The following is a 72089-nucleotide window of genomic DNA, read 5'->3' as shown; positions in this document are numbered from 1 at the left end:
TGAAACCTTCGGGGGAGATCTTTTTGGAACAAACGCAATCCAGGAGACTTGGAGTGGAGGTCAAGAAACACTCAAGGCAGCCACGAGGCAGGAGGGCGCGCCCTAGGGGGGTGGGCGCGCCTCCCATCCTCATGGGCCCCTCGTGGCTCCCCTGACCGACCTCCTTCGCATATATATATATATATCTACGTACCCTAAAAACATCCAGGAGCACCACGAAAACCTATTTCCACCGCCGCAACCTTCTGTACCCGTGAGATCCCATCTTGGAGCCTTTTCTGGCGCTCCGCCGGAGGGGGAATTGATCACAGAGGGCTTCTACATCATCGCCAAGGCCTCTCTGATGAGTTGTGAGTAGTTTACCATAGACCTTCGGGTCCATAGTTATTAGCTAGATGGCTTCTTCTCTCTCTTTGAATCTCAATACAATGTTCTCCTCGATCTTCTTCGAGATCTATTCGATGTAACTCTTTTTGCGGTGTGTTTGTCGAGATCCGATGAATTGTGGGTTTATGATCAAGTTTATCTATGAGAAATATTTGAATCTCCTCTGAATTCTTTTCTGTATGGTTGGTTATCTTTGCAAGTCTCTTCGAATTATCAGTTTGGTTTGGCCTACTAGATTGATCTTTCTTGCAATGGGAGAAGTGCTTAGCTTTGGGTTCAATCTTGCGGTGTCCTTTCCCAGTGACAGCAGGGGCAACAAGGCACGTATTGTATTGTTGCCATCGAGGATAGAAAGATGAGGTTTATATCATATTGCTTGAGTTTATCGCTCTACATCATGTCATCTTGCCTAATGCGTTACTCTATTCTTATGAACTTAATACTCTAGATGCATGCTGGATAGCAGTCGATGTGTGGAGTAATAGTAGTAGATGCAGGCAGGAGTCGGTCTACTTGTTGCGGACGTGATGCCTATATACATGATCATGCATAGATATTCTCATAACTATGCACTTTTCTATCAAATTCTCGACAGTAATTTGTTCACCACCCATATACTTATGCTATCTTGAGAGAAGCCACTAGTGAAACCTATGTCCCCCGGGTCTACTTTCCATCATATAAGTTTCCTATCTACTTTATTTTGCAATCTTTACTTTTCAATCTATATCATAAAAATACCAAAAATATTTATCTTATCTTATTATCTCTATCAGATCTCAATTTCGCAAGTGGCGGTGAAGGTATTGACAACCCCTTTATCGCGTTGGTTGCGAGGTTTTTGTTTTGTTTGTGTAGGTACGAGGGACTTGCGTGGAGCCTCCTACAGGATTGATACCTTAGTTCTCAAAACTGAGGGAAATACTTACGCTACTTTGCTGCATCACCCTTTCCTCTTCAAGGGAAAACCAACGCAGTGCTCAAGAGGTAGCAGCTCCTAGGGGGATAGATTGGTAGGAAAAGACCACCGCAAATCCCCGACCGCCACTCATAAGGAAGACAATCAATAAATAAAGCATGCTCCAACTTCATCACATAACGGTTCACCATACTTGCATGCTACAGGAATCACAAACTTTAACACAAGTATCTCTCAAATTCACAACTACTCTACTAGCATGAATCTAATATCACCATCTTCATATCTCAAAACAATCATAAAGAATCAACTTCTCATAGTATTCAATGCACTTCTTATGAAAGTTTTTACTATATCCCTCTTGGATGCCTATCATATTAGGACTAAATTTATAACCCAAGAAAATTACCATGCTGTTCTAAAGACTCTCAAAATAATATAAGTTAAGCATGAGAGTTCATCAATTTCTTCAAAATAAAACCACCGACGTGCTCTAAAAAGATATAAGTGAAGCACTAGAGCAAATGACAAACTACTCTGAAAAGATATAAGTGAAGATCAATGAGTAGTTGAATAATTATGTAACTATGTGAAGACTCTCTAAAATTTAAGGAATTTCAGATCTTTTTATTTTATTCAAGCAGCAAGCAAGGAAAAATAAAATAAATTGACGCTCCAAGCAAAACACATATCATGTGGTGAATAAAATTATAACTCCAAGTAAAGTTACCGATGAACGAAGACGAAAGAGGGGATGCCATCCGGGGCATCCACAAGCTTAGTTGCTTGGTTGTCCTTGAATATTACCTTGGGGTGCCTTGGGAATTCCCAAGCTTAGGCTCTTACCACTCCGTATTCCATAGTCCATCGAATCTTTACCCAAAACATGAAAACTTCAGAACACAAAACTCAACAGAAAACTCGTAAGCTCCGTTAGTATAAGAAAATAAATCACCACTTCTGTTACTGTTGTGAACTCATTCTAAATTTATATTGGTGTAATATCTACTGTATTACAACTTCTGTATGGTTCATACCCTCCGATACTACTTATTGATTCATTAAAATAAGCAAACGACACATAGGAAACAAAATCTGTCAAAAACAGAACAGTCTGTAGTAATCTGTAACTCTCGAATACTTCTGTAACTCCAAAAATTATGAAATAAATTGGTGGACCTGAGTAATTTGTCTATTAATCTTCTGCAAAAAGAATCAACTTAAAATCACTATCCTGTTAAAAACGAAAATTATTCTCGTGAGCGCAAAGTTTCTGTTTTTTACAGCAAGATCGCATTAACTTTCACCCAAGTCTTCCCAAAGGTTCTACTTGTCACTTTATTGAAACAAAAGCTATGAACATGATTACTACAGTAGCTTAATCATGTGGACACAGAAAAATAGTAGGGATAAATATTGGGTTGTCTCCCAACAAGCGCTTTTCTTTAATGCCTTTTAGCTAGGCATGATGATTTCAATGATGCTCACTTGAAAGATAAGAATTGAAACATAATGGGAGCATCATGAAGAATATGGATAGCACATTTAAGCCTAACCCACTTCCTATGCATAGGTATTTTGTGATCAAACAACTTATGGGAACAATAATCAACTAGCATAGGAAGGCAAAACAAGTATAACTTCAAGATTTTCAACACATAGAGAGGAAACTTGATATTATTGCAATCCGTACAAGGATATATTCCTCCCTCATAATAATTTTCAGTAGCATCATGATTGAATTCAACAATATAACCATCACATAAAGCATTCTTTTCATGATCTACATGCATAGAAATTTTATTACTCTCCACATAAGCAAATTTCTTGAATAGTAGTGGGAGAAAACCCAACAAAATAATTATCATGTGAGGCATAATCCAATTGAAAATTAAAATCAAGATGACAAGTTTCATGGTTATCATTATTCTTTATAGCATACATGTCACCACAATAATCATCACAGATAGCAACTTTGTTCTCATAATCAATTGGAACCTCTTCCAAAATAGTGGATTCATCACTAAATAAAGTCATGACCTCTCCAAAATCCACTTTCATAATTATCACAATAAGATTCAACATCCTCCAAAATAGTGGGACCATTACTTCCTAAAGTTGACACTCTTCCGAACCCACTTTCATCAATATAATCATCATAAATAGGAGGCATGCTACCATCAAAATAAATTGGCTCATCAAAATTTGGGGACTAAAAATATCATCTTCATTAAACATAGCATCCCCAAGCTTGTGGCTTTTCATATCATTAGCATCATGGATATTCAAAGAATTCATACTAACAACATTGCAATCATGTTCATCATACAAAGATTAGTGCCAAACATTTTAATGCATTCTTCTTCTAACACTTTGGCACGATTTTCCTTTCCATCATTCTCACGAAAGATATTAAAAAGATGAAGCATATGAGGCAACCTCAATTCCATTTTTTGTAGTTTTCTTTGTATAAACTAAACTAGTGATAAAACAAGAAACTAAAAGATTTTATTGCAAAATCTAAAGATATACCTTCAAGCACTAACCTCGCCGGCAACGGTGCTAGAAAAGAGCTTGATGTCTACTACACAACCTTCTTCTTGTAGACGTTGTTGGGCCTCCAAGTGCAGAGGTTTGTAGGACAGTAGCAAATTTCCCTCAAGTGGATGACCTAAGGTTTATCAATCCGTGGGAGGCGTAGGATGAAGATGTTCTCTCTCAAACAACCCTACAACTAAATAGCAAAGAGTCTCTTGTGTCCCCGACACACCCAATACAATGGTAAATTGTATACATGCACTAGTTCGGCGAAGAGATGGTGATACAAGTGCAATATGGATGGCAGATATAGGTTTTTGTAATATGAAAATATAAAAATAGCAAGGTAGCAAGTAGTAAAAGTGAGCGGAAACGGTATTTCAATGCTTCGAAACAAGGCCCAGGGTTCACACTTTCACTAGTGCAAGTTCTCTCAACAATAATAACATAATTGGATCATATAACTATCCCACAACATGCAACAAAGAGTCACACCAAAGTCACTAATAGCGGAGAACAAACGAAGAGATTATTGTAGGGTATGAAACCACCTCAAAGTTATTCTTTCCGATCAATCCATTGGGCTATTCCTATAAGTGCCACAGACAGCCCTAGGGTTCGTAGTAAAATAACACCTTAAGACACAAGTCAACCAAAACCCTAATGTCACCTATATACTCTAATGTCACCACAAGTATCCGCGGGTATGATTATATGATGTGCATCACACAATCTTAGATTCATCTATTCAACCAACACAAAGAACCTCAAAGAGTGCTCCAAAGTTTCTACCAGAGAGTCAATACAAAAACGTGTTCCAACCCCTATGCATAGATTCCCAAGGTCACGGAACCCGCAAGTTGATTAACAAAACATACATCAAGTGAATCAATAGAATACCCCATTTTCACCACGGGTATCCCATGCAAGACATGCATCAAGTGTTCTCAAATCCTTAAAGACTCAATCCGATAAGATAACTTCAAAGGGAAAACTCAATCCATTACAAGAAAGTAGAGGGGGATAAGCATCATAAGATCCAACTATAATAGCAAAGCTCGCGGTACATCAAGATCGTGCCAAATCAAGAACACGAGAGAGAGAGAGAGACCAAACACATAGCTACTGGTACATACCATCAGCCCCGAGGGTGAACTACTCCCTCGTCGTCATGGAGAGCACCGGGATGATGAAGATGGCCACCGGTGATGGATCCCCCCTCTGGCAAGGTGCTGGAATAGGGTCCCAGTTGGTTTTTGGTGGCTACAGAGGCTTGCGGCGGTAGAACTCCAGATCTAGGTTTCTTTTTGGGGATTTCTGTATTTATAGGAATTTTTGGCGTCAGTCTCACGTCATGGGGGTCTCCGAGTTAGCCACGAGGCAGGGGCGCCCCCAGGGGGGTAGGGCGCGCCCTCCACCCTTGTGGATGGCTCGAGACTCTTCTGGCCCAACTCTTTTACTTCGGGGCCTTTTTTTGGTCCATAAAAATCCACAAAAATTGGCTGGTCAATTGGACTCTGTTTGGTATTCCTTTTCTACAAAACTCAAAAACAAGGAAAAAAACAGAAACTGGGACTTGGCTCTAGGTTAATAGGTTAGTCCCAAAAATCATATAAAATAGCATATAAATGCATATAAAACATCCAAGATTGATAATATAATAGCATGGAACAATCAAAAATTATAGATACATTGGAGACGTATCAACCCACGCTCGTGCTGGGTCTCATCCCAAGGTCGCCGTTGCCCAGATGTGCGTGTGCCACCATGTCCTCGTCTACCACTACTACCTGGCCACAAGGCCTTGCGAGTGTTTCGCCAGGTTTGTCAACAGCCCTCACTACATGTTCGCTACGGTCGACATCACCAACGATGTCAAGGTGCTCAAGAATTCGGGCATCGCCTCCCAGAATCTTATCGACATCCAAGGCCAATACAAGATCTGAGGCAGCAAGGAGCATGAGAAGGAATCACTAGTTCACCTTGCCGAGGCCATCATTGACCTCTACTACAGAGACATGAAGGATTCTTGCAACAACGACAAGCATGCCTAGCACTCGGCCTGGATGGAGAAACTCGACAAAGCTCACATTGTGTATGCGGCCAAGGAGGCGTACACGTGCTACGACATGTACAAGCGGATCGTTGACATGAGGAAGTGCCTCCTTCCCCAAAATGGCCAGGGATCCAGCCGGAAGCAGAGCAATGGGAAGCGTTGTTGCAACAAGAAGTAGATGATTAGATCCTCGTTTCTCCTAGTTTAGTATGCATGTAATTGCTTACTTTGGTGTGTGAAAATGTTATCCGTGTAGTCACTTGTGTAATTGTATGCTTAATTTGGTTATGCAATGCTGTCTTTTTAAGTATATATGTTGATGCTCTGTAGACAAAGCAAATTACATTGCACATGGACTAAACAAGGGAACCCGTCGGTGATGATTTCATCAATCACTGACAATTCTATACCAGCAATCATTTGCTCACAACACACACGGCTTGTTAACAGGAATCGTCTGTGTTGTTATCGGTCTTCCCACACATTTTTGATTACATACATGTTTTTCACGTATCACACACATCTTGTTATGTTGAACTATTTCTGTTCTCTTGTCTCAACACAAAAAGTTCATCCAAGTGAACCACATGCTGTATATCGCACATACCTTGATCTGGATGACCATTTCTTTTGTGTTGCCTAATCACAAACAATTCATCCGAGTGAACCGTATGTTATGTATCGCACACGCCTTCATCTAGCTGCCCGTTTCTTTTGTTCCTCCTCATCGCAAACAGTTAATTGAACTGAACCGTATGCCCTGCATCGTACACGCAACTAAAATCTAAACCATGTTTGATGCATCTGTCATCGCAAATGTTTTGCACATTTTTGACAGTTTTCTTACACCATCGTTTGTGATTATTGCATCGCACACAGTTTCTCGACGGGTCTCAGATCATAGTGTCGCGTTAGCAGTATCCTGCAGTAGTGGGGGTGGATAATATTTTTCCATGATAGATGTGTTATTCTCAAGATGGGTGTTTATTCACTTGTCATTGCACGAGAGTACGGCAAAGGTACTAGGGATGCCCAGTCCCGAAATGAAAATGAATTTACTTTGTGTTGTCAAATAATAAATTCTTTGGAAAGTGTTGGTATGGACGGCACCCGTGGATTCGGTTAGCCATGGAATGTGAAAGTATGGTGGAAAAGGGAATAAACTTTATTTTCTGTTTGGGAACCGCCTATTATATATCTAGCATTGAAAGTATTGGGAACTACTCGGTCGTTTTCGTTGACAGGAAAAGCATGCCACCCAAAATGTTATATCTCTACCTTTTTTTTGCTTTGAGCTCTGGACCTCTACAAATCCCTACTTCCCTCTGCGAAGGGCCTTTCTCTTACTTTATGCAATTTCTTTTTTATTTGAGTCTCCATCTTCTCTTATAAAGCACCAACTAAGGGCCACTATGATCGTACTTGAGCATTAGGTGTAGCTAATATGCGAGCGTGTTTCATAAATGGAGCTAATATGCGAGTGTGTTTCATGAATGGATCAATGATTGAGCATAATGGGCTAGGGATAACTTGCTTTAGTGTTGATATTTTGAAAGACATGGTTGCTTGTTGATATGCTTGAGTATTGAAATCTTCATGTCAAAACTAGACTATTGCTTTGAATCATATAGAAGTCCAAAAGTCCATAATACAACAAAAAGAATATGTGATGAGCATGTTAGGCAGCATTCCACATCAAAAATTATGTTTTTATCATTTACCTACTCGAGGACGAGCAGGAATTAAGCTTGGGGATGCTGATACGTCTCCAACGTATCTATAATTTTAGATTGTTCCATGCTGTTATATTATCATTCTTGGATGTTTTACAATCATTTTATAGCAACTTTATATCATTTTTTGGGATTAACCTATTGACATAGTGCCTAGGGCCAGTTGCTTTTTTGCTTGTTTTTTACTTCGCAGGAAATCAATTCCAAACGGAGTCCAAATGCAGCAAAACTTTTTGGTGATTTTTTTGGACCAGAAGACACCAGACGGGCCAAAGAAGTACCAGAGCGCTGCCCCGAGGGGGGCACAACCCACCTGGGCACGCCTGGGGCCCAGGCGACCTCGGTGGCCTCCTACACCGCCTCATTGCTCTATAAATACCCCAATATTCCAGAAACCCTAGGGAAGTCAACGAAAATCAATTCCAGCCGCTGCAAGTTCCAGAAACATCAGATCCAATCTAGACACCATCACAGAGGGGTTCATCATCCTCATTGGTGCCTCTCTGATGATGCGTGAGTAGTTCATTGTAGACCTACGGGTCCGTAGTTAGTAGCTAGATGGCTTCCTCTCTCTCTCTCTCTCTCTTTTTATTCTCAATACAATGGTCTCTTGGAGATCTATTTGATGTAACTCTATTTGCGGTGTGTTTGTTGGGATCCGATGAACTATGAGTTTATGACCAGATCTATGTTTTTATCCACGAAAGTTATTTGAGTCTTCTGATCTCTTATATACATGATTACTTATAGCCTCGTATTTCTTCTTCGAATCTTAGGTTTAGTTAGCTAACTAGATTAATTTTTCTTGCCATGGGAAGAGGTGCTTTGTGGTGGGTTTGATCTTATGGTGCTTGATCCCAGTGACAGAAGGGGAACTGACACATATGTATCGTTGCCATTAAGGATAACAAGATGGGGTCTAATTCCTACATGAATAGACCTTGTCTACATCATGTCATCATTCTTATTGCATTATTCTATTTTTCCATGAACTTAATAAACTAGATGCATGCTGGATAGCGGTCGATGTGTGGAGTAATAGTAGTAGATGTAGGCAGGAGTCGGTCTACTAATCTTGGACGTGATGCCTATATAAGGATCATTGCCTGGATATCATCATAATTATTTGAAGTTCTATCAATTGCCCAACAGTAATTTGTTTACCCACCGTATGTTATTTTTCTCGAGAAGCCACTAGTGAAATCTACGGCCCCGGGTCTATTTTCTCATCATATATTTTTAGATCTATTTTGCTATTTGCCTTTTTATTTATTTGCAACTTTTATTTTCAGATCTATATTATAAAAAACCCAAAAATACCTCGCTCATTTTATTTGCTTTTATTTGCATCTATCAATTTATTACAAGTTTCTCCCATCCACGTGTCAATTTCTGGCGCTCTTACCCGAAAGGGATTGACAACCCCTTTAACACGTCGTGTTGCAAGTATTTGTTCTTTGTGTGCAGGTACCATTTACGTAGTGTTTCTTGGTTATCCTACTAGTTCAATAACCTTGGTCTCATCACTGAGGGAAATACCTACCGTTGTTGTGCTGCATCATCCCTTCCTCTTTGGGGAAATACCGACGTAGTTCAAGCCAACATCAATGTTGGATCCGCTGATCACAACCTCAGGTTCACACACGTGCTCCCCCCTACCTGGTACGCCAAAGATGTCACGGTGAAACGCTATCACCTATGGGGCCATTATCCCCTTGTGGTTCGATAAGGGGAAGGTCATGTTGCACAAAGAGCAGAGGCCATAGAATAGCACGACAGAGGTGACGCTGGTGGTTTTTACCCAGGTTCGGGCTGCTCGGAAGCGTATGTAGCAACCCAACCTCAGACGGTCAAGTCTCTGTGCATTAGTGTCATCCCTGGATCAGTAATGCTGACACACACAGTACTCGAAGGATTTATAACAGAGTAGCAATCACACACTTATTACATCGAATGTCTCAAAAGAGAACTTATTACAATAATATGGCTTAAGGCCATCTAATGCGATAACAGCGGAAGGCTTGGAAGATAAAGTGAGTCCATCAACTCCAACGGCATAGCTGAGCTGCACGGCAATGACCTAACGAACCTTACTCCTTGTCTCAAAAGTCTGCAACATAACATGTTGCAGCCCGAGAAACGGGTCAGCACATGGAATATGCTGGCAATATAACACAGTAGAGCAAGAACAAAATAATGCTAACACTACATGCATATTTGGCTGGTGGAAAGCTCTATGGCTACAGTTTTGCATAAAGCCAATTTTTCCCTACTGCAAAGGAATAAATTTTATTTAACTATCATGGTAGTTGAACAACATTGAGAAGGTAACCCCAACTCGATCCCAATTAAAGTGATTAACAACCCAACAATATTAATTAAGAGTGATGAGATACATAAGATACTTCAAGTACTAGATACTCAGAATTGTCCATAACCGGGGACACGGCTAACCAAGATTAGATTGTACACTCTACAGAGGTTTGCACACGTTTCGCCACAAGACTCGATCGCCTCCGTTGATTTCTCGCACTGCATGGTGTTTGAGAAACGGATGACCGAGACACAGTCTTTCAGAAAATTAACTCTCTACTCCGGGTAGACCATACCAAACCTACAAAACCCACTACCTGTTGATCTACCTGTTCAAGAGCTTCATGTAACTTACTCAACTATGCTAGAGCCCATAATAGCTTGTGCCTACACACGGAAGTTTCTAGCATGAATCATCTCAGTTCCCTTTTAGCCTGGGTGGCGGTCCATAGGAAAATCACACGGTAACCTCGGGATTTCCAAAAAAACAGGCAACACTGGTATCCCCAGGTGCCTCAATCCACCCAGATGTGTATTAAAGTTGCCACCTTAAGTTGATCATTAATTAAAATCTCACAAATGTCATGAAACACTCAACCCAATCCATGTCTACGAGCATAGCATAGAATTTATAAGCGTAACATAGAAGTAACTCCCAAGGGTTTGATAATAAACAGGGCAATAGGTTCTACCTCATCAGCTACTTCCCAAAACCCACATGTTGAAGACATCCTAACCATGCAATGTTTGAGGATTGAACTAATGCAATGAAAACTGGGTATGAAAAGAGTATGATCAATGTGTTACTTGCCTTGCTGACGATCTGCGAAACCTAGTGACTCGTAGTAACACGCTTCGCACTCCGGGAATTCTATCGCAAACAAACAATAACATACATAAGCGAATAGCAAAGATGCATGAGCAAAACTTCAACTCAAAGCGAAGGACTAGCAAGTTCAACTTAAGAACTCCGGTTAGCAAAAGAATCAAATCAAACGGAGCAACGAAACTCAAATGGCAAGAGAAATAAGATCTGTTTACTAATCTGAACTAAAGTCAAATTTTACAGTATCAAAATCTTGTTCAGGTTGGCTAAACATAAAGAGGGTCTTGAGATGAAACTCTAGGCTTTTGAATCTCCTGATTCCGACTAACGAGCGAAAAGATAAACAGAAACTAAGATTGGACCAGAAATCGCGACCGAGAATAATCGCGAATAAATTAGATAAAAAGAAAACTGACGAACAGGCTAACGAACGAGCGTTCGCTATCTGTAACTAATGAATGAAAACCGTTCGATTAGACGAACGTACGGACGAACGTCCGCTAAATAGAAGAACCGCGAAAAACCGGTGAATCGATCTGAAAAAAAATGAACTAGGGTTTCTTAAAAACCAAACGGTTTTTTAAGAAAAACCGGCGACTCGGTCCGGCTCGGTACCTCCGGCGAGGCGAGGTGGGGCGGCGGGGCTCGGCGGCGGCGGCGGGGCTTCAGCAGCGGCGGCGAGGCGCGGCGTCTCGAGAGGCGGGGGAGTATATATAGGGGGGAGTATATATAGGGGGGCGGCTTGGAGTTGGGGCCAAGGCGGCGCGGCGGTGGAGTCCGGCTCGGACTCCTCCGAGTCGGCCGCGGCGGCGGCGCGCGAGGGAAGGCGGTGGCGCGGGGTTGGGCCGGCCTGGCTCGGCTGGGCCTCGGCCCAGTCGGGCGCGGGAAGTTTTTTTTAAAAAAAATAATAATTTCACAGGCAGAAATAAAATTCGAGAACATAAAATAAAAACCTAAAAATGCCAAAACAAATTTTCACCGTCTAAATAAAATACTTAGAACAAGATGAACATTTTCTTGGCCCTAAAATGCATTTTTGGAAAACGTGCAAATTTTTCTATTGCAAATAAAATCCGAATAAAATCAACTAAAATTAAATAAATGATTTTAATATTTTTCCTCCAATATTTCAATTATTTTGGAGAAGTCATATTATCTCCCCTCATTTATTTTTGGTACGAAATATTTTTCGGAGGGAGAAATAATTAAAATCAAAAATCCTCGCTTCATTACTTTGTAGGAAAATCCAAATACGAAACCAGAAAAATCCCCAACTCTCTCCGAGGGTCCTTGAGTTGCTTAGGATTTCGAGGATTGAGGAACGAAGATGCGATAAAATATGATATGCATGGATGACCTATGTATAACATTCCAAATTGAAAATTTGGGATGTTACAAACCTACCCCCCTTAAGATGAATCTCGCCCTTGAGATTCGGGTTGGTCAGAAAATAGGTGCGGGTGGTCCTTGCGAAGATCATCCTCTCGTTCCCAGGTGGCTTCCTCCTCCGTATGGTGGCTCCACTGAACTTTATAGAATTTGATGACCTTACTGCGAGTTACTCGGCTGGAAAACTCAAGAATCTTTACTGGCTTCTCCTCATATGTCAAATCATTGTCTAGCTGAATTGCCGCCAAGGGTACTGTATCTCTTAACGGTATATCGGACATCTCCGCATGACACTTCTTCAGCTGAGAGACGTGGAATACATCGTGAACTCCTGATAGTCCTTCAGGTAATTCCAATTTGTAGGCAAATTCTCCCATCCGTTCCAAAAAACGATATGGTCCTACAAATCTCGGGGCTAATTTTCCTTTAACTCCAAAACGTTTCACACCTCGCAAGGGTGATACTCGCAGATATGCTCTGTCTCCAATTTCATAAGTTACCTCCTTGCATTTTGAGTCTGCATAACTTTTCTGCCTTGACTGAGCTACCTTCAGTCTATCGCGAATCAACTTAACTTTCTCCTCAGACTCTTTGATCAAGTCTGGTCCGAATAACCGGCGGTCTCCTACCTCATCCTACATTAATGAGGTCCTACATCTGTGTCCATACAAAGCTTCGAACGATGCCATCTTCAAACTGGCTTGGTAGCTATTGTTGTATGAAAATACTACGTAAGGCAAATTGTCATCCCAACTAGATCCATAATCTAGCGCGCACGCTCTCAACATATCTTCCAGTATCTGGTTGACTCTCTCAGTTTGACCATCAGTCTGTGGGTGGAAGGCTGTACTGAACTCCAATCTCGTACCCAAGGTCTGGTGTAACTGATGCCAAAACTTTGAAGTGAACTGAGTCCCTCTATCTGATACGATGCTCCTCGGAACTCCATGCAAACATACAATTCTGGACTTTGCACTTGTATAGGTAGTTTTCACCGGAATAAAGTGAGCCACTTTAGTCAAACGATCCACTACTACCCATATTGAGTCATATCCTGCCTTGGTCCTGGGTAGTCCGGTGATAAAGTCCATACCAAGTTTATCCCACTTCCCTTCGGGTATCGGCATAGGCTGTAACAGTCCGGCTGGCTTCTGATGCTCTGCCTTCACTCTTTGACATACATCACACACGGCTACGTACTCGGCAATATCCTTCTTCATACCAGTCCACCAGAAACATTCCTTCAAATCCAAATACATCTTGGTGTTTCCGGGGTGTATCGAGTATGGTGAGTCATGAGCCTCCTGAAGTATTAACTTCCTGATCTCTGAGTTATTGGGTACGTAAACCCGGTCCTCAAACCATAAGGTATCGTGCTCATCCTCGCGAAAACCTTTGGCCTTTCCTTCGCTCATCTTCTCCTTTATTTCGGCAATCTCTTTGTCTTCCTTCTGAGCGTATAACTGGTGTTCTCTGAGTTTCTCGAGAACTAAACGTAAATGCTCCTTGTGCTCCTCTTCATTCTTCGAGTATACCATAATATCATCAATGAACACCACAAAAAATTTGTCCAAATACTCCATGAATACCTTGTTCATCATACTCATGAAATAGGCAGGTGCGTTTGTCAGTCCAAACGACATGACCGTATACTTGTATAATCCATAACGCGTAGTGAATGCTGTCTTTGGTATATCCTTCTCTCGGATCTTCAACTGATGGTATCCTAACCGTAGATCAATCTTTGAAAACACTTTAGCTCCTTGCAGTTGATCAAATAGATCAATGATCATCGGTAGTGGATATTTGTTCTTAATCGTTACTTCATTCAAGGCTCGATAATCCACAATCATCCTCAGGGATTTATCCTTCTTCTCGACCAAAAGTACTGGGGCTCCCCAAGGCGATGAACTCCTCCGAATATAACCTTTATCCAACAACTCCTTGATCTGTTTCTCAATTTCCTCCAGATCGTTTGCGGGCATCCGATAGGGTCTCTTGGATATAGGCCCTGTACCTGGCAACAGTTCTATCAAAAACTCAATGTCCCGATCCGGAGGCATCCCTGGGAACTCTTCTAGAAAAACATCCGGGTAATCCTTTAGTATAGGCACTTCCTCCTGCACAACTCCAATGAGGGCATTCACTTGGGTCCTCCTAGGCACATGCCTAGATACGTACTTAATCCTTTTACCCTCCGGGGTGGTGAGATGAATTGACAAACTAGCACAGTCAATATTTCCTCCATACTTTGACATCCAGTCCATACCTAATATCACATCCAATCCTTGTGACTCCAAGATAATTAGGTCAGACGGAAAAACATGAGTTCCAATGGTTAAAGGTATCTGGTTGCACCACCGGCTAGCCATATACTCAGCTCCAGGCGAGCTTACTAAAAGAGGGGTCCTCAGGGTTTGGGTTGGTAGTTTAAACTTGTCCACAAATCCCCTTGATATGTATGAATGCGATGCACCAGTATCGAAAAGAATAAGAGCGGTAAATGACTTAACCAAAAACTTACCTATCACCGCATCTGGCTGATCTTCAACCTCCTCCACGTTAACGTGGTTCACCTGTCCTTTGTTGAATGGATTAGGCTTCTTTTCGGCGCTCCCGTTTCCATTTCCATTCCTTCCTTCAGGGAAATCATTCGCATAGTGCCCAGTCTTTCCGCACTTATAGCAAGTAACTTGACTCAGGTCTCTCTTGGAGGGTGTGGCTGGATTGGAGCGATTCTGATTGTTGTTAGCTCCGTTCCAATTTCCATTCTTACCACCATTGTGATTATGCGATCCTCCTCTAGTGTGGTTGTGACCTCCATGATTATGAACAAGCCCTCCCGTATTCGGGGTTAAGCGAGGCTTATGCTGAGCTCCTGAGTTATACTTTCCTTGACCATACTTCCTCTTACGGCTCTCAATCTGCTACTGCTTCCCTTCGATCACAAGGGCCTTATCTACCAACTCCTGGTAGTTGTTGAAAGTTGCCACCATCAACTGCATACTCATCTCATCATTCAACCCTTCCATAAACTTCTCCTGCTTCGCGGCATCCGTGGCCACATCATCAGGGGCATAGCGTGATAGTTTGCTAAAATCATCCACGTACTGGCCTACAGTACGGTTCCCCTGACATAAATTGCGGAACTCCCGCTTCTTCATCTGCATAGCTCCAGTGGAAACATGGGCAGTACAAAAAGCTTGCTGAAACTGAGCCCATGTGACAGTGTCGATAGGGTAGGTGGCTGTGAAATTCTCCCACCATGATGCTGCTGGTCCATCCAATTGGTGTGCGGCAAAACGCACCTTCTCCGCATCTGTGCATCCTGCGGTGGTCAACTCCCTTCCGATACGGCGTAGCCAATCATCAGCAACTATTGGCTCGGTGCTACTGGAAAACACCGGCGGTTGTAACCTTAGAAAGCGGGGTAGGTTCTCTGCTGGTGGAGGGTTGTTGTTGTTGTTGTTGTTGTTGCTGCCCTAGTTTTGAACTAGCAATTACATCAAAGCATTCTGCTGCTGGATCAACTGGGTGAGCTCCGGCGGGAAAGCAAAACCGGTGTCACGTCTCGGAGGCATCTGATGGGTTTAGAGGGAAGAGATTAGAATAGAAAAAGGTCTAGTGAGAAAGCACTACCCATATGCACATGAGGCAAACACAATCATATCACTCAATCAATCAAGCAAGGGCTTACAACGGTCTAGAACTATCGCAAAAGTGCTCAATTACTACTAATTACATGGGGTAAATACTACTAGTATATGGTGGTCATCTAAAAAATTTGATCGGTGGAAGATTCCATAATGTCAGCTCTAGCTTCATCTTCATAATCATCATCACTAGGGTCCAAATCAGTGTCGTCAATGATGATGTAGTGGTCCGGGCAAGTGGTGTCGTCATCTTCGTCTCCTGGTGCTGGTTCTCCCATGAATACTCCGATCTTCTTAACCAGGTCGTCGTTCTTCTCCAGTAGCGTCTTGATTTCCTTCTCATATCCGTCGCGGGTGAACTTGAGTTCTTCCTCCAGCTCGATGATCCTAGTCTTTGCCTTCTTTAACTCTATCATGTCTGTGCACATCTGGTTCTCCTATCGTCGAATGTGCTGGTTTTGCTCCTGGATAAAAGCTGCAATCGATCTATCCTTCTTGGTGTTGATCATCTCCCATTGCTCGTCTCGGCGCCCACATATTTGATAGCTGGTGTCCTTGAGTTCCTTGTTGTAGACTTCTCCAATGCGTCCCATGGTAATGTGGGCTGCCATGCTCTTGCCCAGGCTCCAGGTTGGTGCATCGAAAGAAAATTCTATGGGTTTAGAAGTTGGCGAGAACGTCCTTCCTGGTACTTGTACTTGAATCATCCAACGCTCCTCTTCTGGTAGGGTGGCGTTGTACGTCCCAGTGAAACTTGGGATTCCAATGTTCAGGTATCTAGTGACTTCCTTCAAGTGGCGTCCAAAAGGTGTATCCTCGTCTGGTTGCGCAAACTTGTTCTTCATCTCCGGCATCCTAAAGAATGGAAAAGGGAAGAGGAATCAGAAATGAGTAGAGAAGAGTGACCTATGGTTTGTCTTAGTGGTCGTATCCTACACTCAGCGTGTGCTCTGATACAATCTTGTAGCGACCCGACCTCAGACGGTCAAGTCTCTGTGCATCAGTGTCATCCCTGGATCAGTAATGCTGACACGCACAATACTCGAAGGATTTATAACAAAGTAGCAATCACACACTTATTACATCGAATGTCTCAAAAGAGAACTTATTACAATAATATGGCTTAAGGCCATCTAATGCGATAACAGCGGAAGGCTTGGAAGATAAAGTGAGTCCATCAACTCCAACGTCATAGCTGAGCTGCACGGCAACGACCTAACGAACCTTACTCCTCGTCTCAAAAGTCTGCAACATAACACGTTGCAGCCCGAGAAACGGGTCAGCACATGGAATATGCTGGCAATATAACACAGTAGAGCAAGAACAGAATAATGCTAACACTACATGCATATTTTGGCTGGTGGAAAGCTCTATGGCTACAGTTTTGCATAAAGCCAATTTTTCCCTACTGCAAAGGAATAAATTTTATTTAACTATCATGGTAGTTGAACAACATTGAGAAGGTAACCCCAACTCAATCCCAATTAAAGTGATTAACAACCCAACAATATTAATTAAGAGTTATGAGATACATAAGATACTTCAAGTACTAGACACTCAGAATTGGCCATAACGGGGGACATGGCTAACCATGATTAGATTGTACACTCTGCAGAGGTTTGCACACTTTTCCCCACAAGACTCAATCGCCTCCGTTGATTTCTCGCACTGCATGGTGTTTGAGAAACGGATGACCGAGACACAGTCTTTCAGAAACATTAACTCTCTACTCCGGGTAGACCATACCAAACCTACAAAACCCACTACCTGATGATCTACCTGTTCAAAAGCTTCACGTAACTTACTCAACTATGCTAGAGCCCATAATAGCTTGTGGCTGCACAGGGAAGTTTCTAGCATGAATCATCTCAGTTCCCTTTTAGCCTGGGTGGCGGTCCATAGGAAAATCACACGGTAACCCCGGTATTTCCAAAAAAACAGGCAACACTAGTATCCCCAGGCGCCTCAATCCACCCAGATGTGTATTAAAGTTGCCACCTTAAGTTGATCCATTAATTAACAATCTCACAACTATCATGAAACACTCAACCCAATCCACGTCTACGAGCATAGCAGGGCAATATAAGCGTAACGTAAAAGTAACTCCCAAGGGTTTGATAATAAGCAGGCAATAGGTTCTACCTCATCAGCTACTTCCCAAAACCCACATGTTAAAGACATCCTAACCATGCAATGTTTGAGGATTGAACTAATGCAATGAAAACTAGGTATGAAAAGAGTATGACCAATGTGTTACTTGCCTTGTTGACGATCCGCGAAACCTAGTGACTCGTAGTAACACGCTTCGCACTCCGGGAATTCTATCACAAACAAACGATAACATACATAAGCAACTAGAAAAGATGCATGGGCAAAACTTCAATTGAAAGCGAAGGACCAGCAAGTTCAACTTAAGAACTCCGGTTAGCAAAAGAATCAAATCAAACGGAGCAACGAAACTCAAACGGCGAGAGAAACAAGATCTGTTTACTAATCTGAACTAAAGTCAAATTTTACAATATCAAAATCTTGTTCAGGTTGGTTAAACAGAAAGAGGGTCTTGAGACGAAACTCTAGGCTTTTGAATCTCCTGATTCCGACTAACGAGCGAAAAGATAAACAGAAACTAAGATTGGATCAGAAATCGTGCCGAGAATAATCGCGAATAAATCCGATAAAAAGAAAACTGACGAACAGGCTAACGAATGAGCGTTCGCTATCTGTAACTAATGAATGAAAACCGTTCGATTAGACGAACGTCTGCTAAATAGAAGAACCGCGAAAAACCGGTGAATCGATCTGAAAAAAATGAACTAGGGTTTCTAAAAAAACCGAACATTTTTTTTAGAAAAACCGGCGACTCGGGTCTGGCTCAGTACCTCCGGCGAGGGGCTCCGGCGAGGCGAGGTGGGGCAGCGGGGCTCGGCGGCGGCGGCGGTGAGGCGCGGCAGCTCGAGATGCGGCGCGGCTAGGGGCGGGGCTGCGGTGGCGGCGGTGGTCGATGGTGGTGGTGGCTCGGGGGGGGGGGGAGTGTATATAGGGGGGCATCGGCTTGGAGTAGGGGCCAAGGCGGCGCGGCGTTGGAGTCCGGCTCGGACTCCTCCGAGTCGGTCGCGGCGGCGGCGCGCGAGGGAAGGCGGCGGCGCGGGGTTGGGCCGGCCTGGCTCGGCTAGGCCTCGCCCCAGTCGGGCGCGGGATTTTTTTTTAAAAAAAATAATTTTGCCGGCAGAAATAAAATCCTAGAAAATAAAATAAAAAAATAAAATGCCAAAACAAATTTTCACCGTCTAAATAAAATATTTAGAACGAGATGAACATTTTCTTGGCCCTAAAATGCATTTTTGGAAAACGTGCAAATTTTTCTATTGCAAATAAAATCCGAATAAAATCAACTAAAATTAAATAAATGGTTTTAATATTTTTCCTCCAATATTTCAATTATTTTGGAGAAGTCATATTATCTCCTCTCATTTATTTTTGGTACGAAATATTTTTTGGAGGGAGAAATAATTAAAATCAAAAATCCTCGCTTCATTACTTTGTAGGAAAATCCAAATATGAAACCGGAAAAATTCCCAACTCTCTCCGAGGGTCCTTGAGTTGCTTAGGATTTCGAGGATTGAGGAACGAAGATGAATATGATATGCATGGATGACCTATGTATAACATTCCAAATTGAAAATTTGGGATGTTACAGCGTAAAACCCTACTCCTGCTTTGGTGGATTGATGGAAGGACCGCGATGAACACGCAGCGCTCAGGCCCGACAAGGTTGCCTCGGGAAGAGCAGCTACGCGCGTATGAATACACAAGGGTATGAATCCTCTTTTAGGTTGACATGGCCCTTCTTTTATAGGCTAAGGGGTAACCATAGTGGCAAAACAGTCATTATCTAGTGATTAGATAGCCAACAATGCTATCTTACTTAACTCCGGCAGTTAGGACAAAGTACATTAAATGCACTGCTAGGTGTCACGCTGAGGATGCAGCCTGGCAAGCCTACCGCGCCGCTTAGTCATCTTCTATCTGTCTGCTTGACACGCCTCTGGACAGGTGTCATATAGAGGTAATCTTCCTTCCAAATGGCCACCACGTGCCAAATGACAGCCACTTAATCATCTGGGGGCTCGACACCGCACTGATAGATGACTTGTGTTGCGATGTGGTGCAATGGTGGAGTCTTCTAGGGAAACATTGGATTCGTCTTCGGGGCGGCCTCGACCTGACCAGGCTCGCCTGCCCGGTAAGGAAGGCTTTCCCTTAGTGATATCCTATTGCTTTGTCTTGTCTTGGTCTTCTTGATCTGCCCTTTGATCCCTCAAAGAACTATTTATCTGCTTTGGCCTTGACTTGGATGCTTGGTGGAGTTTGCTTCCTTGCCATCGTGCTTTGGCTGCCAGGGTCGGAGGCTCACTGTACGTGCACCAGTCAGGGGTAACATACACCACTATTTGGGGACCCCGACATGGCGCCCTTGGAGGCATAGGAGCAAACCGGCTGTGGGCGGCCCCTCCTGGGCCCCCGTTGTGGGGATTCTGCGGGCACTCTCTGCCAAAGAGGCCTTGAAGTTCGCAGATCATGCAGCGAAGAGGGTCACGACAATCCTTGCTTCGGTGTTAAGGCAGTGGAAGCACTTTCCCTTGAAGGGGCTTAAGAAGGCCTCTCGGCCGGGTGAGGCAGGAGGGGCGTGACGCTGGTCCGAGCGGTGAGCGCCCAAGCGAGCGCCACCGTTGGCTCCTTGTTTGCACGCGATCAGTAAACCACCGTCTAACCATCTTCCTCGTCCGAAGAGGAAAGGTTGACCTTAGGGGAGGGAATAACCACAATGCATTTTAAACGCAACTGCTCAGACATGGTGTACTCACTAGGATCAAACGATCCGTAAGGGGTGTGGCGTTGGAGGGCTCGCGACGCAGCAGGATTTGCGGCGGAGCGGACGGATCTGCCGGTGACGCGGGGGAGAGATGCACCTAGATCCAGAGCAGAGGACGGACCTTCGCGCACATCGAGCTTTGACGGGATGAGGGGTTGTGACCGAGGCGTGATCTGGGAAGGAATGGCGTGCCGTAATGGCGGGTGGGTGGCAGGAGTGGCCTGCGGCCCGTGGAGTGGGAGGGAGCTCAGTTTAGCTCTCGCTCCGGTCCACTTATGATGCTTGTATCTTTGAGCCGTTAAAGGGACAACTAGAACATACATGAGAGTTTAATTCAATTTTGAATTATTTTATTTAAAAATTTAGTTGGATTGTAATATTTAACATATAACCACTGGCACATTTGAATATTTTTACTCACCGATGATTTCATATGCTATTTATTTTAAGTGTTTCGGACTTAGAAAAATAAATAAAGACAAACATTTAAAAAACGTGGTTGGATGGTCGGCTTCCGTATCACTATTCACGGGCTGGTCAGGATAGGTCTACCGACAAATACACCATCTGTTTTGAGGGCCTGCGTTGAATATGCCCTGACCAATCGAGTCATGCTCAGTTCTGGCAAGTGCTCAAGCATTGCTCCGTTGGTCCTTTGCCATCTTCGTTGCCACCAAGCAAAACCCCTTGGATGGTCCGAAGGTCAAGGGGCCGGACAGGTGTTGGCAAACAAAGGCCAAAGCCGCCTTAACACGATCCCCAAAAGGCAAGTCCGTCGCGACCTGCGCCTGGCCCGCACGTGCGCGCGCGCCCGTCTTAGCAAAAAGCTAGCGAACAGCTTCGCACACAGCAAAAGCCACCTAAAACCGAGGGATCGAACTGGATCATTAGATGCCGCCGCATTATGCAGTGTGTGCTCGCATTTGATTAACATATCGGCACCGATGGCATCAGATTATTTAATCGAGGCCAGTTTTGCACTGCCCCGAAAAAACAAAGCACTCATAAGTAGAGAACCTTATCTCGCCCTCTTCTCTTTCTCCTCTGTCTCAGCTACTAGCTGTGAAGCATTACATTGGACAGAAGAGCAACTTTGCTTTGTGCAAAGTGAGCAATCTTTAGCTAATTATTGTTCGTTTCAAGTACGCGGTGCTCTCCCGATTGCCAATATCGGACCTTTTGGGTATGGAGTTGTAAACCTTTTCAGGAAAGAATAAGAGAAGAATTGCGTTAATTCCCAGACTCTCCTTCTAAAAGATGCATATAGTTATGATTATTACACTTGGAGTGTAAGATGCGGCTATCATTGTCCGAACCAACTATGGCAAAAGAAAGAATGTGAGGACAAACACATATAACACTATCTGAAAACAACAGTTGGTCCAACCACTGAAAGAAGTCACTATGCTCATGCATATTCTCAAGTGGTATATTACTGACCTATGACTAGGCGAAAGAATGTGATGGCCAATAAATATATCACTGTCCTAAAACAACAGTTGGTCCAACAAGTGAATAAGTTACCACGTTCACTGAAGTGATGTATTCAAGAAGGTGATGGAACACGTGTGAGGTGTTTTGCCAGACCTATGACTGCGAGAAAGAATGTAGCGACAAACACTATTCAGAAACAACATTTGGTCCAACGAGTGGAATAAGCGAATATTCACCGAAGTGGTGTGTTCAAGAAGGTGATGGAACACGTGTGAGGTGTTGCTTGACCTATGACTATGAGAAAGAATGTGGCGACAAACAAATATAACACAATTCGAAAACAACAGTTGGTCCAACCAGTGGAATAAGTCACAATGTTCAGTGAATACTTTGAAGTGATGTATTCAAGAAGGTGAGGGAACACACGTGTAGATGATCTCAGCCCTTCGTGCAAGCGAGATCAAGGATTTTCATCCTATAGGGAGTAATGCACAAATCAACCTCATTTTCATATGCATACGCTTCAATCATATGCGTCAAGGTAGATGAACTCTTCACCATAGTCACCAGGCCAGAAAAACTAGAAGTAAACAACACCGCAAGCAGCGACCGAACCTAAAGAGTGACACCGAGGATCGACAAACCTGCTAACCGAATCGCACATATCATTCTTGTTGGAGCAACCAATGATGTATTATGAATATATATGGTCTTCGGAAAGGTGGTTTTATTGGTCATGAGATCATATGTACCCTAAACTTCAACAAACACAATTATAAGTTTTTGTAAAATTGTGAAAAATGGGATTGTAGATGATAGATAGACACACATACATGTGAAAATTGGTGAAAGAATATGATCATTTGGTATCTAGAGATGAAAATCACAAATCAAGTTATTGTAAAAGTAGTCACGGTGCAACTATGCAAGTTACCTGATCTGTCAATATAAAAAATTTAGTTAGCAAAAAAAAATCTATATCTTTACTCATCTCCTATGGAGAAGATATTTCACATTTTTTTAACATGAAGATATATAGTTTTTCATGCACTTTTGGTTTATGGTACATCTAATCCCATGCTCATATTTGCATTTTGGTCTTCGAAATGGTGTTCGAACAAAGCCTTGATTAATGTCTTGTTTAAATTTGTTGCAAAAACGTTCGCGACATGTCTCTCCCCGATAGCTCACAAAATCATCAACCTCTCGCAGTCGACTTTCATTAAGGGTAGAAATAGAAGGGATTGATATTTCCATGAAATTATCCATGACCTGCATGCTAGTAGGCGTGAGGCCATTGAGGGAGTCCTGGATTATGGGGTCCTCGAGAAGCCGGCCTATGTGACATGGGCCGGACTAACGGGCCGTGGAGATACAAGAGCAAGAGCAGAAGGCCTCCTGCCGTGTCCGGATGGGACTCTCCTTTGCGTGGACGGCAAGCTTGGCGTCCAGATGAATAGTTTCCTTCCTCTGTAAACCGACTTTGTACACCCCTAGTCCCCTCCGGTGCCTATATAAACCAGAGGGTTTAGTCCATAGGGACAATCACAATCATACAGGCTAGACATCTAGGGTTTAGCCATTACGATCTCGAGGTAGATCAACTCTTGTAACCCCTATATTCATCATAGTCAATCAAGCAGGAAGTAGGGTATTACGTCCATTAAGAGGGCCCGAACCTGGGTAAACATCGTGTCCCCTGCCTCCTTGTTACCTCCGATCCTTAGACGCACAGTTCAGGATCCCCTACCCGAGATCTGCCGGTTTTGACACCGACATTGGTGCTTTCATTGAGAGTTCCTTTGCGCCGTCGACAAAAGGATCGGTGGCTCGCCTTGTCATCAGAGACTACATCACTTCCGGAGAGGCCCTGGTTTCAGGGCAAACTCTCCGACTCGGCAGCTTCATTATGGGCGCCCGCACGGCCATTTAGCCAAAAACAGCCCAACTCATCGTCAAAAATTGCCTCCGCATCGGCCCTGAATACTCGGACACGTTGGATCCATCAGATGTTTCGGCCTTAAACAGACTGCTAGATCGCATCACCGCCATGGGGGTCACAACCGACTACGATCGGATTGGGCTTAAACCCGATCAGAGAGAAATCAGATCTCCACCAATCACCCATCACGTGGCAATCATGGAGGAATAAGCCGACGATGATTCTTATCCCACGTTGAGGACAAAGTATGTTCGGGTTTCCGAACCCGGAGAGCCGGACTATCGTCTTCTGGAAAACACTTCTTGTCCTCCGAACATGGAATCGGGCGCTGAGCCTAAAAACACACCAGATGCTCCGGAGCCCAGGCCTTTAACCTCGGAAATTCTTTGGAATCCAAATTCCTCAGTAGGTCAGGGTTCGGATTCAATCCCACCCACCCACCACAAACAATATTCCCCAAGCAACTCCGGTCCTCTGGACACATGCGACTTAATGTATGTGCGGCAACAGCCCCAAGAAACAGTCCACCACATTTGGGCTAGATTCCTGCTTGTTAAAAACAAGATCAAGGACTGCTGCAACGATGACGCGATCTTAGTATTTTGCAACAATTGCACGGATGAGTGAATCCTGAACGCCCTCAACCTCCATCGCGTACTGCACTTTGGCGATTTGGCACACATAGTACAGAAGTACTGCGCAATGGAAAGCGCATGGAAAACTCAGACAGCCCGCTGGGAACCGCAGGCCTTTAGGCCATCCCCGGGATGGGCAAAGAGGACTCACCCCCACGGAGAACCTAATCACCATCCCATGGACAAGAAAATTAAACCCATTACGGGGCATAAAACTGTCCTCGAGGAATGGCTCGACAAACCCTGCAAAATTCACGTGACACCGGACAGCGAACCAACGCATAGCCTTCGAGCATGTTGGATACTCCGGCAGGTGGCCAAAAGCGGCGAGGTTATCCTCACTAAAAACACTCCAGAGATCTATTCTTCAGAGGATAATGATCCCGAAGTATTCATGGTCTTCGAGACATTTCCTTTGAATAATCGGCACAAGAGGGCGCTCCGCGACCTCGCCGAAGTCTGCCACGTTGCAGCAGTAAGCCCTTGGAACGACACGGCTATCACTTCTAATGTCGATGAAGAACCAAGAGCACCCTCAGTCTGGGCACCAGCCGCTTTGGACCTAAACCCAATTGTAGACGGCTTTCGCCTCACTAAAGTGCTCATGGACGACGGCAGCGGACTGAACCTCATTTACGAGGACACGCTCAATAAAATGCAAATGGACAGGAGTCGCATTGAGCAATGTAACACAACCTTTCGTGGTATTATCCCCAGCCGAGAAGCCAGATGCTCGGGAAAATCAAAGTCGATGTGGTATTCAGCACACCGGAGAATTATAGGTCCGAAGAGCTACTCTTCCATGTGGCACCATTCAACAACAGGTATCATGCTTTGCTGGGGCGAGGCGCATTCACGCGTTCCAAGTCGTACCCCATTACGGGTATATTAAGCTCAAAATGCCCGGGCCCAATGGAATCATCACTATATCCAGCGATCCGGACATCGCCCTCCTAGCCGAAAACAAAACCGCATCTCTGGCCCTTGAGGCGTTATCCGAGGCCCTCGCGTCCGATGAATTGACCACTCTACGTTCCACAGTAGACATGGACGACATAATCCTCGATAAGGGATCAAAGTCTACCTCCTTCAAGCCGGCTAACAAGATAGTCAAATTTCAAGTCCACCTGACAGACCCCAATAAATCAGCTTCCATTGGGGCACAGCTGGATCCGACGGTGGACGTCGCACTACGCGCATTCTTGCGTGAGAACTGGGACATTTTTGCCTGGCATCCTTCCGATATGCCAGGTATGCCATGAAGACTGGCCGAGCATAGTCTCAATATATTGAAAGGATACAGACGAGTCAAACAAATCCTTCGTCGATTCTCCGAACCCAAACGACAAGCTATGGGGGAGGAGCTTCCAAGCTACTCAAAGTCGGGTTCATTAGAGAGATCAAACATCCGGACTGGCTAGCAAACCTGGTCATGGTACCTAAGAAGGATAAATCCTGGCGCCTGTGTGTTGATTTCAAAGAACTTAACAAGGCTTGCCCCAAGGACCCCTTCCCACTACCTCGAATCGACCAAATTATTGATGCAACCGCAGGGCACGATTCCTTGTGCTTCCTCGACCCCTATTCCGGATATCATCAAATTAAAATGAAAGAATCTGATCAGGCCGCAACGGCATTCATCACTTCATATGGGCCCTTCTGATTCAATACTATGCCTTTCAGGCTCAAGAACGCCGACGCAACTTACCAACGCATGATTCAAACATGCTTGAAAAAACAGATCGACAAAACTATGGAAGCACACGTAGATGACGTAGTCATCAATACCAAACATGTCGATTCACTGGTGGATGACTTACGCCTTACATTCGACAACCTTCGAACATATGACATACGGCTCAATCCGGAAAAATGTGTTTTTGGCGTTCCAGCCGGAAAACTTCTTGGGTTCATCATCTCCAATAGAGGAGTTGAAGCGAATCCCGCTAAAATCCGAGCCTTGTCATAGTTGGCAACACCAACAGACCTCAAGCAGGTCCAAAAATTAGCCAGGTGTGTGGCAGCTTTAAGCCGTTTTATCTCCAGATTAGGGGAAAAGGTGTTGCCATTATATCGTTTGCTACGCTGCACTGACAACTTCGGGTGGACAGACGCTGCCACAGCCGGACTGGAGGAAATAAAGGCTCTGTTAGCAAGCAACCCAATCTTGGCCGCACCAAACGTCGGCGAACCAATGCTGCTCTACATATCTGCAACTCACCAAGTAGTGAGTGCGGTGCTCGTCGTCGAACGAAATGAAGAGGGACACAAATTCCCACTTCAAAAACCGGTATATTATGTATCAATGGTCCTTACACCATGTAATTCCCGATACCCGCATTATCAAAAGATAGCATATGCGGTCTTCATGGCATCCCGCAAGCTGCGGCACTACTTTCAAGAGTGCTCCATCGCGGTCGCTTCCGAAGTACCACTTAACGATATTATAAACAATCGGGATGCCACCGGCCGGATTGCCAAATGGGCCACTGAGCTCTTACCATTTGAAATAATTTACAAGCCACGCCAAGCTATTAAATCTCAGGTGTTGGCTGACTTCGTCGCCGAATGGACAGAGGCCGAAATCCCTAAAGAATACGTCACATACTCCAACTGGGTGATGCACTTCGACGGCTCTAAGATGTTAGACGGATTAGGGGCTGGTGTCATCTTGACATCCCCCACAGGAGATACTATCCGTTATGTGCTCCAAACACTTTACACAGATTCTAACAATGCAGCCGAATAAGAGGCATTATTGCACGGTCTCTGGATGGCCTCCATGGGCATACAACGCCTTGAAGTGCGCGGGGATTGAAACCTCGCAATACCTCAGATAAATGGAGACTTCGACGCAAAAGATTCGAAGATGGCGGCTTATTGTAATGCCGTACTCAAAATTTCAGCTCGATTTGAAGGGCTCGAGTTTCATCATGTGGCTCGAGAGAGTAATCAAGCGGTGGACATACTTGCCCGCATGGGCGCTAAACGCGACCCCGTCCCACCTAACACCTTCGTTGAGAGGCTTTTTAAGACATCCGTAGTGTGGCAGGACAACACCGACAACATTGTTCTAGAGCCAACCATACCCTCGGATTCCAAACACAACTCCGATATCGTTGGGGGTTCGGACACCAAGATAGCACCGTCGGCCGACGAAATCATGGTTGTTATAACCCCATGGACCGAACCTTCCCCCGCCTACCTTACTAGGAACGAGCTCCCTGATGATCAGACGGAGGCCCGTCGCATTGTTCGATGTTCGAAGGCTTATAAAGTTCATGAGGGGGAACTGTACAAGAAAAGTACAACCGGAGTCTTACAACGGTGTATCTCCGAAGAAGAAGGACGACAGCTCTTGGCCGAAATACACGCCGGTCTTGGTGGCCGTCATGCCGCTGCTCGGGCCCTTGTAAGTAAGGCCTTCTGTACGGGTTTTTTTTGGCCCACGGCCCGAGCAGACGCACAAGACCTTGTACAGTGATGTGTTGGATGCCAGCTTTTCGCAAATCAAAGCCACATGCCGCCCACTGCTTGGCGAACAATCCCCATTACGTGGCCTTTTGCGGTCTGGGGGCTTGACATGGTCGGGCCCCTTAAAGGGGGAAGCCATAAGAAGAAATATTTACTGGTTATGGTCGACAAATTCACTAAGTGGATAGAAGACAAACTAGACAAAACGGCCGAGGCCGGACCAGTTATAGACTTCATATCCAGTGTGTTGCACCATTATAGTGTACCGCATAGTATCATTACTGACAATGGTTCCAACTTTACGGCCTATGAGGTAAAAACTTGGTGCGCTAATTGGGGCATTAAGCTCGATTACGCCTCTGTATATCACCCTCAGACAAACGGTCAAGTCGAGTGGGCTAACGGCTTGATCATGAGCGTCATTAAACCCAGACTAGTACGATCCTTGCGCAAATGAGACAAGCACTGGGTTGAAGAATTCGATTCCGCACTCTAGGGGTTGCGCACCATGCCCAATCGCACGATTGGATACACACCTTTTTTCATGGTGTACGACACCGAGGCAGTACTGCCTTGTGACATTATTCATGACTCACCTCGAGTGCGCATGTATGAAGAGAGGGAGGCTGAGCTCGATCGGCAGGACAATCTGGATGGCTTGGAGGAGGAGTGCGACGTCATGAAGACCCGTTCCGCATTTTACCAACAGCAAGCCCGGCGATATCAAAGCAGGGAAGTATGGGCAAAGACTTATAATGTCGGTGAACTCGTCCTGCGCCTACCAGAGAAGAAAAAGGACAAGCTCAAGCCCAAATGGGAGGGTCCCTACATCATAGATGAAGTTCTCACTAGCGGAGCCTATCGCCTGCGCAACGCTTCGGATAATCGTTTAGAGCCAAACCCACGGAATGCCGCTTGGCTCCGCAGATTCTACGCCTAAATCCACAGTTGTAACTCTTTTTGTCTTTTCTCATTCTCACCCATCTTTTCTCTTTTTTTGGTTTTTACAACCTCTACCAGTGTTCGGATCAACCGTACACCCGAGGGCTATACATCATCAAATGTACACACCCATTATCACCTGGGGGCTTCTTTTTACAGAAGCTTATTCTGATTATTATTTTTGGAGCGTCAAGCTCACAGTATATATGTGTTGTCTACTCATATGTGTCATGTCTTCGTCATTATATGCACCTTTATGACTTAAGTTTTTGCCAAGCTGGGTTGCCTGGCTCCTGTGCTTATGCCCTACGTTCCCGCTTGTTCGGCTAGGGCATAAAGGGAGCACCTCTGCGATTGTTACAGCCGGGTTATTCGGACGTGTACCTCAGACGGGTGAAGCCGAAAGCTAGCATTCTTAAGGGCATAATCGATCAGCGGACAAGAGAAGAATTGTCCATGTTGCAATATACGCCCCCATATTATAAAGTGTATAGTGATCTCTCCAGCACAGTTTATGTATGCGCAAAAACGCATGCTGGCCTAGGCAAACAAACCCTTAACGGAACTATTCTCTCTGGAACATGTTTCTTACAATCAAATGTAATATAACATAACTCCCCGAATACAACTTGTCTGTTCAAGCAACTATGACCGGACTGCCTAGTTTCCGAACATACCTTGGTGTTCACCAATGGTTTAAAATATCTGGAAACACTCCAAACCTTGGATTCTGGAGGTCGAAGCGGAAAGTCTGCCATGACAATCGTTTTACAATTCGGCTGGAGAAAAGTTTGTTGATGAAGTACATTACTACTTGGACTCAAAAACTTCTTCTTCCTCTAGACCCTCTAGAAGGTTGTCTAGTTTACAATCCTGTTGAGAAAATGTAGCTGATGTTTTCACTTGGTCATACACTAAGCTAACAGGAATTTCTTGTCCATCTGGTCCCCGAGGTCCAACCCGGGCCATATGATTCAGATCAAGTTTGGTATACCGTGTTTTTACCATGGCCAGGCTTCTCGAGCGCCTTCCCGAGATGCTGATATCTTCCATAGCTCCAAACAGCGACGAGCTCCCTTGAATAGATTCACAAGCTCATCAATACTCCCTGGAGGGGAATTGGATGGCCATAAAGCCTTATCCATGTTCCTCATTGCCTTCCGAGCTCGCTTGTGCACTTTGGACAGCTCTTGTAGGAGGTCGCCTTGGAATCCGGACACTTCTCCTTTGGGACGTCCAGTTAGCACACCTACAGAAGCAAACTCGTCAACATTTCAAACAGGAAACCATTCTTGACTGATAGGTTACAGAGCATACTGAATATGCCGCCTTTCAATTTCTTGTTCTCCTTCAAAGCATCTAATAACTGGGCTCTCAAATCCTTCAGTTCTTCAGCCTGCTTGATGTTGGCATCCTGAAGTTTGTTCTTCACATTAATGGTCCATGTCAAAACATGTTGACCAGCTAGCGGCTTCTTTCCCTTCGGCATGTTGTTTATCTGCTTGAGCAGCCCTTAGCTTCTCCTCCAGCCGATCTGTCGAGCCTACCAAGGAGACACAAGCATAATTAGGAAGCCTCATTGTATTCACGGAGCCTTATCTCCAAACTGATGCTGCACTTACCATCAGGTGCCTTCTTGAATTTCATTAAATCTTCGAGTTTGGCAGTAGCAGCAAACAACTTTGTTCGGCATTCTTCAAGCTCCCTGGATAACTTGTTACTCCTCTCCGTGAGTACCTAACAAAGTAATGACTCTTAAATTAGTTGGGCCAACTGTTTCAAGACTCAAGGGCTACTGGCATATGATTATTGAATCTGCCCAAAAATTCTTACCCGCATATCCTTTGAAAGTTGGTGAGTGGCTCCAGCAACTCCGTCATGAGCAGCTCGGATATAAGCATCCGCTGAGCTGAGAGCATTAAAATTCTCTTTGGTAAAATGTGGGTCGCGCATAGCCGCTCTCCGCCGCCGGTGACCCATCGCACTCTCCACTTCGGAATTTGTGACGAATACATTATCCGAATCTTCTAGGAGATTAAAATCCGTCACCGCTCCCGCGTCCCCTCCAGTCCTTGTGGCAGGGGCCGGTGCTGGACCAGTCTGTGCATGACCGGCCAGGTCTTCGGAAGCAGTCCGGTGTACACTCCTCCTGCAATATGACACCACAGGGAATGTCATTGTCCGGCCTATCCATTGAATGCATACTAAAGGATTATACCTCTTCGACACCGAGGAGGGCCCGGCTGAATCATTGTTCGCCTTTCTTTTCCGAGAGGCGCCTTGTGCAAGTGTCGTCTTCTTAGAGGTCGCCATTGCTGTAGTACGCTGGTGCGAGCTTCGCCCCTTGGTAGTACAATGCGGTGCGGTGGGTGAGTCACGATGGGAAAACTATTTTTGAGGAAATGACTCCTTGGTACTTACATGGGAGGAAGGAAGAAGGCCAGGGTAATCGGCTATAATGGCCACCTCCGTGCCGTCATAGCTCATCTGATAAAAGACTCCATCTTCAAAATTCACGAATATGTCTGAATCTTCTTCATATCCAGGATCAAGGTCCCGATTATGGTCCTCCAGTTGCTGGGCGGGGCTATAGATCCCCTCGACGACCTTTCTCCATTCATGTTAAAGGCAATCGAATTAAATTCAGCTATAGTTAAGGGAAAAAGATCAATTAAGGCCTATAATCGACGACTCACCCAGTCAATGGGGGTATACATGGAGAAACCTTCTCGACACTTCATGCAAGCAAACTCTTCCTTTTCCCCTTTGAAAAGGTCAGCCAATGTGGCGGCCAGCGCGGCAAAATTAGCCGGGCCCTTGCGTCCGCAACGTGTGGCGTCATCCTCACCACTGTAATGCCACATGGGAAACCCCATGGATAGAAGTGGCTGAACACATCGGGTTACTGAGATCGCCATTACCTCGACTATGGATAGTCCGGAATGGGCAAGCATTCGAACCTTGTTCGCTAACCGCTTAACTTCCGCGCTATCTTCTTCTTCATAGCTTCGCAGATGCCAGCTGGCGCGCTTCTTTAAAGGATCAGAGGAGAATTCGGGAAGACCTTGCCGGATAGGATCCGGAAGGACAACATCGTCAATGTTGAACCACTCTGAGGGCCACTCTTCGGATGCCTTCTTCGGAATACCAGGCAGGTATCCTGTTCCGCATATGCGCCATACTTCGGTGCAACCCACCTCGAAAATAGACCCCTTCTAGGAGCGGGGGACAAGGCACAAATATTTCCTCCATAAGTCGAAATGGGCCTCACAGCCTAGGAACAGCTCGCAAAGGGCAACAAAGCCCGCGATGTGTAAAATGGAGCCCGGCGTGAGGTTGTGCAGTTGGAGACCGTAGTACTCCAAAAGACCTCTAAGGAAGGGGTGGATTGGAAATCCCACGCCCCTTAGTAAAAAGGAAAAAAAGCACACCCGCTCCCCTGGATTGGGGTTGGGGAATTTCTCCGCCAGGGCTTCACCATTGTAGGTGGTTAATCCGATGGAGGGAGATATCCCTGCACCAGCAGCGTGGCCAATTGAGCGTGGACATCGAGAAGCTCTCCCAGTCGCCTTCTCGAGGGCCTTGGGATGCGAGGAAGAGCAAGGAGCGTTGGCCATCTCTGGCTGGTTTCTTGTGGAAAGCACTAAGGATTTCCGTCTGGTGAGGAATGGAATCTGAGATTCGATCTCTCTTTTATAAGCGCCTTATCTACATGGTCAAGGAGTTATTTGTAAAAATACTTAGACCCTTCATATTCATCTGCCACGTGGAAGCCGAGGCAACGGTGGCATGGAAGATGGAGAGTACAATATTTAATACAAAAGCCGAACTATATGAAGCATAGTGGGGAACTTACCTTGCAAAAGCCAAAGACATAAAGCCGGATACAACGCCATCAGTGAAGGAAAGTTCGGGGGCTACTGAGGGAGTCCTTGATTATGGGGTCCTCGGGAAGATGGCCTATGTGACATGGGCCGGATTAACTGGCCGTGAAGTTACAAGAGCAGAAGGCCTCCTCCCGTGTCCGGATGGGACTCTCCTTTGCGTGGAGGGCAAGCTTGGCGTCCGTATGAATAGTTTCCTTCCTCTGTAAACCGACTTTGTACACCCCTAGTCCCCTCCGGTGCCTATATAAACCAGAGGGTTTAGTCCATAGGGACAATCACAATCATACAGGTTAGACGTCTAGGGTTTAGCCATTACGATCTTGAGGTAGATCAACTCTTGTAACCCCTATATTCATCATAGTCAATCAAGCAGGAAGTAGGGTATTACGTCCATTAAGAGGGCCCGAACCTAGGTAAACACCGTGTCCCCTTCCTCCTTGTTACCTTCAATCCTTAAACACATAGTTTGGGACCCCCTACCCGAGATCTGCCAGTTTTGACACCGACAGCCATCACCCTCAAGTTGAACTTCCTTAAGGACGTCCTTATGCATAGAAGTTTTACAGCTAATTATTAGTTATGTCCACTGTATCATGTAGCTGGTGTCTAGTGGACATACAATTGTTTGTGTTAGTGGAGAGATTGGTCCATACTTTGAAAATGACAGAAGGCATGCCAGGGGAGACCCTTTACCCCCCCCCTTCTATTTAACTTTGTAGTGAATGCTATTTCTTGCGTCCTAGACTTAATGTGCAACGCAGGTCATATTAGTGGTGTCATAAGCCATTGGATCTGGTGGGACGGGGGGTTCTCACCTTCAATATGTTGAAGACACCATCATTATAATTGAAAATCTCTAGTTAGCTAACCTTAAGTTCCAGCTTCTTTGTTTCGAGGCCATGTCCAACCTAAAGATAAATCTCCTTAAAGGTCAAGGTTATATTTATGGGTTGTTCTAAGGCAGGGCAGATTAGAATTGCAAACCTTTCGAACTACCAATTGGGTTATTTTCCCATGACCTATTTTGGAATCCACATTGCCAGTAGGAAGCTTCTTTCCAATAATTTTTATCCTTGTTGTCTAAAAGGTGGGAAAGAGGGTTCAGTCAAGGCATGGCAAGTTCAACAATTCTGAAAAAAGTTATCCTCATGAAATCATGTCTTTCTAGTATTCCCATGTTGTTGTGGTTTTGTCATAGTAGATGTTCTCATGAGAGAACTAAGTTGGGAGGTTATTGCTACAAGGTGGTGACTTTGAACGGGGTTGATTGGAAGCGAGGGACGCAAGTTCACCCGGGATTGGTCCCTCATGATGGAGGTAAAGACCTACTCCTTCTTGATTGATACTGATGATGATCTCGATTACAATAATGCACTTTCGCTACCTAGCTTTCGAGAGTTTCTAACCTGTCCTTTGACGTCCCAGGACCGCCCCCGCCCCCATTTATATAATAGGTTGGGTCCCTGGTTTATAGATGATTCTGGGTCGTAGCCATAACACATATCCTATTTTAAGTCTTATTAGCTTTCCTTACTTTCCAAGCCGACAATGCAAGGCTTGTTTTAAAGTCGGCAATCACGGGCCGGGTCTTCTTTCCAGGCCTTTAGCCTTTTTCTTTATCCTTTGTGGTAACTATTTAGAGAATCAAGAGTGGGTAACTACCTAAACCAGGTCAGGGAAACCAGGTTTAAAGCTGGGATACACTACGCCGGGTCTCATCTATGGAAAATATCCCCAACATTAGCCCCCAGTTTAGCTTGAATTTATTCATGCTAAACTCATCTTGAAAATAAGGAAAGAAAACATGAAGAGGATGCAATACGGATGTTATCTTCTTGAGTCAGCTCTGATCCATGTCTTGAATCTTTATGTTCCTCTTCATTTTTGAATCACATTGCTGAGTCTTCATTTGAAATCCACATGAATGGTCAGGTCTCAAATATTCCCGACACTTGGTAATTTTTCCACCTTACCTTGGCAAAACCTTTCTGTTTTTAACACGCGTCAAGATCTGACAACAAATCTTTTTGGATAGGTCAAATCTTATCAGCACAGCAATCGAGGAGCCAATTTCATGAAAAAAGTAACTGCGACGCTAGGTTTTTTTTCTCATGACACTTGGGTGTTTTACACCACCTATATAAAGAGTGGCGGGACCCCTAGATTCAGTTTTACTCTGCGCGTGCAAGTGCTTCTTTCTCCTCTTGCTCTCATCACCTCTTGCGCCTGTTCAAGCTTCTGACCACCGGCATCATCGAGGCTTGCTCACCTTCCTTGTTGCTTAGTATGTCCATTTTGCATCATGTTTTTATGTTGATATTTATTGCATTATGGACTATTATTACAATTTATGATGCAATTCTCATGCCTTTTCTCTCTTATTTTGTAAGATTCACATGAAGAGGGAGAATGCCGGCAGCTGAAATTCTGGACCAAAAACGAGCAAATCTGATATCCCTATTCTACACAACTCCAAATGTCTTGAAACTTTACGGAGAATTATTTTGGAATATATAAAAAATATTCGGCGAAGAAATACCAGGAGGGGACCTACCAGGTGGCCACAAGTCTGGCGGCGCACCCTACCCCCCCCCCCCCGGGCGCACCCCCTGAGCTTGTGGGCCCCCTGGCCAGCCTCTGGTGCCCATGTTTTGTTATATGAAGGGTTTTGACCTAAAAATATAAGAGGAAGGCTTTCGGGATGAAGCACTGCCGTCTCGAGGTGGAACCTGGGTAGAAGCAATCTAGGTCTCCGATAGAGCGATTTTGTTGGGGAAACTTCCCTCCGGGAGGGGGAAATCAAAGCCATCGTCATCACCAACGATCCTCTCATCATGGGAGGACCAATCTTCATCAACATATTCACCAGCAACATCTCATCTCAAACCCTATTTTATCTCTTGTATTCAATCTTTCTCTCAGAACCTCAGATTGGTACTTATATGGGTTGCTAGTAGTGTTGATTACTCCTTGTAGTTGATGATAGTTGGTTTATTTGGTGAAAGATCATATGTTCAGATCCTTAATGATATTCAATACCCCTCTTATCATGAACATGAGTATTCTTTGTGAGTAGTTACTTTTGTTCCTGAGGACATGGGAGAGGTCTTGTTATATGTAATCATGTGAATTTGGTATTCGTTCGATATTTTGATGAGATGTATGTTGTCTTTCCTTTAGTGGTGTTATGTGAACATCGACTACATGACACTTCACCATGATTTGGGCCTAGGGGAAGGCATTGGGAATTAGAAAGTAGATGATGGGTTGCTAGAGTGACAGAAGCTTAAACTAGTTTATGCGTTGCTTCGTAAGGAACTGATTTAGATCCGCATGTTTAATGCTATGGTTAGATTTATCTTAATTCTTCTTTCGTAGTTGTGGATGCTTGCGACAGGGGTTAATCATAAGTGAGAGGCTTGTCCAAGTAAGGGCATCATCCAAGCACTGGTCCACCCACATATCAAATTATCAAAGTGACGAACGCAAATCATATGAGCATGATGAACACTAACTTGATGATAGTTCCCATGTGTCCTCGGGAGGGCTTTGCTTTACATAAGAGTTCGTACAGGCTTGTCCTTTGCTATAAAAAGGACTGAGACACCTTGCTGCACCTTTGTTACACTTGTTACTTCTTACTCATTACGAATTATTTTGCTACCAAACTATATGTTACCAATAATTTCAGTGCTTGCAGAGAATACCTTGCTGAAAACCACTTGTCATTTCCATCTGCACCTCGTTGGTTTTGACACTATTACTTATCGAAAGGACTAGATCCCCTATACTTGTGGGTCATAAAGACTCTTTTCTGGCGCTGTTGCCAGGGAGTGAAGTACCTTTGGTGAGTAGAATTTGGTAAGGAAACATTTATGTTACGTGCTGAAATTTACTATCACTTGTCACTATGTTAAGTAATCCTTTGAGGGGCTTGTTCGGTGTATCTTCACCTGGACCGGAAGCACAAAGAGTTGTCCCTCAACCTACTGCACATATTGAAAATATTTATTATGAAATTCCTTTGGGTTTGATAGAGAAACTCTTACCTAATCCCTATGCAGGAGATGGAATGGTGCATCCTGATATGCACCTGATATATGTGGATGAAATTTGTGGATTGTTTAAGCTTGCAGGTTTATCCTAAGATGCAGTCAACAAGTAGGTTTTCCCTTTATCTTTGGGGGAAAAGCATTGACATTGTATAGGCTATGTGATGATATTGGAATATGAGATTGGAATCAATTGAAATTGGAATTTCATCAGAAGTTTTATCATATGCATCAGGTTCATCGCTATCGGAATTGTATATATAATTTTTGGCCTCGTGAAGGAGAAAGTATCGCTCAAGATTGGGGGAGGCTTAACTCAATGATGTATTCATGCCCCAATCATTAGCACTCAAGGGAAATTATTATGCAAAAAAAATTATGCTTGGCTTTCTCGTAATGATCAATTCATGCTCGATACTTCTTGTACTAGTTCTTTTATGAAGAAGACTATTGAATTCAGATGGGATATTTTGGAAAGAATTAAATGCAACTCTGAAGATTGGGAACTCGATAAAGGTAAAGAGTTAGGTACAAAGCTTGAGTTTGATTGTGTTAATTCTTTTATGGATATCGACATTTTTTATAAATTTAGCACTAAGTATGGACTTGACTCTTAGATAGTAGCTTCTTTCTGTGAATCATTTGCTACTCATGTTGATCTCCCCGAGGAGAAGTGGTTTAAATATCATCCTCCCATTGAAGTGAAAATAGAAGAACCTACTTTAGCTAAAGAAGAAATTATTACTTATAGTGTTAATCCAGTTATTCCTACTTCATATATTGAGAAACCTCCTTTTCATGTAAGGATAAAAGAACATGCCAAGGTTTCAACTATGGTCAATAAAATTTATATAATAACACATACACCCTCTGAACAAATTAAAGTTGAACCTAATGTTGCTATGGTTAAAGATCTCTTGGTCGATAACATTGATGGGCATGTTATTTATTTCTATGGTGAAGCTGCTAGAATTGCTAAACCTAATGATAAGGATAAAAATAGACCTGTTGTTGGCATGCCCGTTGTCTCTATTAAAATAGGAGATCATTGTTATCATGGATTATTTGATTTGGGTTCTAGTGTAAGTGCTATCATGTTTACCTTATATCAAGAAATTATGAATGATGTTGCCCCTGCCGAAATAAAAGATATTAATGTTACAATTAAGTTTGCTAATAGAGATACTATTAAACCACTTGGGATTGTTATAGATGTTGAAGTCTTTTGTGGGAAAATTAAATACCCTACTGATTTTCTAGTTATTGGTTCCCCACAAGATGATTTTTGTCCCATTATATTTGGTAGACCTTTCCTAAACACCATTAGTGCTACTGTCAGTTTTAATTTTGGTGATGTGTCTAATGAGTTTAATTCCTCCAAATTCCATAGACAACCTCGCAATAAAGAATTTCCTAGTAAGGATGAAATTATTGGTCTTGCTTCTCTTGTCGTGCCTCCTACTAATTCGTTAGAACAATATTTGTTAGACCATGAAAATGATATGCATATGAATGAAAGAAACGAGATAAATGAGATATTCTTCAAACAAATAACTATTTTGAAACACAATTTGCCTATGTAGACTCTTGGAGATCCTCTTCCACCTAAAAGTGACCCCGTGTTTGAATTAAAACAATTGCCTGATACATTGAAAAATGCTTACCTTGCTGAAAAGAAGATATATCCTGTTATTATTAGTGCTAACCTTCCAGAGCTTGGAGAAAAGTGATTATTAAAAACTCTGAGGAAGGACCGTGCTTCTATTGGATATACTCTCGATGATCTTAAGGGCATTAATCCCACTCTATGCCAACACAAGATTAATATGGAGCCTGATGCTAAGCCAGTTGTTGATCATAGTGATGATTAAATCCTAAGATGAAAGAAGTGGTAAGAAATGAAATACTAAAGCTCCTGGAAGCAGGTATAATCTATCATATAGCTGACAGTAGATGGGTAAGTCATGTTCATTGTGTCCCTAAGAAGGGAGGTATAACTGTTGTCCCTAATGATAAAAACGAACTTATCCCACAAAGAATTTTAACAGGTTATATGATGGTAATTGATTTTAGAAAACTAAACAAAGCCACTAGGAAGGATAATTATCCCCTACCATTTATTGATAAAATGCTATAAAGATTACCAAAGCATACACATTCCTATTTTCTAGATGGATACTCTGGTTTTTCCCAAGTACCTGTGTCATGAGAGGATCAAGAAAAAGCTACTTTTACATGCCCTTTTGGTACTTTTGCTTATAGACATATGCATTTATGTTTATGCAATGCACCTTCTACCTTTGAAAGATGTATGACTGCCATATTCTCTAACTTTTGTGAAAAGATTGTTGAGGTTTTCATGGATGATTTTTTTTCCGTTTATGGAACTTCTTTTGATGACTGCTTAAGCAACCTTGATCAAGTTCTATAGAGATGTGAAGAAACTAATCTTGTTTTGAATTGGGAGAAGTGTCAATTTATGGTGAATGAAGGTATTGTATTGGGGCATAAAATTTCTGAAAGAGGTATTGAAGTTGATAAATCTAAAGTTGATGCAATTGAGAAAATGCCATGTCCTAAAGATATCAAAGGTATAAGAAGTTCCCTTGGTCATGCTGGTTTCTATAGGAGATTTAATAAAGACTTCTCCAAACTTTCTAGGCCTCTTACTAATCTCTTGCAAAAAGATGTTCCATTTTTTTGATAATGATTGTGTAGAAGCCTTTGAAAACACTTAATAAAGCCTTAATCTCTGCACCTATTGTTCAACCACCTGATTGGAAATTACCTTTTGAAATTATGTGTGATGCTAGGGATTATGTTGTTGGTCTTGTTCTAGGACAAAGAGTTGATAAGAAATTAAATGTTATCCATTATGCTAGCAAAACTCTAGACAGTGCTCAAAGAAATTATGCTACCATTGAAAAAGTATTTTTAGCAGTTGTGTTTGCTTGTGATAAATTCATGTCTTAAATTGTTGATTCTAAAGAAAGTGTTCCCACTGATCATGCTGCTAGTAAATACCTTTTGGAAAAGAAAGATGCTAAACCTAGACTCATTAGGCGAGTTGTTTTGTTACAAGAATTTGACTTGCATATCACTCATAGGAAAGGAGCTGAGAATCCAGTAGCTGATAACTTGTCTAGGTTAGAAAATATTCTTGATGACCCACTGCCTATTAATGATAGCTTTCCTGATGAACAATTAGCTATTGTAAGTTCCTCTTGCAACACTCCTTGGTATGCAGACTATGCCAATTACGTTGTTGCTAAATATATACCACCTAGTTTCACATACCAACAAAAGAAAAAGTTTTTCTTTGATTTAAGACACTACTTTTGGGATGATCCACATCTATATAAAGGAGTAGATGGCATTATTAGACGTTGTATACCTGAGCATGAACAGGAACAAATCCTACGAAAGTATCACTCCGAGGCTTACGGAGAACACCATGCGGGAGACAGACTTCGCATGAGGTATTAGAATTTGGTTTTTATTGGCCTACTATTTTCAAAGATGTACGTACGTTTATTCTATCTTGTGATTTGATGTCAAAGAATTTGGTTTTTATTGGCCTACTCTTTTCAAAGATGAACTATTCACTTGTTATTGAACAATTTGATGTTCGGGGATTTGATTATATGGGACCTTTTCCTTCCTCCAATGGGTATACTCATATTTTAGTTGTGCTTGATTACGTCACTAAGTGGGTAGAAGCTATTCCAACTAGTAGTGCTGATCATAAAACTTCTATTAAAATGCTTAAAGAAGTTATTTTCCCGAGGTCTGGAGTCCCTAAATATTTAATGACAGACGATGGTTCACACTTTATTCATGGTGCTTTCCATAAACTCCTTGCTAAATATGTTGTTAACCATATAATTGCATCTCCTTATCATCATCAATCTAGTGGTCAAGTAGAATTAAGTAATAGGGAAATAAAGTTATCTTGCAAAATACTGTCAACAGATCTAGGAAGAATTGTTCTAAGAAACTTGATGATGCACTATAGGCTTATAGAACTGCTTATAAAGTTCCTATGGGTATGTCTTATCATAAAATGGTTTATGGAAAATCATGTCATTTACCTCTTGAATTAGAACACAAAGCTTATTGGGCAATTAAAGAGCTCAACTATGGTTTTAAACTGGCCAGTGAAAATAGGTTGTTTGATATTAGCTCACTTGATGACTGGAGAACCCAAGCCTATGAAAATGCTAAACTATTTAAAGAAGAGGTTAAAAGATGGCACCGCAAAAGAATAAAAAAGTGGGAATTTAATGTAGGTGACCAAGTCTTGCTATAGAATTATTGTTTAAGATTTTTTTGCAGGAAAACTTCTCTCCAAATGGGAGGGACCCTACATTATTGAAGAAGTTTATAGGTCCGGTGCTATGAAGATCAACAATGTCGAAGACACCAACCCGAGGGTCGTGAATGGTCAAAGAATTAAACATTATATCTCAGGTACGCCCATTAATGTTGAAACTAATATCATTCAAACCATAACACCGGAGGAGTACATAAAGGAAACTTTTCGGAATGCTCCAAGACCCTGAAAAGGAATAGGTATGTGATACGGTAAGTAAACCGGCTCCGAAAGTTCCATAAAAGAAATTTTTACTCCATTTTAGAATATTTAAAAAATTAGGAAAATAATAAGTAGTCTGAAGAGAGCACGATCAAGCGACAAGCCTGGGGGGCATGCCCTACCCCCCTGGGCACGCGTCCCAAGCTTGTGGTGCCCTTGTGCACTGTCCGAACTCCATTTTCTCACATATTAATTGTTTTACACGTAAAAATTCATTATATAAACTTCCAAAGGTTTTGACCATTGTATTGTGACAATGTCCTCTGTTCTTGTTTCGGCTATTTTTGTGGCAGATTTAGAGCAATATGTCTTCGCAAGGATTGGACGGGGAGAGTCGTGTCTTCCACACCACGACGGATCCAAGAGCGTACGGTGAAGTTGATCCTAGGTGGTTAATGGATGAAGAAATAGAAGCCAACCTGAAAAGAGTGGACTCTATGGAGGAGGATCAAGAAGTCACTTCTCTGCCTCAACCTGGTGACATGCATGTGGAATTCAAGAAATCAAGCCTGCCGGATTCGATCAAACCTCCCAATGCCAAATTTATCTCTTACAATAACTTGAAAAAGAGTGTTGCTTCTTCCTCTGCTGCCAGGATGCATCCATGGGTGGACGGTGCTTTAACCATCACAGGGAAGCTCCGCAAGGAAATTATGGATCTTAAGCAGCAAATCAACAAGCTCGACGAGGACAGTCGCATTTTGAAGGGCATCATTGCCAAGAATATTGCACCACCACCTCCGAAGAAGGAGACTTGAGTACATGGATATGGGCACTCCCCTTGGCTGGTGTCTAGCTTGGGGGAGGTGTCCCGGCACTACTGCAGGATGGTGCTAACGCGACACTACGATTAGAGACCTTTTGAGAAACTGTGTGCAATGTAATAGTCGCAAACGGTGGTGTCAGAGAACCGTCAAAAATGTCCAAAGCACTTGCAAAGACCAATGCATCAAGCACAGTTCCAATTTTAGTTGCATGTGCGATGCAGGGCATACGTTTGATCCAGCAGAATTGTTTGCGATGAGAAAGAACAACAGAAACGGGCAGCCATATCAATGTGTGTGCGATATACGGCATACAGTTCCCTCCGACGAACTGTGTGCTATTAGGGAATGCAACAGAAACGGTCAGCCAGATCAAGGTGTGTGTGATATATGGCATGCGGTTCACTCGGGCAAACTGTTTTTGATTAGGCAAGAGAACGGAAACGGTTCATCTTAACAAGATGTGTGTGATATGCAGCATATGAGATCAGCCAAAAGAACACAAACGATTCACGTAAACCAGATGTGTGTGATACACAATAAACATCCCACTCGGATGAATTGTTTGCGATGAGAAATTATAACACAGACAGTTACAATAGTAATTTTGTGTGTGATTCTGTTTGTACAAAAACTTTGAAAAATGCAAACTAGTTGCTTGCGTATAAACAATTATCAAAAGGACTGTGCTAACTTCCGAATAGTCGAAAGTTAAGCTATAGTTCTGAACGAATCGAAGGAGCAGTATAATGATTGAAGTGTATGCAGTGCGTCTTCCTTTCACGTAAATCCCTCCTTTTTAACATGCATGCAGAAAAAGACAAGAGTGATGATGTCATCCTAGATTCCTTTTAATTTCAAAATTCAAAATGTTTTGTAGATCAAACCATTGGTCTGGTTGAAAAACTGTTTTCACATAAATGATTCTTAACGACGAGATCTTCGAAACTAGATTCCATGTTGATATGTTTCGATGACTTTTTTTCTGGTAAAAAGTTACCAAGTGTTCTACGTAAGATATCATGCATGTGATGCATAAGTTATCATGTTGTTTACATAGAAATTATAGGGGCATAAAAAAGTTCCTCCAACCTTCTCTTCACAAGCACATGCGTCCATGCATTAGATAGATAAACTAACATACGGACGGCAGGAAATTAGCAACAGATCCGCACAATCGAACCCCACCTTGCTCCTGCAACCTACGAACAACTAGCAATATACCAGAATGACCCCACTAATCATGCATGCAGTGCAAACTCCCTCGCGTGCATATGTAAACTCCCTCTTGTTGGACAATGGTTGCATGCAGAAAAAACAAAAAAACTGATGTCATCAAAGATTCCATCTAAAAAATATTTAGAACATTTTGTAGCTCAAATCGTCGCTCTGTTTGAAAAACTGTTTTCACATAAAAGATTTGCCACGATGAGACCTTTGAAACTATATCCCATGATGGTATGTTTCGGTGACTTTTTTTCAAGTTAAAAGTTACCAGACAAAGACTAAGTAAGTTATAATGTCTATGATACATAAGTTACCATCTTATTTACAAAGAAATTACCGGGGCATAAAAGGTGGTCCTCCAATTCTCCCATATGCAAATGAATTAGAAGACCGAAAAGTTGATGTCATCCTTGATTCCCCATTATTTTGAAACTTCATAATGTTTTGTAGCTCAAACATTTGACCCAATCACTAAAATCGTTTTCACATAAAAATCGTGCCATGAAGAGGGCATGAAAACTAGATCTTATGTCGATATGTTCCGACGACTTTTATTTTGGATCAAAACCTACCACTTCTGGGATAAGTAATTTATCACGTATGTGCTGCATATTTTACCATGTTATTTACACAAATATTGCTAGGGCATAAACCTTCTAACCTTCCTATCAGCTCGGGTTAAAGTTACTTCAGTGATTGTGCATGTGTTATCACGTATACGATGCATATAGTACCAAAAAATTTACACGAAAGTTGTCGGGCATGTTCTTAAACAACTCCCTCGCCAAAGTTATCAGGACCGAGGAACATAAGTTATCAGATCTGAGATGTGAGTTAGCATGCAATTCACACAAAAGTTACCAGGGGTATTTCATCAACCCCTCCCCCATGCCAAAGTTATCAGGACCGAGGTACACAAGTTATAAGGTCTGCGATATGTGAGTTACCATGCTATTCACATAAAAGTTAAGGGTGGTATATTTCATCACCCCCCCCCACACACACACCCCATGCCAAAGTAATCAGCATCGGGGTACAATCAGGTCTGCGATGTGTGAGTTACCATGCTATTCACATAAAAGTTAACGGTGGTATATTTCATCACCCCCCCCCCACACACACACCCCATGCCAAAGTAATCAGCACCGGTGTACAATCAGATCTGCGATGTGTGAGTTACCATGCTATTCACACAAAAGCTAACGGTGGTATATTTCATCAACCCCCCCCCCAAACACACACACCTCATGCCAAAGTTATCAGTACCAGAGTACATAAGTTATCAGGTTTGTGATCTGTGAGTTACCATGCTATTCACACAAAAGTTAACGGTGGTATATTTCATCAACCCTCCCCCCCACACACCATGCCAAAGTTATCAGGACCGAGGTACATAAGTTATCAGGTCGGTGATGTGTGAGTTATCATGCTATTCACATGAAAGTTTTCAGGGGATATTTTATCAATCACCCATGCGCCATCTCCCAATGCTAAAGTTACTAGGACTGACGTACATAAGTTATCAGGTCTGCGATGCGTAAGGTATCATGCTATTCACACAAAAGTTACCGAGGGTATATTTCAGCAACCCCTCCCCCCCCCCCCCGTGCATCCTTCAAGGTAGTGGAGAAGGCGACCCCGTGCCTTCCTGATCGCGGGTGGCAACACCTCCTTTGCGCTGAGCCGGTGGGGACGATATGACGCGTCCATGCAGCCATACCTACTGCGTGGCGGGGATGCCGCGGTGGTGTGGGGGCTTGGCCGGCTCCTCCTTCATGCGGCGTCCGATCTGGATGTCACGGTTGTGCCGGGGTAAGGCCGGCTCCTCCATCATAGGACAGAGTGGAGACACTGGCTTGTGCTTTGCAGAACAGAGTTAACGCAAAATTTACACAAAATTTAACATGATATATTTTTCCACAAATTTTTTCTATCACAAAAGTTATCTCATCCGTTGTGTGTAAGTTATCGAGTTGGTGGTGCGTATATTACCATTGTATTTACACAAAATGTAACCAGGTGTATGTTACAACACCTTTTTTTACATGTCAAAAAGTTAGCATGGTGTTTGTGCATAAGTTATCATCTCTGTTGTGTGTAAATTACCAATGAAAATCTTACGTGAGCTAGAAAAATTCATTGGGTGTTCATCAAATCAAAATAAAAGTCACCAAAAACATGATTTAACAAACGCAAGAGATAGGTTATTGGGCCATGTAACAAACCAGCTGACTTGAGTTCAAACATACAAAAGGCTCATAATTAGGATCCACAATTTGTTGTAGGGAGAAGCAAGTTGACCATTTAACTTGTGTATTTTAAATAGCTGAAGGTCATTTCGTTAGTCAACTACAAACGAAAGGACATTTGGTTAGCTGGGCTGAAGCATTAGTCTCTTCTCTAGACGGCCAGGGATCGAGTCCCAACCGACGCCAATATTTTTTAAGATGGAAGCCTGTATGAGCGCTGCATAAAAAAGATGATTCAGCGATGCGGGAGGAAAGGAAAATCGGAGGGACCGACATTCGAGGGAACTCATATGAGCGGTGCATTAAAAACGGTTTAGCAACGCGGGAGGAAAAGAAAATCGGAGGGACCGGGAGTCTAAGGGAACTCGATACATAATCGTTCGTGCCTGTCGCTAACCACCAGTCAACTGGTCATTAGATTTCTCGTTATGAAAAAGTAACGAGATAGAATAAACCTTTGCAGTTGCCCATCCAACTAATTAATATTGAGTCCACTTCCCATCCGGTCACCCATCTCATGACTACTCCAGCCTCAGCACACTTAACTCAGGAGTTCTGTTATATGAGATATCGGTAGGGAAGCTGGTCCTTGCTGCTCTACATCCCTCTTTGCAGCCTTTATTGCGCAACAAAATGGAAACGGTTCAACTGAACAATATGTGTGTGATACGTGGCAAACATGTCCATGATCAGAAATGTGCGCGAAGACCAATAATAACATAGACGATTGCTGCTAATAAGCCGTGTGATTTTCTCTGTCTATAGAAGAACAAAATGTATATATATATATATATATATATATATATATCTGAAATAAATATCCAATTACATAAGTGACTATACAGATCATTCGCACACACCTCAATAAACAATTGCATGCATTCTAAAGTAGGAGAAATGATTGTCTAGTCATCTACTTCTTGTGACGCTCCCGCCACTGCTCTGTGGCTCGATCCCCCAGTTGGGTCATGAACAAGACACTTCCTCATGTCAATGATCCGCCTGTACATCTCGTAGCTTGTGTACGCGTCATTGGCCGCGTACTTGACGTGTTCTTCATCCAATCTCTGATGCCAAACACTGTGCCAGGTGTCCTTGTCCTTCTTGCTCTCACCCTTCATCTTCATGTAGTAGAGGTCGATGATGGTCGAGGCGACATCAACCAGGGAGTTTAGTTTGTTCTTGGCGCTGCCCCAGACCTTGTAGTGGTCCTGGATGTTGACAAGATTCAGACATTTCAAGCCTAAAACCTTGAGCGCTTTTAGATCGTTGGTGGTGTCCACCGCAACGAACTTGTGGTCGGAGCTGTTGATAAAACTGGGGAAATGCTCACAAGGCCTTGTGGCCAGGTGGTAGTGGTAGACGAGAACGTCATGTCGCATGCACAACTGGGCGACGATAACCTTCTAATCGTGCCCAGCACGACCGATGGTGTACTCGAGGTCGAAGCGGACCACTTGGTACGTGTCCTTGGCAAGGAACTGCTCCATAGTTTGGATGGAGCTCTCCACCAACACCGGATCCTTCTTGTACACCACCGAGAGGGCCTTCCCCCTCATGTGGGTGTCCAGTACGTGATGCATGGTGAACTGCCTGCCGTTATCATCGTTGGCTGCTGGGAGCGCCATTGGAGCCACGGGGATCGCCATTGGAACCGCTGGATGTCCTCTCTGTATATGTCGTTGTGGATGTGCTTATTGTGTCATCTAACGTGAGAGATGAAGGTAAATGGCCATAGGAATAAATGGGGGCCGGGCGGCCTGGATTCTCGGCGCGTCTGCATGGCAGTTTTTGCATCGGGTAACTGCATTGTGGATCCGCGCCCGATGCAACCGCATGCACACGAACGTGTGTGATCGTGCGCCGACCCCAAACACTGGCAGCACGTGTGGAGGGACGAGGGAAGAGCACCCGGAGGGATGCGAGAGGGCAGAGCGTGTGTGGCAGGATGCGAGCAGAGCGTGTCGCGGCCGCCTCAACCGCAAGCAACCACACGCATAGAGCAGTTGAACACGCATGAAATGGTCGCCTACAAGCCGGCCGATACTTGCGTTGATGCGTAGAGAGCGTCCATGTGCTACTACCTCCGTCTTGGTCTATGGTCCCATTTATATTATGTGCCATACTTTGCCCTCAAATTTAACCAACAAAATGTTAATGCATGTTATAGAAATTATATAATTGGAAACTATGTTCAAATACGAATCCAACTATATAATCTTTGGCGACATGCATTCGTATTTTATTAGTTAAATCCTACTTATAAACCAGGACGGGTGTATAGTAGGTAATTCAATCGCAAACGTTTTTTTATTAATCGTATGTGTACGTGGCCTTTCGTCCTCTTCTCGCACGTCTTGTCACCCCGCTGCCGCACACGGCTTACAGTGCAAGCTTGCGCAGCGCGCGGGAGCGTTCTTTTGGCCAAACGGTGGCGCCAATGAATCGTCGATGAGCCCGTTCCCATGCAACCTCGCAGGTTCCCATGCAAGCTTCCCGCCCGGCTGGGTGTAATCCCCCAAAATCCCAATGCTTATCGGCCTGCTATAAAAACCCTCACGGCCGGCGAGTCCTATGTCGCATTTTCCCCTCCCTCCATGTAGCTTATCTCATATGCTTCTCCCACAATCGCCAATGGCACCGGTCTGTCGTGGTCACTCAGCCACTCCGCCATCATCAGACGACAGCTCCAGCTGGGAGGCTACACCGCAGCGGCGGCGCAGTCCCCGACGTAGTGTAGTGCGGATGGCGTTCCTCTTGGGTTTGCACGGAACACCCATCACACGCTCTGCCGCCGGTGCCCGTCGACAGCTGTTGCCGGCCGTCGTTGCCGCCACACCACCATCAAAAGCCAGGGCCTTCACCCGCTCCGCCACCGCGGCTTGAAGGCAGGAGGTGGCTGTCATGGCTGCCACCCCATTGCCGGCCACCATGGCCATCACCTGCTCCGCCACCGCGGCCCGAAGGCGGGAGGTGGTGGTCGCGGCCACCACCCCATCGTCGGCCGCCCTGGCCGCCAGCCCACCGTCGGCCACCGGGGTCATCACCCGCTCCGCCACCACCACCCAAAGGTGGGATGCAGAGGTGGATGCCGGCATGTGCGTCAGCGACCTTGTGCGCTACACCGAGTTCCTACAAAGGAGGAGGAGGAGCGCCTCATCGAGCATGCAAAGAGCCTTACCATTGCCATGGCCGCGGCACACGCTACCTCAGAGGCGACGAATCAAGAGATCTACGGGGAGAACCACCGCTTCGAGAGGGATCTTCTGGAGCGGCAGTGGGCATTCGAGCTGGCGAGCGTCACCGAGCGTGCAGCTGTGGCAGGCACCGTATTGCATTTATCGAGCTCGTCGGTAGGCTCCTCCTCCTTTGCCTCTTACTGAGCATGCTCGGTAGAGGAGAGGCTGCCGGAAGTAGTACAAATCCCCTCCGTAGTAGTAGTAGTAGTATTTAGGGGCTATTTTGTTCAATTCATCTAACTATAGATGTGGTGGAACTGTACAATGTACTTAAAATTAGCTAGTATATAAAGTAGAACTAGCTATTTTAGTACGTGGTTGGCAACAATTGGGGAAAAGTTTGGTCGGTTCAGCTGTCGAGTTGAACTGTTTATATAAATTAAGCACGACTGCTTAATCTATGAATGAAATCTATGCTTAATTACTGAATTTTAGTTCCAAAAATTAGATAGTGCTAGTGATTTTTAGCTGCATATTTTGACAAATCGTAGTGTTACAAGGTTGACAAATAGCAATGTTACTAGATCAACAAATGTCAACATTTCAAGTTTGACAAATGGCAACATACCCAATATGACATATGCAAATCTTACCATATTGTTTGTAAGTGGTTGCACACGGGTCATCTAAAACAACAGTTTGCGTTGAAGAGATGCACAAATCCTGCTCTTGCTTTGCATACGGGTGTTCTATCTAAAATGTTTGCGATCAACAGCTCCACAAATCCTGCTCGGCACATTTTCCCTTGGCTTCCTGGGAAAGCTGTCGGTTTGCATATGGATGTTCTAACTAAAACGTTTGCGATCGAGATACAGTATTAAACCCAAGAAAAAAACTATTTCCGGCGGTGGCGGAGGCGGCATGTCGTGTCGTCCTTGTCGTTGTCGTCCTCCAGGACGCCGTTGTTGAAGTCTTCAAGGCATCTCAGAATGTTCTTCTCTTGTAAATCGAACATCATGTCATTGTGCGATCGACAGGCGGGGCGCGGGAGGATGGCAGCTGGCGGTGCTGAGAGGCAGCGGTCGATAGCGGTGTCCCATGGCGCTGAGGGCGGGGGGCGCATGCACGGGCACGGGCGCGGCGGGTGCAGCCAAACGCACAGGGACCGGCGCCATGGTGGGTGGAGGGGAGCACACACGCACGGGCATGGGCACGGGCGCTGGTGCTGGCATGTACACGAGCTCACGCGGGTCCGCGGAGACCTCGGTGACGCCCGCGGCCTCCAGCTCTGCGATAGTGCTCGGCGACCAGCCCATCAATGCTACCGGGATGGTCGCTGGTGTGAGAGCGGGGATGGGAGCTGGGATGGGAGCGGGGGCAGCAACAGCGGCAGCCAGCTCGTTCTGGGCCATGTCCATGAGGCCCCATTCCTCCTTATTTTCTATCTCCTCCGGCTCGGAGTCGACTTCACCAAACTTGAAGACTAGTGGCAGATGATCCTTCTGCGACATGGCGTTGGTGGAGGTCTGTGGGATGGAGGGGAATGGGAGGCGAACAGTAAGGCCGCCCGTATTAAGCAGCGGCTCGAGCACCATTAATGGAGAGGAAGGTGGGCTGTCATGGAAGTTAAAGGGCTCGATTTCCGGTGAGCCTACACACTGTACACCTTGCACACTTCCCGGTGAGCCTACGCATTAGAGGACAGCTTGCATGCCTCTCGGTCAGCCTGCGCACCGGACTGCGCTCGCACGCCTCCCATTCAGTCAAGCAGCTGTCTGCACGGCACCTCCTATAGCCATTAGAACGAAGACATGTGGTGTCACGTGAATGGTTAACATAACACACACGGTTTGAATTATACAAACATTTGCGAGGTTAGAGTGACAACTATTTGTTTGAAAATGCCTTTGTTGGCTGTTATTGGAGTGCTTCTTCTCTAAAAATGGACACGAAAAATACCACAACATGTCGGGTGCCATTCCATAATAGCATGCCAAGTTTCATGAATTCCAGACGAGTTTTGGATTTGCTAGAATTTAAAAACAAAGTATCTCAACGTTTTGCCGGCAATCAATAGTGCCCTAGTGTTTGAAATTCATTCCCATTTCTTGCATGGGACCTAAGCATTCACCCAAGGACAAATATTTGATTTTCCAACCAATTTATATGCACTCGAGCATGTGCATGTAGTTCAAATTTGAATTGTGCACATAAAATGCCTAGAAAACCCAGTTAATGTATAAAAATGTCCAAACGAACCCCGAAAAATTGCAAAATTAACACAACACTCCTGTTGTTTTATGTTGACACTAGAAAAATGTTGAAAGCAATAAGAAGCAGCGGATATCATTTCGTCCTCAAAGGTGGGACATTCCTATCAAAACCATCAGGCTTGTTGTGAGAAGCTCTGGTTTGTGAGAAGCTTATACCCAAACTTGCCCCAAATGGGATAAAAAATACCACGGCATGTCGATGCCGCTCCATGATAGCATGCCAAGTTTCATGAATTTCAGACGAGTTTTGGATTTACTAGAATTTAAAAACCAGGAATCTCAATGTTTGCGGCCGAGTGACGGTGGCAGGGTGTTTGACATTCATTCCCATTTCTTGCATGGGACCTAAGCATGCAACCAAGGACAAAGATTTGTTTTTTCAACCAATTTATGTGCATTAGAGCATGTGCATGTAGTTCAAATTTGAATTGTGCACATAAATGCATCGAAAACTCAATTAATGCATAAAAATGTCCAAACGAACCCCGAAAAATCCCAAAAATTGACACAACACTCCTATTGTTCTATGTTGAGACTAGAATTTTTTTGAAAGCAATAAGAGGAAGCAGATATGTTTCGTCCCCAAAGGTGGGACATTCCCTACCGAAATCATCAGGCTTGTTGCGAGAACCTTTTATTTGCGAGAAGCATATCCCCAAACCTGCCCCAAATGGGACAATATTTTTACCACGGCATGTTGATGCCGCTCCATGATAGCATGCCAAGTTTCATGAATTTCATACGAGTTTTAGATTTACTAGAATTTAAAAACCAGGAATCTCAATGTTTGCGGCCGAGTGACGGTGGCAGGGTGTTTGACATTCATTCCCATTTCTTGCATGGGACCTAAGCATGTAACCAAGGACACAGATTTGAATTTTCAACCAATTTATATACATTAGAGCATGTGCATGTAGTTCAAATTTGAATTGTGCTCATAAATGCATTGAAAATGCAATTGATGCATAAAATGTCCAAACGAACCCTGAAAAATCCCCAAAATTGACACGACACTCCTATTGTTCTATGTTGACACTAGAAATTTTTTGAAAGCAATAAGAGGCAGCGGATATCATTTCGTCCCCAAAGGTGGGACGTACCCTACTGAAAACATTAGGCTTGTTGTGAGAGCCTTTGGTTTGTGAGAAGCATATCCCCAAACCTACCCCAAATGGGACAATATTTTTACCACGGCACCATGATAGCATGCCAAGTTTCATGAATTTCAGACGAGTTTTGGATTTACTGGAATTTAAAAACCAGGAATCTCAATGTTTGCGGCCTAGTGATGGTGGCAGGGTGTTTGACATTCATTCCCATTTCTTGCATGGGACCTAAGCATGCAACCGAGGACACATATTTGAATTTTCAACCAATTTATATGCATTAGAGCATGTGCATGTAGTTCAAATTTGAATTGTGCTCATAAATGCATTGAAAACGCAATTAATGCATAAAAATGTCCAAACGAACCCCAAAAAATCCCAAAAATTAACACGACATGTTGTTCTATGTTGACACTAGAAAATTTTTGAAAGCAATAAGAGGCAGCGTTTATCGTTTTGTCCCCAAAGGTGGGACGTACCCTACCGAAACCATCAGGCTTGTTGTGAGAGCCTTTGGATTGTGAGAAGCATATCCCCAAACCTGCCCCAAATGGACAATATTTTTACCACGACATGTTGATGCTGCTTCATGATAGCATGCCAAGTTTCTTGAATTTCAGATGAGTTTTGGATTTACTAGAATTTTACAACTAGGAATCTCAATGTTTACGGCCGAGTGACTGTGGCAAGGTGTTTGACATTCATTCCCATTTCTTGCATGGGACCTAAGCATGCAACCAAGGACACAAATTTGAATTTTCAACCAATTTATATGCATTAGAGTATGTGCATGTAGTTCAAATTTGAATTGTGCTCATAAATGCATTGAAAATGCAATTAATGCATGAAAATGTCAAAATGAACCCCAAAAATTGACACAACACTCGTGTTGTTCTATGTTGGCACGAGAAACATTTTGAAAGTAAGAAGAGGCAACATATATCGTTTCGTCCCCAAAGGTGGCATATACCCTACTAAAACCATCAGGCTTGTTGTGAGAGAAGCTCTGGTTTGCGAGAAGCTTATACCCCACACCTGCCCCCAAATGGGACAATATTTTTACCACGGCATGTCGCTGCCGTTCCATGATATCATGTCAAGTTTCATGAATTTCAGACAAGTTTTCGATTTACTAGAATGTTAAAAGGATGTATCTCAATGTTAGCGGCTGAGAAAAAGTGTCAAGGTGTTTGACATTCATTCTCATTTCTTGCATATGACCTAAGCTTGCAACCAAGGGCAAACATTTGATTTTGTCACCCGTTTTTATGGACTGGAGCATGTGGTTTAATTTTGAATTGTGCACCTGAAATGCCTAGAAAACCAAGTTACCATATTAAAATGTCCAAAGGAACCCTGAACAATTCCAATTTTTTTACGACACACATATGCATGTTCACTGCAGATAAAAGGTTTAGCAATTCAAACACCGTCCATTGCCACTGTGACCCCATTCTGTAGTTCAAATCAAAATTAAAAATCAAGTTGATCCCACACAATTTATTATCACCAACAGTGTGAGATGCAGTACAAAATACACTGGAGCACCGTCGGTGTATAGTACGCCTATGGCTTACGCGAGAACGTGCATCTGCTACAGTCCACATCCGGCGTGTCAAGCACACTAGCTCGCTCCCCAAATATCATTTCACTGTTCACTCATCGTCGGTGAAAGATGGGGATGTGGACCCGCATCGTGGGGGAAACTTCAGCGGCCCACTCTGGCAAGAGCGCCGCTGCAGCCGCCATGCGCGTGCTAACAAGGTGCTTGAGCACGGCTACAATCTGCGACCGGGCGGCCATGGCAGCCCAAACGGCCGCTGTTGCTTCTCAAGTGGCGGCAGCAACATCTGCCTCGGTGATAGCAGTTGGCGAGAGCGGCACAGCAGCTGTCCGTTCCACAGCGGCGACCTTAGCCCTGATGGAGGCCGCCCACGCCCAACTCATGGCAGTCACCACACAAATCGAACAAAGCTTCTCCAACAACGGTCGGCAACTCACAGCCGAAGAGTTGGCAATCGCCGAGAGTGTTCGAACAACCGTCTGTTCCTCTGTCGCATACCTTGCGACGATGGAGCCCGTCCAAGCCCAGATCGCGGCCTCCCACGCCCAGCTCATGGCGGCCTTTTCCAAAGAGATGGCAGACGCGGATGGCGAGATGCTTGCCTAATATGGTGCGATGGATGCCATGGAGCTCCTTCCCTAGGAGACCGTCAGACGTGAGCTGGACATGGAGGAGGCGGCGGAGATCGACGAGCACCAGTCGTAGTAGTACTCTTTGTTTTGTTTAATTAAGAGGCCGGTCTTTAATTTGTTAGAGTAATATTTAGGCCAGCTAGCTTTGTTTAATTGCTAAACTTGCTCGATTAAGAAGTGTGGGTGTGCTGTAGTCTCCTTTGTGTACCCAAATTATGCAATGACGTGGATGAGCACTGTAACCAGGGAAATTGGAACAAAAAAATTTGACGTTCAAACTCATCAGACACGGGTTAAGCTATCTGAACCATTTGTGACATTCACATATCGTACACAGTTTTGAATAAGGGACCTTGTCTGATGACACTTTGCGCGCCAGTTTTTCGCTGAAGCGATTTCCAAATTTTCGGCTTCCGCGGAAATATCTACCTCCCCACCCCATCCCCCTTACCAAAAGCCACATTTCCCCTGTTTCCACCTTCCTTTCCAAGTTGAAACATTCACTCCTTGCTTGCAACGCTGCCTCCTCGCTGGTGACCCTCCTTCACGCTGCTCGGCCTTGCCTATCCAGGCAGGTAATCCACACCCGAACCCCGTCCTCCTCCTCCTCCTTCCACATCCCACATGCCCCGACCACCGGCGCGAGTGCGACACCTTCCACCCAAATCACCGACCCCTCCACCAAATAAGAGCCTTCCTAAGCCATGGTGCATGTAGTATAGCCAGGAACTCAAGGAGCATTTGGCAGCGGAGAAGAAAATCGTGGCCGCACGCGCAGATGAGGTCGTGATGGCTACCATTCGTGCCAACCCCCAAATCTTGGAGGAGCACCTTGCCATTTGCTAGCTACGCCGGTTAAGCATGCTCGGTTTACCCGTTGCGTGTGCTGCTCCTGCCTTTCCTTAACAAACTCTAGTGAATTGTGCTATCTAATTTTACCATGCAATATGTTGCTCCTGTGTATATGTTCTATATGTCATGCAATGTGGTGCTCACTTATTAACTGTTTGGTTAATTAGTTGTCGTCTTCAGGTAACTGTTTGGTTCAATTCTGCAAATGTGATGTTCAATTCTTTAGGCTGCAATTTTGTATTGTCTTCCATGTGAGAAATAAATCGAATTTATCTTTACAAAATACATGAGAAACGAATACAATTGCTATATTTCCAAGTTGTCAAGCATGCTTGGTTTGGTTATACATTGTGCAATGTGGTGCTCAGTTAACGTTTGGTTCATTTGTGTTGTGGTGTTTAGTTAACTGTTTGGTTCAATTCTGCAATGCGATGTTCAATAGTTGTGGGTGCATTCTGTTATTGTATACCATGTGAGAAGTAAATCTAATTTGGTTGTACTAAATACATGAGAAACAAATACAATTGCTATATTTCCTAGTTGTCAAGCATGCTTGGTTTGGTTATACATTGTGCAATGTGTTGCTCAGTTAACGTTTGGTTCATTTGTGTTGTGGTGTTTAGTTAATTGTTTGGTTCAATTCTGCAATGCGATGTTCAATAGTTGTGGGTGCATTCTGTTATTGTATACCATGTGAGAAGTAAATCGAATTTGGCTGTACTAAATACATGAGAAACAAATACAATTGCTATATTTCCAAGTTGTTAAGCATGCTTGGTTTGGTTAACTGTCTGATCTTCTATTAGGAGTATGTTATATTGTTAAATGTGGTGCTCAGTTAACATTTGGTTCATTTGTTGTGGTGTTTAGTTAACTGCTTGGTTCAATTCTGCAATGCGATGTCCAATTGTCGTGGTTGGAATTTTGTATTGTTGTGCATGTGAGGAATAAATCGAATTTGGCTGCACTTAATACATGAGAAACATATACAAGTGCTATATTTCCTAGTTCTTAATCTTGCTTGGTTTGCATAAATGGGTTTTCCATGTGGCTTGAATTAATCTAACGAATCTGCAATGTGCTTATTTGTCATCAACATATTTTACTGATAGCATGTGAACCCTTAACCTTATGACTAACTACCTTATATGTGTTGCAGGGAAACAATATAATGGGAAGCACTGAGGTTTACAATCGAGGTTAGCACGTGCATGGTCCATTGTCTAATAGCACATTATTGTGCAATTGCAGGAACCATTCTAAAACTTAGGTTTTTAACAATTTGGTCTTGCACATGTAGGTCCTGCTGTCAGAGGTTTTGACCCATTGTTCGACCCTTTTTGCACATGGGGAAATGAGTTGTCCATGAATATTAATCAAGCCAAGAAACTCAGAAAGATTGTCAGAATAAAGAAATTGGCGACAAAAAACAACAAGATCTTAGTCTGCACAATGAAGAAGACATCAGTTCACTACAAGATGGCACTAACTATTATACCTTGCCTTTTTTTATTCCTTTGCCCCATTTCCAATATAGAGAAGATATTTATGCACATCCTTGTTTTCAGGCCTTTCCAAAGCAGTTCACTGATGATTACCTCTCAAACCGCCTCTATGGTCAGGAGGCGAGGAAGGTTTTCATACAACACCCACGATTCAATATTGAAGTGTTCCTGAAGAGGACGAAGGATGGACGGTCAATTATCCACAAGCACTGGCCTAAAGTTGTAAAGACCTTCAACATTAATGATGGCTCAATATTCGCCTTCCGCTTCAGCAGTTTTCTCGATGAGATGCATCTGTCTATGTACCGTCTATGCTGCTAATTCCGAAAGGTCATGTGAAACTTGGTGCTGGTGTAGTTGTGTAATGGGGTAGCTGAGTGCTGAAGCTATCATGTTGTACTCTGATGTATTTCAATTATGAAATCATGGTTCCTGCTAATGGCAAATTAGCCTGCTAATTGGTTTTTGCTATTGCAAACGGTTATTGAGAAAATACCGTGAGCGATGACCTAAGGCAACACACACAGTTTCTAGGAATAAACCGTGTTGAATCGATGAACAATCACGCATGGCATTCTCTTCAAAACTGTTTGCGTTAGGCCACCTTGCGCAAACGTTTACCGCATAAAAACTATGTGTGATGGATAGCCTGTGCCACACAGTTTCTTCTATGCACCATGTGTGATGCATTCGATAACGCAAACGATAAAATTTTAATATCGTGTGCGATGGGAACGCCATCACAAACGATTTAACGGGGAAAATTGTGTGTGATGTACCTATGAACAGAAACATTTTCCTTACAGCGATTGTGTGCGATGTATATACGAACAGAAATATTTCGCATGGACTGATTGTGTGGGATGTACTTATGACCGGAAATGATTTTTTCTGTATAATTGTATTTTTTTAGCACTACTGTACATATAACCATATTTGGTCGCTCGCCGGTTGCATACGACCTCATTTTGCCGAGCGTGTGTGCCAGGAGGGCATATCCCCGATGGTTTCTGGGTCATGTGGGAAGGACCCCCTAATCACCCACACTCACTAGGCGATGGTTCCAAGTGCCGTCACGGAAAGGGGTTTTAAACCGTTTGTATAACACCGACGCGTACCAGTGCAGTATCGTATCACCATCACACCTTTACCATTATCACCAATCTTAGTTCTATCCTTTTAGTTAAATTGTGGTCTAGTAGAATAAAAGTTTTAGTATGATCTAGTCTTTAAGTTTTTCTTAGTGATCTATCTATGTAATTGGGTATGAGAGCTATATAATAAAGATTAGTTTTGAGTTGAGTGTTTTACTTTCTTGCTTTGATCTTAGAGATGAAAAAGAATAAAGAAAATAAAGGATTATATAATAATCTTATGGAGAGTGATGACTTCACATATAAAAAGTACTAGCAAATATGCCCGTGCATTTCTACGTGTTCTCTGAACCATAAATCATACAGGTCAAGAAGCCACATGCATGTCCTTTGTGGAAGAAAGTTACTGGTGTTTAATGTTTATTATTTCACACGAGCTGAAAATGTCCTTTGAAATTTTCTTACCATATTTTGAAAGATATTTCATATTTATGAGGTTGCTCAGTTGTCATGCTCGACAACCAAATATACAAAATACACTAAGGAAGTAAAAAAACAACTATTGGTGCCTACTTAGAATGATTCAAAAAGTCCCATAGTTTGCAAAAAGTGCACACAAATCGCCGTTCGAAATTGAGTAGTAGCCTAAAAACTGAATTATTTTTTATGCTTACACAGGTGATGACTTGCTAACTTTTCTTTGTTATCTAATTTTGCCGTATTAGTCTACTGGCATGATAAAGACAGAGTAATGTTGCTTCAATAGCTAGACTGCTAGCTTGAAATGATGTGGAATACACTTTTGTTACAACATCACCAAAGTGAGCCATGACAAGCTAACCTCTTTGCGTTTGTTCTGAATTTCCCTTCTGCTAACAATACACCGCAGAAAAAACTTTTAGTAAACTTTCAATTACCCAAATAAATGAGTGATCGTTCTGTTCATGATTACCGAATAGATATGCATTCCTGAAGTGGATAGTGAATTCCCCATTTTGAAAATAAATAAAACACGTGATAGATAGGAAAAATGCAGAAATAGAAAGACTTAGAGAAATATAAACAATTTCTAGGTACAACTACATGTAGTATGCAGCAAGCAGCACATATACCTTACTTTGTTTTTCTTTTGAGGTATGAGAAAAGCTCTCTTTTCCCGATGTAACACTGCGTACTTGAATGTTGCAGAAGTGTGGGTAGCTTGCTAGCTGGGCCTCAATGCCGGTACAAAGGGCGGGGTGTTGAGGGGCATCCCAGTGCTCATCACGAGTGTGGACCGCTAGCGGCCGCCATTGCATGGCATGATGGTGTGCCACCATGGCAAGGCCGTCGCATGATTGCAGCCCGAGGCTCGCTTACCCCAAATCCACGAGCTCATAGCCCCCGACCTTGTCGGACCTCGAATATGGTCCTCCACGGTCTGCACCCATCTCACCATCATATCGTTCTATACTCCATCCTCGCCTTCCTGGTGTGAGCCCACAGCTCATGTCCTATGTCTGAATCAGGTTATCGTAAAGCTCACCACTGCCTCTACTTGAGTCTGGTTGCCGCTACCACATCAGTAAAACCGTCTTTCCACCTGCACGGTCACACAACCTCCATCTAGCCACCGGTTGAGTTAGGTGCTTGATTCACCAGGCAAGTCTCTATTAATGATGACAGAGCCCTCTTTTTCTCACAAGTACCAGCTAGCCCAGTTGGATCAAATCATCACGTAGAAGACTTGGTTCATGAGTTCGGTACTAGTCAACAACGTCATTTTTTTGTTGATCCAACTATTTAGATTGATGAAGGCCCACCAGAGGTGGCCCAAGAACTCTATAGCTACACCAGGTTGAAGCAATTTCATGGTCTGGAAGCAATGCTACGCTGAAGCAATTTCATTGCCCAGGCGCAGAATTAGCACCGTTGGGAAATATAGCCACATTGAAACTTCTGGCCGAGGTGACCTACGAAACGGGTTGATTTTTAATGGACTACTCCATGGACTTTCCTACAAATAGTACCACCTCGCTTGGGCCACCTAAGCGGGATGAAACCAAGAATATCACCTTGCTTTAATAGTAGGTATAGATAATGCATGAAATTTGTTGAAGGTTGACAAGCATAGTTTTGTTCATTGTTTTAATTAATAAGAATTAATAAAGAAAGAGAGTTTCCCCTATAAATACATTATCTTGGACATCTTTTATGATTGTGAGCACTCACTAAAATATTATATGCTAATAAGTTGATGTTAGACAAGGAAGACAATGCAATGAGTTATGTTTACTTATATTCGAATAGAAGTTATATTGTAATGGATCCTCTGACATGTGGAGCTTGCTTTCTATCCCATGCTAGCCAAACATTTCACACCAAGTAGAGATACTACTTGTGCATCTAGAATCTTTAAACCCAGTTTTGTCATAAGAGTCCACTATACCTACCTATGGATTGAATAAGATCCTTCAAGTAAGTTGGCATCCGTGCAAAGCAATAAAAATTGCTCTCTAGATATGTATGATGTTTTAGTGTGAGGAAAATAAGCTTTGTACAAATTTGTGATGGGAAGAAATAAAAGCGACAAAATACATAATAAAGGTTGCTATCACAAGTGGCAATATAAAGTGACGTTCCTTTGCACTAAGATTATGTGCATCCAAATGAAAAACGCATGACAACCTCTGCTTCCCTCCACGAAGGGCATATCTTTTATTTTAAATACTTACGCTTATGCAAGAGTCATGGTGATCTTCACCATTCCTTTTTATTTTTCTCTTTTTGGCAAGCATCGTGTGTTGGGAAAGATCTAGACACACATGTCCAGTTGGATGTAGGTGATCATGAGTTATTATTGTCGACATTACCCTTGAGGTAGATGGTTGGGAGGCGAAATTATAAGCCCCTATCTTTCTATGTGTCTAGCTGAAGCTTTGATCTCATAAGTATCGCATGAGTGTTAGAAATTGTGAAAGACTAAATGATGGTTGAGTATGTGAATATGCTAAATAAAAGCTCTTACATAGACTCTTTCTAACATTATGACAAATTGGAATTGCATCAATGACTAGGACCATAGTTTGTTAGTTTTCAATAAAGTTTATGGTTCATACTTTACCTTGTGAACAAACTATCACTTTAGCATGAGAAGTTATATGACAATATATTGTTGTTCCAATAATGATCATGATGCTCTCATGTTCGTATTTTGTTTTATCGACACCTCTATCTCTAAATATGTGGTCATGATTATCGATTTCAGCTTTCGCTTGAGGACAAGCAAGGTCTAGACTTGGGGAAGTTGATACGTCCATTTTGCATCATGTTTTTATATTGATATTTATTGCATGATGGACTGTTATTACACTTTATCATGAAATTCTCATGCCTTTTCTCTCTTATTTTGCAAGATTCACATGAAGAGGGAGAATGCCGGCACCTGGAATTCTGGACCAGAAAGGAGCAAATCTGATATCCGTATTCTACACAACTCCCAATGTCCTGAAACTTTACGGAGAAATATTTTGGAATATATAAAAATATTGGGCAAATAAATACCAGGAGGGGACCTACCAAGTGGCCACAAGCCTCGGGGGCGCACCCTACCCCCCAAGGCATGCCCCCTGAGCTTGTGGGGGCCCTAGCTAGCCTTCGGTGCCCATCTTCTATTATACGAAGGGTTTTGACCTAGAAAAATAAGAGGAAGGCTTTCTCGATGAAGTGTCGCCATCTCAAGGCAGAACCTGGGCAGAAGCAATCTAGGTCTCTGGCGGAGCGATTCTGCTAGGGAAACTTCCTTCCGAAAGGGGGAAATCGAAGCCATCGTCATCACCAATGATCCTCTCATCATGGGAGGACCAATCTTCATCAACAGCTTCACCAGCACCATCTCATCTCAAACCCTAGTTCATCTCTTGTATTGAATCTTTGTCTCAAAACCTCATATTGGTACTTGTGGGTTGCTTGTAGTGTTGACTACTCTGTGTAGTTGATGCTAGTTGGTTTATTTGGTGGAAGATCATATGTTCAGATCCTTAAGGGTATTCAATACCCCTCTTATCATGAACATGAATATGCTTTGTGAGTAGTTACTTTTGTTCCCGAGGACATGGGAGAAGTCTTGTTATAAGTAATCAAGTGAATTTGGTATTTGTTCGATATTTTGATGAGATGTATGGTGTCTTTCATCTAGTGATCTTATGTGAATGTCAATGACATGACACTTCACCATGATTTGGGCCTAGGGGAAGGCATTGGGATGTAGCAAGTAGATGATGGGTTGCTAGAGTGACAGAAGATTAAACCCTAGTTTATGTGTTGCTTCGTAAGGGACTGATTTGGATCCATATGTTTAATGCTATGGTTAGATTTATCTTAACTCTTCTTTTGTAGTTGTGGATGCTTGCGATAGGGGTTAATCATAAGTGGGAAGCTTGCCAAGTAAGGGCAGCACCCAAGCACCGGTCCACCCACATATCAAATTATCAAAGTAACGAACACAAAGCATATAAGCATGATGAAAACTAACTTGATGATAATTCCCATGTGTCCTCGGGAGTGATTTTCTTTATATAAGAGTTCGTCCAGGATTGTCCTTTGCTATAAGAATGATTGGGCTACCATGCTGCACCTTTGTTACACTTGTTACTTGTTACCCGTTACGAATTATTTTGCTACCAAACTATCTATTATCGATAATTTCAGTGCTTGCAAAGAATACCTTGCTGAAAACCGCTTGCCATTTCCTTCTGCTCCTTGTTGGGTTACTCTTACTTATCAAAAGGACTACGATTGTGTTGGTAAACATAGCATGCAATTTCAAAACTTATTCTATGCTCATGCAAGATCTATCTAGGAGATGCATAGTAACGAGAGGGGGAGAGTGTGTCCACGTACCCTCGTAGACCGAAAGCGGAAGCGTTAACTTAACGCGGTTGATGTAGTCGAACGTCTTCTCGAATCAACCGATCAAGTACTGAATGTACGGCACTTCCGAGTTTTGCACACATTCAGCTTGATGACGTACCTCGAACTCTTGATCCAGTAGAGGTACGAAGGAGTCGATGAGTTCCGTCAGCACGACAGCATGGTGATGGTGTTGGTGATGTGATCCGCGCAGGGATTTGCCTAAACACTAAGACAATATGACCGAAGGAGTAGACGGTGGAGGGGGGCACCGCACATGGCTAAGAAACAACTGTTGTGCTTTGGGGTGCCCCCCTGCACCCGTATATAAAGGAGGAGAGGGGAGGAGGCCGGCCCTTGGGGCGCGCCAAGTGGGGGGAGTCCAACTAGGATTCCCAATCCTAGTCGGCCCCTTCCTTCCTTTCCAACGGAGGGGAAGAGGGAAAGAGAGGGAGTAGGAGAAGGAAAGGGGGGTGGCGCCCCCTTCCCTAGTCCAATTCGGCCTCCTCCCTTGTGGGGGGCGCACCAGCCCCTTGTGGGCTAGTTAGCCTCCCTCCTATGGCCCATATCTTCCACTGGAGGGTTCTGGTAACATCTTTGGTACTCTGGTTTGTACCTGATACACTCCGGAACCCTTCCGGTATTTGAATACCACCTTCCAATATACCAATCTTTACCTCTCGACCATTTTGGGACTCCTCGTCATGTCCGTAATCTCATCCGGGACTCCGAACAACCTTCGGTCACCAAAACACATAACTCATATAATACATATCGTCATCGAACGTTAAGCGTGCGGAGCCTACTGGTTCGAGAACTATGTAGACATGACCGAGACACCTCTCCGGTCAATAACTAACAGCGGAACCTCGATGCTCATATGGGTTCCCACATATTCTACGAAGATCTTTATCGGTCGAACCGCAATGTCAACATACGTTATTCCCTTTGTCATCGGTATGTTACTTGCCCGAGATTCGATCATCAATATCCTCATACCTAGTTCATTCTCATTACCGGAAAGTCTCTTTACTCGTTCAGTAATGCATCATCCCACAACTAACTCATTAGTCACATTGCTTGCAAGGCTTCACATGATGTGCATTACCGAGAGGGCCCAGAGATACCTCTCTGATACTCGGAGTGACAAATCCTAATCTTGACCTATGCCAACCCAACAAACACCTTCGGAGATACCTGTAGAGCATCTTTATAATCACCCAGTTACGTTGTGACATTTGATAGCACACAAGGCATTCCTTCGGTGTCTGGGAGTTGCATAATCTTATAGTCAGAGGAATATATATTTGACATGAAGAAAGCAGTAGCAATAAACTGAACGATCATTATGATAAGCTAATGGATGGGTCTTTGTCCATCACATCATTCTCCTAATGATGTGATCCCATTCATCAAATGACAACACATGTCTATGGCTAGGAAACTTAACCATCTTTGATCAACGAGCTAGTCAAGTAGAGGCATACTAGGGACACAATATTTTGTCTATGTATTCACACATGTATCAAGTTTGTGGTTAATACAATTCTAGCATGAATAATAAACATTTATAATGATATAAGGAAATATAAAATAACAACTTTATTATTGCCTCCAGGGCATATTTCCTTCAGATTGATCCCTTGTACTTGTGGGTCATCACTGCTGCTGCCGGAGTTCGCACTCGTCCGTCACAGCGCATCGACAAGACCCAAAGACTCGAGCATCCCCCTCAAATTTGTAAGTGCTCATCTATCCATGGCCACACCATTACCAAACTTCTCCATAGTTCACCTTAGTTCATCAATGATAGTCTTATTCCTTAATTAGATTCAATCTCCTATCAGATGTTTTGGACTTCCGTTGTAGATTCTTTATTACCAATCAGCGATCTGTAGTAGTAGTAGATCCCATTTGCCACCACCTCCTAGTGATCATCACCACAACTTGGTTTTATTTTTCCTTTTCCCAATATTTTCTAGATCCGTAATACTTGAAGAATCTATATAAATAGTTGTTTGCATCCAACTGTTAACCTAGTAGTAGTTTGTCGCTTTGTCGTCTCTTGAGATATACCATTCTGCCCAGCTCATGTTTTGGATGAGTTTATATGTTTTGATGCAGATAACTCCCATCCTTCCTGTCGGCTTGCACTTCCACTTACTGCCTTGTAGTAGTCTACTAAGTTATGCGAGTAAAAACCATGCCTCCCAAGGGCAAAGGGAAAGAGGCAGCAAAAACGGCATCAGAGCCGGCTAAAGCCAGGCCAGGCCTCCAACTGGATGAGTTAGTTTGAATTGGTTCGCTGCCTTCAAAAGATGAGATCGAGTGGCGCGTTCCAGAAGAGGAGACCTAGCGTTAGCTGGGTCAGGGCGCAATCATCATTTTTGCTGACCATCTGGATAGGGGATTCAGACCACCCGGTTCTAGAATTTTTTCGAACATCCTTCAACACTATGGTGTGAGACTTCAGGATCTTGCTCCAAACTCCATCCTGAATATGAGCAACTTCCAAGTTTTATGTGAGGTTTACTTCTAGATGGATCCAATAGTGAGCCACTTTCAATAATTTTTCTACTACAATAGACAAACCGAGTGTAGTGGAGGACCGACTTTGGAATGTGGAGCGGTAACAATCCAGAGGCACAAGAATTGCACATTTCCTAACAAGAAGCTGGTGAGTCATCCAGAAGGATGGCAAAAAAATTTCTTCCATTGCAAACACACATCCCCGAATCATCAAAATCCACTGCCAGGTTATCGCTTCAGCCGGCTTGTTGAGTACTCCAATCAATTAACCTCGTATGCGCTTACAACAGAAACATTGAAACTAGAACCCATATATCAAATGATCAACACCTTAATCGCTCATGGGCTCTCAGCAATAGAGCTAACCCGGTCTTGGGTCAGTTGGCGCATTCAACCACTCAACTTTAGGACCCGGCTTATGCACGAATACACTGGTGAGTGGAAGATGATATGAGTTTCAGTAGTAAGGAATTGTCCTCAGGTGATCTCATCAAAGCCGTCAAGAAACTCCTGGGCGGGCCTCGTGAGAAAATCTCAATTGTGGGTCTTTCTCCTTTTTATGCTGGTAACCCGGCACCCATGGTAAGTGTTCTTGGTCTTTGTTTGGATTTGTATTCAGTCACTTTTATTTGTCTATCGATATGTCGGCTCAAGTTCATTTAGCTGGGAATCGACTAGTGGGAGACCAGACGTCAATCTCCTACCCCTCCCGAAGATGAAAACTATGGACAAGGAGGAGGAGTGTAAGTGCATCAAGTTCCCCCTTAGTGGTTTTGGACTATTGAAGACAAATAGGTTGAGGGACTGATGTGTTTGTTAGTGTACAGATGAGTTAGAGTACCTAAAGATTTGGTTTAACCTACAGAAGATGACCCCTAAAAATGTATTTCTTCAAGTGAAGAAACTGGTAAGTCCTTTGAAGAAATTAATCTAAAGACTTTGAAGCTTGAAGACTCTATTTTCATAGTTTTTTGTTCTTCTTTTGAGTCATAGGAAAAACCGTACTGTTAAAGGGGGTCTAGGTGAATCATAGTTCACATTTCCAAAGTGATGCTCAAACCTATACATACACAAGACGCTTCAAGTAAAGCCTTTGGAAACCTCTGGAATAGCTGATGAATTTGCTAGCGGCAATGACGAAGTTCATCTGGTCGCTGACGAATTTGGTCACGCTGAGGAGTTAGGATTTCGCTAGTGCGATCTGCTTACCGTGAGGAAATTGAGTGCCCCAACGAAATTGAGAGTTCAATGTTCTGACTGTTGCTACGTGGTGTTTAAGCTGTCGAGTGGATCCTTATCCTAACAACGGTCATGTTTGAGAAGGGCATTTATGACAACTCATGTCGGGTTGCCCCTGGCTATAAATAGCACTTCCCACAACCACTTGTTGGTTGGCTGCTCTAGAGAGAACTTCACACATGTCATCTGAGAGTAACCCATCCTCTGACGACTTTAAGAGAAACCTAAGTGAGGAAAAACATAACCAGAGAGAAAGTGATTGAGCATCACTGAAGAGATTGATCTATCTGATCTGATGCTTGTTACCTTTTGTCGGCGTTCTGGGAACAGGGGTCCCCAGACTTGCCTGCCTGCGGCCTGCAGCGTGGCTCAGCCAGTGGCCCAGTACGGCCCGCCTTCATCAACAAACACTCAAGAACCTCGTGATGGGCCAAGCCTCGCGGGGCAGACGACACAAGGCCTCCTCAGGGGCGGCCTCACTAGGAAGGCTCGCGAGGAGGCAGAGAGATCAAGGCGAGGAGTACCTCGCGAGGTGCTCATGACGCAAGCCATGACAATCAAGACTAGGCGAGCGCCAGCTTGTGCAGTGTCCTCGTTTCCTCTTTGGTGCAAAGGAGGCAAGCGCAGGCGCGGAGTTCCGAGGCACCAGGCAAAGGTTTCCTTATCGGTGCAACGAGACCAAGACCAGCAGGACGGCAGGACGGAGGTCACCATGGAGCCCAAGACGGCGTCATTACCAGCACCTTTGGCAGTTGAAGACCACCTTTAGTCAGGATAGCTTGTACTAGTTGTCCCCTTTCAAAATGGCTGTTGTTGGCTCCCTTCCCGCTCAATATTTGGGAAGAGGACCAGGGCCTCTATAAATAGGGCTAGCCACCACAGTAGAAGATGAACTGATCCGAACCTAGCTCATCTACACACCACCACAAGAACACCTCTCCTCGCGAGGCTGTTCTTCCTCTGTACTGTTCATCATCAGCCCAAGAGGCAATCCACCACACCGCACACTGGATTAGGGTATTACACCACAATGGTGGCCCAAACCAGTATAAACCTCGTGTCTCTTGTGTTGTTCATCGTGCTAGCTAGAATCGCGGCGAGGCTGAGGGCGTGTTTCGGTAGGGAGAAGATCTTCGCGCGCACCTCAGAGTTTGAACCTTAAGGGTTTTGCCAGAACCCGATATCCGATATTTGGCGCGCCAGGTAGGGGTGCGCCGAAATCTTCTTTCCGCTGATTTGCATCCCATCGCCTCATCGCATCCATGGAAGACGCTCACCGAGCGTCGGGCTGCTCTTGCCGCCCGCGTCACCCAGACGGCTCCTGTCGGTGGGCCTCCTCGTTGTTCTCCGTCGCCTGCCGCCAACGCCACCACTGGCCCGGCGGGGAACGAGCAGCAAGCATCTTCGCTGCATCCCTCAGTGCGGCGGGAAGGCCGCACCACCACGCCATCGCTCACACCAGCTGGTTCGTCTTCTCACGCTTGTCGCGCCCCCACAGACGCGCAGGCCGCGTTGCCCCTGGCACGTGAGCTCCTGCACTACCGCCCTGTCAACGACCTCTACGAAGAGTGGCTCGCTCGCATCACCGAGCTCATCAGCGCCACAGGGGGCTCTCCCACGCCGTCCCTCTCACTGCCTCACCCTCTGTCATGCATGGGCGACGCGGCTCAGGCAGCGCCTCCACCACCTCTCCCCCAAGATGGTGCCCTGGCTCCAAGGCGCACGGCTCCTGGACGTGACCCACCGCGTCCAGCGCCCATGCGACAAGAAAGAAGCTACCAAGAAATCCCTCGGCCTCAAGAAGGCACTCACGTGCTCCTTGCACCAGCACGACAAGACCACGTCCCTGCACCGGCGCGTCAAGACCCCGTGCTGCCCCTGGCAGCGGTGCGCGGGAACCATCCGGAGTAGGCCTCGCGTTAGCAAAGGGCTCCGGTGGCCACATCAGGTTGCCACGCCTTCACCACCGAGCTGCGTAGCGTCGCCTGGCCGGGCAAGTTCAAGCCATATCTGCCTCCTCGCTACGACGATACTGCCGATCCCACGGAGTTCCTGCAGCTCTACGAGCTGGGCATCGAGGTGGCCAATGAAGACGAGAAGGTCATGATGAACTGGTTCCCCATGGCGCTCAAGGACAGTGCCCGCACCTGGCTCCTGAACCTGCCTCTCGGCTCGATCTCCTCCTGGGACGAGATGCGCAGCAATTTCATCGCCAACTTCCAGGGCACTCACGACCGCCCTCCGGCCGCGGGTGACCTGCACCGCATCAAGCAGCAGCCTGGAGAGACCCTGCAGAAATACATCCAGCACTTCAACAGCGCCCGCCTCAAGGTCCCCAAGGTGACAGACGAGGCCATCATCTCAGCGTTCTCTGATGGCTTCGGCGACATCAAGATGAAGGAGGAGCTCGCCATCCACGAGGATTTGTGCACATCTCTAGAGCTGTTCAACCTGGCGACCAAATGCGCAAGAGCTGAGGAAGGACACCTCTCCCTCCTAGAGCTTCCAGCTGCTGACCCGGAAGAGAAGAAAGCCAAGGCCAAGGACGTGAAGTGCAAAGGAGCAGCCGTGCTTGCAGCAGAACCAGACACGAAGCGCGGCAGGGACCAGCCAGAGTTGTCCAAGGGCAGCCGGCCATTCTGCGCCTACCACAACCTCCACACCCACAACACCAACGAATGCCAAGAGATCAGGGCCGTTCGAGATGGACGCTTCGGTCGACGCCCCAAGCGCAATGACCAGGGCTACGGCCGAGGAGGAGGACGTAGCGGAGGACGATGGGACGACCGTGGCCCTCACCAGGAGTGGCGTGACCAACCTCATGAGGATCGCTGGCAGGACCAGCCTCGCGAGGGAGGCTGGAGGGATCAGCCTCGCGAGGACCACCCACAAGGCAACGCATGCCTTCCTCCTCTGCTGCCGTTGCCAAAAAAGAATGACAACCACCACCAGGACGAGGGGGCTAGGGGCTTCCAGGAGCCGCGTGCTATCACTTGCATCTTGGGCAGTGCCCAGGCCCCAGCCTCTCAGTGCATCTTCAACCAGTTCGCTCGCGAGGTGAATGAAGTCGTCCCCAAGCTTGAGGCCACGCGCCCGCTTAGGTGGTCCAAGTGCGCCATCACTTTCAGCTCAGCAGATCAACTCAAGTGTGCGGCTACCGCTGGCGTCCTCCCGATGCTTTGTTCTCCAGTCATCAGCAACGTGCAAGTTACCAGGACCCTCATCGATGGCGGCGCATGGCTCAATGTTCTGTCCGTCGAGATGTTCAACAACCTTCAAGTGTCATATGATCAACTTCAGCCCACCAAGCCTTTCTCAGGAGTTACCGACGGCTCCACTACCCCGATAGGGTAGGTCCGCCTCCCTGTCACTTTCGGGCAGCACAACAACTACCACACCGAGCTCATCGACTTCGACGTCGCCGACATCCGCCTGACATACAATGCCATCGTCGGGTATCCAGTCCTGGCCAAGTTCATAGCAGTAACCCACCATGGCTACAACATCCTCAAGATGCCAGGAAGCGGCAGAATCATCACATCCCCTGTGAAGAGAGAGATGCGGTGTGCTCCCTCGAGCGCGCCTACCAAGCTGCATCAATCGAGGACCCGGACAACAAGGGAGAGAATCCTCCTAAGGCAGTTCCCAAGAAGAAGAAGACATTGCCCAGCTCAAGGCCTCAGGAAGTTTGCATCTCAGGAGGTGTCGCATCAGGATTCGTGCCCGTGCAAGGGGCGCCTCCTTCCATCGCATAGGAAGGCGCACCCGGCACCCTACTCGGGCAGGGCTTCGGGGCTCTCTTCTGGAGGGCCTCAGACTTTTCCAAAATCACGAGGGAGGCGCTCGGGCACCACTTGGAGGCATGCTTTGCAGCACGTTTCCCTCAGGAAGTCTCAGGGCGTGGAAAGCCCAACGCTCAGGAGTTCATCACCAAGACCACTCAGGAGCTTCAAGAAGCAAGAGCCATGCGCGGCAACCGCCGTTCGCCTGGCGTAGCTCCCCATCCAGCGAGGATGGTGGGTTGTGCGTCTGCATCGATGTCCAAGGGCTCAACCAAGCCGCATCTCAGGAGCGCCTCTGGCCTTCGCACGTGGGATGTTGTGAGGGTCTGCCGCACAGCTATGTTCGCATGCCTTTCGGCCTGCCGAACGCGGCTGTCACCCACCAGTGCCATCTGCAGAGCATTCTGGCGGCTCAGGAGGCCAGGCATCATGCGGTCCTGGCGGAGATGGAGATGGTCCTCGAGGAACCGCCTGGACCCCCAGAGCCTCCCGAGGCTTAGGGTTCCGGTGGCTCGTGAGGATCGGCCTCTTCATCGCGCATCTCCAGCTACTCCAACACCCCCTCTACAATGGTACCAGGTGACATCTTCTAAGTTCATTTCAGCTGGGAGCACCCTCAGGGCTGCATCATTCCTAGGCCGCGTGGGTCTGTCCCTACGGCGTGTATCCCATTTGCTTATGTCTTTAGTTTACCTTGCTGGGGGCGCCCCTCGGGCTGCATCATCCCCAAGCCGCTCGGGCCTGACCCAGTGGCATGTATCCCTCCTGCATTTATCTAAGCTAATTTGCCCTTCGTGCTTAACCTGCCTATGATTATCGCCTGCTCGATTGACATCTACCTCTGGAGCTGCTCACGCTGGCATAGCACTTGCGCATGGGTCCGTCCCTGCAACATCGACAAATCTGAGTGGTCGAGCTCTGGCCCGCGGCAGCCCCACAAGCATCACCTCACCAGGCCCTCAGTGCCCTAACCACTCTCTCGGAGCAACCAATGGCCAGCCGGCAATCATAATGGCAACCCGTGCTTTTCTCGTGTTGGTTTACAGGAACCCCCTGAGGTCTACAGCGGGTGGCACCACGAGCTCTCTCTCTTTCCCATGCAATCCGCTTGCGCGTTAAAAGGGGGGCTCCTGAGCATCGCGACTCAGGAGCTCTTACTGGCTCTCCAGCCCTCACCCCTTGGCCTTGTCCATGGCATCACGACCTGGCATACCAGCGGCGGCTGAGCTTGCTCGAGGGCCGGGACCTGAGCACGTAGAGCACGAAGGAGAGTGTGGGGAGGAAAGGGAAAGCTTGCGAGGTCCTAACCCAGCTACATCCCAGCTGCCAATGCACAAGTCCAGCGCAATGCGAAGGAGCGACTCCATGTTATCAAGATAAGTTTCGCGCCTGGAACAGCTAATCGATGCGGCACAGAATCTCCACTTAATGCGGCTCTGTGACAGCAACGTTGCCTTCCTTTCTCACCTTTTGGCGGTTGCTTGCACGCTAAAGGGGACCTCCTGAGCATCGTGCCTCAAGGGCTCTTACTGGACCTCGGGCTGCTCACCTCCTGGC

This window comes from Triticum aestivum, chromosome 5B (assembly GCF_018294505.1).
Source record: "Triticum aestivum cultivar Chinese Spring chromosome 5B, IWGSC CS RefSeq v2.1, whole genome shotgun sequence".
Taxonomy (NCBI): Eukaryota; Viridiplantae; Streptophyta; class Magnoliopsida; order Poales; family Poaceae; genus Triticum; species Triticum aestivum.
The sequence above is the reverse complement of the archived record's forward strand: the minus strand, read 5'-3'. Positions refer to the sequence as shown.